At 42.2% G+C, this 72,089-nt stretch overlaps 1 protein-coding gene across 2 annotated transcripts; it reads left to right on the top strand.

The window, feature by feature from the left end:
* Positions 1–2,745: 2,745 nt before the first annotated feature.
* On the top strand, positions 2,746–57,860 carry si:dkey-87k14.1 (leucine-rich repeat transmembrane protein FLRT2). 2 transcript variants are annotated; one of them, XM_024437011.2, is made up of 2 exons: positions 2,746–3,009; positions 53,504–57,860. In XM_024437011.2, the coding sequence occupies exon 2, from the start codon at positions 54,081–54,083 to the stop codon at positions 56,124–56,126; it is 2,046 nt and encodes a 681-aa protein (XP_024292779.1). In that variant the 5' UTR covers positions 2,746–3,009; positions 53,504–54,080; the 3' UTR covers positions 56,127–57,860. The 2 variants fall into 2 exon arrangements, with proteins under 2 accessions (XP_024292779.1, XP_024292778.1); XM_024437010.2 differs by lacking the exon at positions 2,746–3,009 and adding an exon at positions 40,432–41,002.
* The last annotated feature ends 14,229 nt before the right edge of the window (positions 57,861–72,089 follow it).

The raw sequence follows: 72,089 nt of genomic DNA on the forward strand, positions 1-72,089 counted from the left end.
ATCATGTTAATGTTACTACTTAGCTTCAGCTGTTGGAAGTCCTGATGAATCATGTCCAGATAAAACGTCCAGAGTGAAAAAGTTGAATGAAAAAATGTTATGTGGGGGAAAAACTAAAAATATAAACAGTAATTAAAATGTAAAAACCGTAACGTTGTCAGGTAGCAAAGTAAGGTTGGCAACAAAACGCACAGCAGCACGGTAAACAAGTCTGCAAGTTGTGACTGGAAATGATAAGCAATCACTTGTAAAACCAAACCATCTGCACTCTAAATGTAATACATGTGAAAATATAGTTTCCCGTGAAATTTAAGATCAACATGGTTTTTCTTTTAAGGGCACACAGACAATTCTTGCTCATGGACTTACAATAACAGACAACAACAGCACATACCAACTCAAGGTGCACACACACACACACACACACACACACACACACACACACACACACACACACACACACACACACACACACACACACACACACACACACACACACACACACACACACACACACACACACACACACACATACAATGACATCTTACAGAGTTAATTTCCTGCAATCTGCAGAGGTAACATTATATTTGTGTCTGTCTGAACAGCTAAGAGCTGGTGATGTATCGAGTGTGGTCTCTGACGTTCACAGAACGACAAGAATCTCTTGTCTTTGAATGCTTCTTCATTGATATACATGGATAATGTATGTGATACTGTAGCCGATGTTCTCACACATACAAGCCAGACACATTACTGAGGTGTGTTTAAAAAAAAGTGACAGAGTGATATTTCTTGTATTGCATTACCTGCAAAGATGATCTAACCAAAGGTATGACCTGTTCTTTAAATGGCATGTGACACTACAACCTCCCTGAATGTCGAGGGGTCCTGCAGACATGTCCCCACAAAAATATTTGCACAGATTAGACATTGTGGTGTAGTCGACAGGATTGAAAACTGTGTCATGTATTCCAATTCTTTACTGTAAGGGGTTTATGACGGGTTGGTTAATTGGTTTTGGAGTTTTGTTTAGTTGACATTGCATTCTGTTCATTTTAGTCCTTGTCCATGTCTGAGATAAAAAAAATATTTAAAAAATATTGTAAGTAGTTTGTAAGTTCCTTCTGGGTGACAACAAAAAGCATAAAGATAGAGAACTGAGATAGAAATATATATGGGTTAAAACTCCCTAAAGATTTTAAGTGAGAGGACCAAAAAATTATGGTGGGAGGAGCTATAGGAAGATAAACTCTCACTGTAATAGCTGGAATGGAATTAATGGACAATGTCAAACCTGTGCTTTCCATATGTTTGATGTGTTTGATAAGGTTCCATTTATTCCATTCCAGCCGTAACAATGACCCTGTCCTCCTATAGCTCCCCCACCAGCCTCCTCTGGAGAATACACATAGGCACCCTATTCCCTATGTAGTGCACTACTTTGACCAGAGCCCTATGGGTCAAAAGTAGTGCACTATATAAAAAATAGGGTTTAATTTGAGACAGCCATAGACCAGTGGGAGCCTGTGCTAGCTAGACCTTGTCAAAGCACTTTCTCTCACCCAGATAAATAATAAATATGGGCTAATCCCTCATCTGTGGATCCACACAGCTCCATTATTCACATGCACAAACACAGAAGTTTCTAGGCATACTGCCATCCAGTCCTGTTGATTTGAATTACAGTATCCCTGTTGACAAGAGATTGAAGAAAACACATTTTCTTTGTCCCACAACTACTAACAAGTCAATAGTGAGTTTTATATATGTTCTGACTGCGTCCCAAATTGCACCCTATTCCCTATTATGCACTGGTTTTAGTCCAAAGTAGTGCACTCCATATGGAATGGGGTGTTCTCCAATGGGGTGTTCTCCAATGAACTACTACACGGTTCCATTACTGTCAATACTAGGAGGGGTTATGACATGAGGTCATTACCTTTAATGATGCAATGCACATGGGTTCTGCAGCATTCAGATGGAATGGGGTGTTGTCCAATGGGGTGTTCTCCAATGAACTACTACACGGTTCCATTACTGTCAATACTAGGAGGGGTTATGACATGATGTCATTACCTTTAATGATGCAATGCACATGTGTTCTGCAGCATTCAGATGGAATGGGGTGTTCTCCAATGAACTACTACACGGTTCCATTACTGTCAATACTAGGAGGGGTTATGACATGATGTCATTACCTTTAATAATGCAATGCACATGTGTTCTGCAGCATTCAGATGAGACACATCATGTAAAAATAGGTCACAGGTAAGTAACCTGAGATAACTTAAAAGCACATCACACTGTAATGAACCCGTAGAAATCCCTTTCTAAATAACAGCGCTAATAGACTGTTCACTTTGACCTCATAAAAACTACCACTTAGCTTGAAAAGTTTCTGTACCTATTTTTTGGGGAACCACTCATTGTTCACAAGAGTGCCATTTCCACTACCTTAAGCTTTGTTGAAGTTGCGATTCTGTTCTAAAGCATGGGGAGTTTTAGCCTGCTGGACGGATCATCACATGGTCTTCATCTGTGAGATGCAGAGACTCCTCAACCAGCCTGGCCACTCTCACATTTTCCTTCTCCCCTGTGTTCTCTGGTCTTCCCCAGGCTCTCCTTCCTTCACGAGGCCTGGAAACCCGACCCTACTGTACCTGTGAGCTCATCGCTAGCTGGGCTTAGGGGTTAAATAAAAAGGAGAGGAAGTCGAAATCCCAACTGGAGGTGTGATGCCTGCCTGTGGAGGGCTAGTCCAGGGCTGAGGGGGAGTTGAGGAAGAGGGACAGAGGGAGTGAGAGGGTTAAGTTACACAGTATGAAGAAAAGGAAATGCTGAGGTGTTGATCTCACTGAAAAGTTGCTTGAGCCGCTGAGCAGTGGCCCCAGTCTCCTGCTCGCTCTCTGAAAGTTTACAAGTCAACCGTGCAGTACGAGGAAGGGGGAGCGCCACAGAGGACTGCGAGACTGCATGCATTTAGAGTCCCTGACAGCAGCCCTAGAGAAGGTAAAGAGCCAGCCTACCTAATTACCTGATATAATGAGAATCTATATGGGGAACCGTTAAATTGTTGCTGCATGCGCTTAACGGCTGGACAATTAACTAAAATCTTTATGATCATTATTTCAATGTTTACTAAGACATGTTTGGTAGAGGTTAGATAAACCTTATAAAAGTATGTATGGTGAAAACATAATGAACGACAAAACTACAGAGTTATATTCAATGTTACAGTACATTGAGATCAAATGTGAAACAAGAAACCATATTCAAAGTCATATTCAAAGTTATATGAAGATCACATGTAACACAGCATGTATTACAAGGAGTAACTCAAGCTGAAAGTGTTCATTTATAATGCAACGCACAAGCAAGGGTAGTTTCAAAGACGGTTTGAATTCTTGCCGGCCTTTCAAGTATTTTGTCCAAAGACACAGCGTGAAACACGTACTGTACTTTTCAAATATGTCTTTGATATATTGTAAGGCACACAGATTTGCCATGTAGATGGAAATACGGCATTATCCTAATTTATTTTGTTGAGTGAATTTCCTCCTCAATTCCGTGCTAGTGTTTGGAGGATAAGACTACAGAATATATATAAATATATATTTTTAATGACTTGTCTTAATATGTAAAGCCTATATGGTGGTATTATATATTTTTTTAAACTTTCTTTTACAGTACAGTATTTTCTAGGTATTTACAAATAAAATACTTGGTACATTGTAATTACACAATAACAACATACGAATTACTAGTTTGTTTAATCAAGCACTGCTTCACTACCATACCATTTGAAACCAGCTTTAACATGTACTTACAAATTCAATTTTTTTTTGACCTAAGTACCATTACTATCATACAATCTCCTATTGGAAACAGTACTGTAAAATACAGCGATACCACAAAATGCAATTAATTGAAAATACACAGATGTCATCTAGTCTGATGTATTGTTGTAAGTTCTTTAAATCTGAACATGAATTTAGAATAACTACAGACGGGCCGCAGTCCATGAAATCCGTATAACTGTTCACCGTTTCCCCACTTCTGGGAATTTTGCTCACTGGAAAGGGGTTACCTTGATTTTGACAGTAGCTTACAGGCTCAGTGGCAAGTGAAATGCTGTATTTCATTTTACAGTACATCTACTGTAATATAAATAAATACAGTATCTCTCCTCAACTTACATTCTGACGAGTCCCATGGCACTTGTGGGGGTCGGAGAGCAAAATGGAGAAAACCATCGTGTTTGTGAGAATCTCATCTTTCCATATTAGTTTGATGCCCAAATGTTTCGGACGCTACATATTAGTTTGTAGCCCAAACGTTTCCATGAGAAGACCAATTTTTGGGATATCTCATGGTCTGACAAACACCACTGTAGCTCAGCCACCTTCCACCGCCAGATGTGGAAGGCCGACATAGGCGGATGTAGTGGATTGAGACGCCGCCCATGCGTCAATAGACACTTAAAGATTTGAATGAATATTAGGTGTTTTACAGTATATTACTTGCACTTCTAGCGGGTTTAATAAAGGCTTCTAAACTGACAGCAACTACAGAGCAAAACAGACTAAAAGGACATGGCAAAATGCTCAACCATTTAAAGATGCACTATGCAGAAATCGCACCACCATTTCCTGCTTACAAAGTGTCTAATAATTTGGCTAGTTTTAGGTTATGTGACAAAACAAGCAAGTATAGTGTAGAGAATCATTGTACCATCTAAATCATAAAAACAATTAATTGTCAGCAGTTTGAAGCTGGTGTACAAAACAGAAAGTAAAAGACACAAAAACTAAACTTGAATAACTAAATAGGGCTTTAAAAAAGGTATTTAAAAAAAGGGAAAAAATGTCAGAAAAAAATTAACTTTACAACGGGAAGCATAAAAAAAAGCACACAGAGCAGATCTACTGCTTCTTAATTGCTTTCAATGAGAATGACAGATATATAACACAAATTTCTATGTCAATTTGGTGAGGTCACCCAAAAAGTTACACATTGCAGCTTTAAGATTTAAGACTTGCTGCCACTCCAATCTGTACCCTATACATTTTTAAATGATGGGGCACTATATCCACATAGGAGTTAAATTCACTGTTGCATCAAAGATAGCTTCTTACAAGGCATGCCTCAAAATATATTAATTACCTGGAAACAACAATACCATGCACTCACAAGTGGTCAAAAGGTTTTTGTTGCTCCAAAAATACAGTAATGTACTGTATTCTGTGGGGTGGAATTACAGTACCATTTGAAATGCAGCATTTCTTTCCCCGCCCACAACATTTCCCCACAATGCATCCTAATGTTAAGTATGCTGCATTAAAACATTTCAGAGTATTTTACTGTTGATAATAGACAAAATGACCGTATAATTTACAGTTTTCCGTTACAGTGTGTAACGTGTACGCTAAGAATCGGGAAGCAAGTACAGGGAGTGAATTTAATAAAGAAATGAAACATGGAACAAAACAAGAAACACGAGTAGCGTACAGACATGAAACACAGAAACAGAGTCAATAACGCCTGGGTAAAGAACCAAAGGGAATGGCAAATATTGGGGAGGTAATCAGGAAGGTGATGGAGTCCAGGTGACTCATGAAGCGCAGGTGCGCGCACCGATGGTGGCAGGTGTGTGTAATAATGAATAAACTGGCAACGTTGACCGAGGGGGAGCGGGAGTATATGTGACATGACATAGTGTAGCTTGGAAGAGTAGATTTAAAACAACAGACAGAACCAGATCAAAATCTTACATCAGTCGTCAAAACGGGAATAAAATGAAAGTCTCAATGGTGGTCGTCACTACTAGGCCTCTTGAGCATTGTACGGATAGGCTCTTAGAAGAGTTTGGTGTGTATATCTACTGTATGTGTTTGCAAGGACATACTGTGTGTGTGTGTGTGTGTGTGTGTGTGTGGGGGGGGTTGTGTTTGTGTGTGTGCATATTTCATGTCTCTGCTTTCCTAGTGTGTGTGCAGTCCATCCACTTGTCTTTTACAGTGTTTTGATCAAAGGTGAAACCACAGTTATGGTTGCTATCCCCTCAGTGCCTCTGTTTAGCTGTTTGCCCTGCAGTTCTATTTGCTGACATTAATTCATTCAAATACTACCTCAATCATTAAATCCTGGACAGAGCTGTTCAGAGAAATAGTACAATTCAGACAGACCAGAAAGAGCTTTTGTACTGTTCTACAAAAATATGAGATAGAATAGAATACAAACTTTTACCAGCAGTTTTTGTTTTGTAGTTTTAGGGTTGTTATATCTAGTGCCTGAAGAAGTTTTTGAAAATGTATTTACTAGAAAAAGCAACAGTTTAAAATGAATCCTATGGCTCCCAGCCATTTATATTGTGATGAAAATGCATTTATGTTGGCTACTACTCTGTATGTTGACAAAAGCAACAACCCCTTCTGGGGCTTTCCCTTTGCTTATGCCACAGAAGTCACAGTGGATTTACGTGTTGTGAGACATGTGACAGTGACAAAGTGCTGACATAACAGTTTCATCTCTGGTCGGGTCGCTGTGGACAGGTCACCTACTGTACGCCACTAGTTGTAGAAAGATAAAAACACACACAAAAAAAACACACACAAACGTTCACATACAGAAACACCGTACACGTGCATGCCCACGTGCACACACACAAACGTTCACATACAGAAACACCGTACACGTGCATGCCCACGTGCACACACACAAACGTTCACATACAGAAACACCGTACACGTGCATGCCCACGTGCACACACACAAACGTTCACATACAGAAACACCGTACACGTGCATGCCCACGTGCACACACACAAAACAGTGAACACTTACTGAACTTGCCCATTGACAGTACAGTTATTGGGTACCTAATGACGACAAGACTTAATGACTATAGAACAGTATATCTTTAGATCTCCTCTCCCTGGGCAGGGCTGGTTTGAAGCTGGTTCCCATGGCTTTGTAGACAGGTTAAAGGGGCTTCCAGAAGCAGGACAGAGCTGAATTAGGTAGTAGCAATACTCTGTAGTAAATGGATGGTTCCAGGGGTATTCTCTTTCACAAATGACGGGAGACATATTGAGGCTAAGCAAGGACTTGGGCTCTTAACTCCAAACTGTGAACAATGTCAAGGCATACATTTTTCGGGGTCTCTTGTTTGCTGGTCACAAAGTACCTTGTCCTCATGTTATGCTTATCGTTTTGTTTTTTAGTTTGTCAAATCTTACTCCCCCTCGGGGCAGATCTCTAAAACATACAGATGACCCACATGAAAAAATACAGTATTCCCTGTTGTATTTTTGCAGACTTTACTGCAGCATTCACTGTAGTTTTTTTGTAGACTTTACTGCAGTATTTGCTGTTGTATATTGTAGTATAATGTAGTATTTCCAGTTACATATAGTATAAATACTATTGTAATTAATGTATTGTTCTTGAGGATCGTACTATACTGTAGTATTTACTATAGTGTTTTGTTTTATTATCTTTGACATAGAAGTGGAGTGTGTGTGTGTGTGTGTGTGTGTGTGTGTGTGTGTGTGTGTGTGTGTGTGTGTGTATGTGTGTGTGTGTGATCTTTCTATAACCTGGAAGGATTTTTTGAAATGGTTTGTTTCTATACATGTTTTTGAAACAAAGTAGCATAATTAATCAAATGTTAATCAAATATAATTAACATACATTTGTCCAAACTCCAGTTTAGATGCTTTAGGTAGTTTCACATCTTATACATCCCAACCCGGCAGTCAATCTAAAATCAGGTTGTGGTTGAATAAAAATTCCAAATGCTAGATATCCCCACTCTGCCTTGATTGCAATATGATTTACACATCACTTTGTAATCCATCATAATGTGACTTTCTGAAATACTTGTTGTATTGTGTTAAGTAATTGTATTTTAATTATAACATACCAGATTATAAACTTGCTTGATGAATTCAACAGTCATGTCTGTCACTAACAAATACAGTCATTGGTGGCAACTATACAATTTACTTGAAAGGCAAGGCACTCTGGAAAATACGCAAATAAGCCTTTACACTAAGCAGTCCGTTAATTTAACACAGAAAAGTGTGGACCCGTAGACACTGGACCAGTGTTAAATTTAATACTGTCCGTGTTGATTTAACACTGGATAATTTGCTGTGTACACATGATTGAGGGATACTACAGTGTGTAGTATAGTATTCTACAGTATACTACAGTTTACTATAGACTTTTATAGTAAGTACTGTAGTATTCTATAGCAAACTGTAGAAGTTTTTCAGTACGAGACAGAATAATTTCACACCTAATTTTAGAGTTGTCTGGGGTTTTCTATGAAGCATATAGTGAGTAGATATTATCAAATGAAGCAAAAAAAACAGTCTCATATTTAGGTATTTACATCTTATGATCAGGCTAGATAGAGCATATCAACTGTAAAATACAAGATTACTGTTGAATTGAATTGAATCGGCTGAACTGTATTCCTTTGAGGAGAAATCTAGCTCAATGGACCAGATAATACATTTCTTAGCAGGGGGCTCCAGCTTCTTTCTTCGGTTATTCAAATTACCAAATGATTTATTTATGCATTTATACTATTAGCACCTCCCATTGAGACCTAGCCACTGAGCAACCATTAGCCTTGAATCCTCTACTCTCCTCAAGGTTTGAAAAAATACTCTAACTTTCCCCAAATCACCAGGTTTTACAAAAATACTGGTTGGCTGATTCTGGATTTTCTGCTTTTTCCTTCCTGATTCTGGGAATATTCTAACTGGGATTTCTGGAAAACCTGTGAATTTGAGGAACGTTACAGAAATTTTGTAAACTTAGCCGAAACTGAAGATCAACCCATCCAGTGCAGCATTAGCTCTGTAATAACTGGGCTATGTTAAAAAAGGTTCTTAACGATCCGCTGGTGTATTGCAGATTTTCCAAAAGCATGGACTCAAAACCTGTTCCAAGGTGGTAAACATTAGACTCTTGCTTCGCTCCTAAAGAATTTGTTGTGGTGTCGGGGCACTTGGCTAGAAAAACATATTAGCATCATTCCAGAGGCAGAGGAGGAGGGAAATGAAAACAGGAGAAAATGACTATATTGACTTTATTGGGCATTTCAAAGAGGTCTGGGAGAGTAGGGGTTGGCAACCGGTGGGTTGTATTCTACTTTTGTTTTACATGATGCTGCCAAGACACAAAGAGAAGTGGAAAAGTTTAGGTCTGCCAAGTGGGTGTGATGCTCTGCATCTTTATTAAAAGCTTAAATCCAAATCAGCTCCATTTGGATTAGACCTCATTCCTGCAGGCCACATTTTTTAACCCCCATTAGTGGTTAATCCTAACTCCTACGTACGTTCAGCCTGTTGGCATCCTTGGAAACAGATTCAAAACCATACATTTAAAAATATTTATGGAACAAACAAAATGATGCAATGGTCTATAAACAACATTTCCATTTTTGTTTCCAGGCAAGAAAAAAAAACACATGAAAACACTGAGACAAAGGGATATAGAGATAACCAAGATTAGAACAGTGGAGGCCACACTAAATAGAAAGCATTTTATGCAAATTCCCATTGACTGAGTGTCTGAGGATCTAGGGATCTGGTCAAAAGTAATGCACTAAATAGGGTACCATTTGGAACATTCACAGGGCTTTCTCCTCCTGTCTTAAAGTGGAGGTATGAGCCTGGTTGACCCGGGTCAAATTGCAATGCCATGCTTAGTTGATTACCTGGCGGAGGCTGCTGCTGTTTAGTAAGTGGATCCCCTAACCTTGTGTCTTTCACATTAAAGGGGCCTAGCGCTGGTGGCAGACCAGATGGAAGACAAAGCATCGACCTCAGCTAAGCTTGGGGGGGAAAATAGAGAAGAAAAAAAAATTGCTAAAGCTCTCTCGCAAGCACACAGAAACAGACAGTGGTGCAGTGGTCTAAGGCACTAGAGGTCTAAGGCACTGTGACACTAGAGATCCTGGTTTGAGTCCAGGCTTTGTCGCAGCCGGCCATGACCGGGAGACCCATGGGGCGGCGCACAATTGGTGCAGCGTCGTTTGGTTAGAGGGAGTGTTTGGTCAGCAGGGATGTTCTTGTCCCATCGTGTTCTAGCGACTCCTGCGGTGAGCCGGGTGCAATGCATGCTGACACAATTGCTAGGTGTTTCCTCTGACACATTGGTGCGGCTGGCTTCCGGGTTAAGCGGGTATTGTGTCAAGAAGCAGTGTGGCTTGGCTGGGTTGTGTTTCGGAGTACAACCGGCTCTCGGCTTTTGCCTCTCCCGAGTCCGTATGGGAGTTGCAGCAATTGGACAAGACTGTTGGTTACCATGAAATTGGGGAGAAAAGGTAAGAAAATGATACAATTAAATATAAATAAAGAAACAAACACACACAATCTCTGAAGGGTTGTCTCACTCCGCTCTCCTTTTCTTCTGTCATCAGAATTTTTCATATTTTTTCAGAATAGCCAATGAGAGCTAACTGTCAGTTGTGAGTAGGGCACACAAATGGATTAGCCCTAGGTATGATGCAATGGTGTAGACAGAGCCAGTGGGTGACAATCAGTGGTTTAAGAGAGCTTCCTAAAATAAGCATTATTATACTCTTAGCTGCACTGTAACTCTCTTAAACCACTGATTGTCACCCACTGGCTCTGTCTACACCATTACCAAAACTTACCTTAAGAAACATTATTATACTCTTAGCTGCACTATAAGTTTTGGTACATTTTCAATCCCAGTTTGAACAAAATAACCTGTGTAGCCTATTATTCGCTGTCTTCAAAATTACTACAACCATTCAATCACGCAACCCAAAAGCATTATTGTAACAGGTCATGTAGTAGGCTACATTAATCTCCGAGAGGTAATCATTTTGATTGTGATTTGTAGTTGAAGGCGGTGGTTAGGGAGCAATGTGTACATAACATTGCACACTCCACAGGGCATGTGGAGATGATTATGTTGATAGAGAACATCTATAGCCCCATCTGAGAAACCAGATGTAATATATGTGCGTGGATGTTGGCTCAATGGCACTGTTTGGTGGGTTTTATTTATTTATACTGTACACACAAGAAAGCAAGCAAGAATGCACACACGAACACACATGCACACACGCGCGCACACACACATACACAGTACACAGACACAACTGCATGTACTGTAAAATGACATACCACAGAGAAGGTTTTTGGGGGAAAGCGTTGTTTGTCTATGCTTGTAAATACTGTTGTCTGGACAGAAATGAGAAGTTTGAAATAGTTTGAAACTGTGACAAAGTGAGAACTGTGAGTAGTGCACAAAGAATATCGCTGTTATTGCGGCACATTTAAATCTTCTCCACACCCACTGTTAGACCCTTGTGAATATAGGGAGGAGTTATGGAATCGTAAGAAAATAAAGAATAAAAGCCACAACACATGTAAAGCACATTTTCAGACTTTGGGTTGTTTTGATTATATGCACATTGGTGCCAAATCCGAATTTGATATTTGGAAGCATAACTCAGACTCTGAATTCTCCAATTGACATCAAAGATTCAAGCGAAGGTCTAAGTTACATGTGAATATTTCAAGATACCATTTGTCCCATTAGAAAAGTTAACTTTCTAAAAGCTTTTTTGAAAGTCTGTTTTACCTCATAAGACCAGGATGAGATAAGTGTTCCCGAGTTGACTTGCCAAAGTCTATGGAGCGATCACACTTGGCTTACATCTCTTTTTTTGGTTATGTTCTCATGACTATTCAGTCACGTTAAGTATCAAATCATTAAAAGTCCATATCCCAGTGTCAATATCAAGTCAAACTATATTATAATGTAATGACTTCAATATGGTATAATACAAGCCAGACTATAGCCAAAAGCAAGTTTAAAACTACCTGGACCAGTGAAATTGTGAAAGTCTGCTCTGAGTTAGTTTGTACTCCCTTTTGGACTGCATTGCTTGTTAGCCAAGTAGTTTGTGCTAGCCGGGGAGGGCTTGTCAGAACATAAGTCACAAAAACCTCACGTACGTGGAGACCCAAACTGTCCTATTCCTAGCTCATCCTCTGTTTGACGTAGTGCACACTTCCACTCTATTCTTCAACACGTTTTGTGAAGTAGTTCATATGTGCAGCCGCTCGTATATCTTGTGACATGCATGTGCTGGGATCAGTCATGCCCGTGTGTAAGCTACTCACAGGGATAAGAGCAGAAGTGGGAACAACGTCAATCTCCATTTGTTCAGCTGCTGAGAGACATGATTAAGTGGCACAGATATGATCCAGAGAGACGCCTCAATTTGAGCCCCTAGACCCAACACACATGTACACACACGCGCAAACGCGCACACACACACACACACACACACACACACTGTACCCACACATGTACATGCAGCACACACACACACACACACACACACACACACAAACACACACACACCAGCCACACACACAATGTGACGGCTTGAGTTTCAGACCCTGGGTAGATTGACTGGCCGCTACTCCCTGTCCTGATTTATTGTTGCAAATTCAAAGATTCCAAGAAGTGAGTCAGTTTTTGTTGGCAAGGCAACCGCCCAGATTGGTTACAGGCTGCCCCCGCTGCTTGCTATTTTCATGGTACACACTGTATCAGCCGTGAAATGATACCACCACTAAAACAATATTCATTAATTGAGATTTCTGCAATACTTCAGGGTTTTGGCTCTGGGCCCTGGAACCTGGGGCTGTCCGGTCGGACCTCCAGTGAATTCTCCCAGGCCCTAGCCTGAGTGATGGCTGGGCTGGCAGAGATCAAAGCAGAGGATTGTAGCTCTTGTTGGTGAGATGTAGGCCACGGTACAGTAATTTGACCTCACTGCAAACACAGGTTATCACAGAAATGTTCCTAAAACTGGCTGGAGTTTTCTGATTATATTGAGTACATCTCGGCACAGCCTTCCTCCATGGCAAGGACGCTGTTCTGCCCTTTCCTGGCATAGGGCTTATGATGATGAAAAACAAAATAAATACAAATGAACCTAACAGAAAACAAATGTGCTTCCAGTAGTGGTCATACAGTATGTGGGTCAAGTTTTTCCATGACCATGCAACATCAGCAACAAAAGAAAAATGGTCCTAGGCACAACTCCTGGACCGATTTAGAACCACTCGCTGGTAAAACATTTGTTTTTAGCTTTGTTTATCCAGATTTGTTGTATTTATTTTCTTCTGACTAGACACGTTTTTGATCTTGAACAGCCGTAGTACACTAGCCCCGTCCCTGGGTGCATCTGCTCTCACCAAGAAAAACTATTCAACTGTACTGTATTGTGCGGTACTCTACTCCACTGAATTAAACTATAGTTTACTGTAGTATTCTCTACTGTATTGTACTCTACTGTACTCTAGTCTAATGCAATTAAACTCTATTGTACTGTAAGTACTGTACTGTATTCTACTGAATAAAATTCTACTGTCCTGTACCGTACCATATTGTACTGTACTCTTCAATCTTCTACTATGCTCCACTGTACTAAACTGTGCTATACTGTACTGTGATGTTCATACCTGTGAAACATAGCCTAGGCATCTATGATTTGTTCGGGTTTGGATCTGGTCTGCACCGACCACATGTGTACTTGTTTGGGGGCGAATTAAAATAATGCCCAGCATGCTTTGCAAGTGTTTGTTTTGCATTTATATTTTGGTCATTCAGTAGACGTTCTTATCCAGAGTGACTTACACTCATCGCATTCAACTAAGGTAGAAAAACAACATATTACAGTCATTGCAAGGGGAAAAAAATCAGTTGTAATTGAAGTGATCTTATTTTGTATATTGGACTACTTCGAACATCCTCACTTCCAGCTTTAAAGCTTTTGAAAAAGATGGGAGCAATAGAAAAATAGATGGGAGCAATAATACATGTTTTGTTGCAAACTCCAGTTGGCTCCTCTTTCCTATTAATTGGTTTTGAAAATAATTATTGTGATATAATGTTGAAATTTGGCCATAGAATCAATGACCGTAAAAAAATGATTTTCAATGTCTGTAAATGTAAATCAACGTCTGGAAAATACATATTTTAACCTTTCATTCAGTACGTAACATACACCTGATTTCAACATCAAGAAAAGATGTACAGTATTCTGAAAAAATATTTTCAACATCCGGAAAATACGTATTTTTGACGTCTGTATAAGACATCATTTCAATATCCAAATAAGATGTATTTTCAACGTCTGGAAAGACATCTTCTTACCTTTAATTCAGCACCTGACATGCCGGTGATGTCGACATTTCAACATAATTCTGCTGATTGAGTCTTGGCTGCAGGCATAAAGACGTGGCCCAGGAAGGTACAAATCTCCAGTTACAAACTGCTGTCCATCACAACTTGGTCTATGAAATACCCCTGGAATGACATGGTGGAGTGCAGCTAGCAGAGACCGAGAGGGAGGAACGTGCCCTCCCTCTTTATCGCCCGGAGGAAAGTGCTCCTGTTAACGCCATTTGTTTTTTTCGCCGGGGGTCTTCCCTTTCCTTTCCTCCTGATGGAATGAAATGAGTGGACACCAGAGTCCTATCAAAAGTAGTGTGCTCTATAGTAAATAGGGTACCATTTAGGATGCAACCCCAGGCACAGTTACATGATGTATGGTGGCCTCTGTGAGGCAGGCTATTTTAGGAGGAGTGTGCCCATTAGCAAGGCTTTTCTGACTGTGTCGTAAATTAGGACACAGGGTCAATGCAAGGCATTTTATGTATAGGTAATGTACACTCACACAAATGAGCTAGCTAGCTAAACACAGGCCAGCTCTCTGTGTTTGCTGTCTACGCATTCCCATTGTCCCATAGAGGGCTATAAAAATATAACCATAAAAACGTGGGAAGAGAAGTCCACATTTTGAGGAGTAAAAGGATTTGGGAAACAAAGAAACGCAAGAATGCATATCAAAGTAACTGTCCACTTTGTACAACAAAGTACAAGTTCTCAGTAGACACAGATTGAGAAGAGGAGAGCTGTTGCCTGTGTTCTCAAGCCAATTCATATGTGTTACAGGACATGGAAACAAACTATGGCAAGCCACTATTTAAATAAGTAAACCGTTTCACATGTACAACACATTGTAGAATATTTTATTAGAAGCTAACCCAACAGAATTTAGTCCATGTCCTGGAAATAGCTTTACTGTGACATATTGTAGATAAGACACATGAATATGCATCTTGGCAGACAACACAGTATGATTAAGTTATCTGCAGTGGTAGGATATTATCCTTGTTCTTGGAGCAGAAGTCCCCACAAAATAGTAAACAAACAAATAACAGACCAACAAGGGACATTTTGTTAGTCCCCACAAGGTCAAACGCTATTTCTAAAAGGTTTAGAGTTAATGTAGAATTTGTTAGGCTTAGAATTAGATTTAGCATTAGGGTTAGGAGCTGGGGTTAGTTTTAGGGTTAAAGTTAAGGTTAGGTTTTGTGGTTTATGCTGGTATCAAACCATGGGTTGCACGTGCGTATTGCAACTTTCTGCCCTGTTTCTATATTCTCCATCATATGGAGAGGGTGAGGTTAGGGTACGGGGTCAGGGAAAATAGGATTTTGAATGGGACGGAATTGTGTGTCCCAACAAGGTTAGTTATACAAGACTGAGAGAGACACAGAGAGACACAGATAGAGAGAAAGAGAGAGAGACAGAGACAGACAGACAGAGAGAAAGAGACAGAGAGAGGCAGTAGTAGAGAGAAAAAGAGAGAGCCATTCTCTCTCCATCAAGGGGAGATCCCAATCTCACCCTCGTTCTGGAAAACAGATGATTTGTCTGTTTTCATCTCAAAGTATCATCTCCTAGCTCACCCTCTGCATTGTGATGAAAGCATTTGTCTGCTCTACTGTGCAGCATACTGATGAGAGAGACTGAGGCCTTGGCCATGGGACTTGAACTGCCTGGAAGTCTCACAGAGTAGATAGAGAGTGGAAATCGTTAGGAATATACCTGTTCGCCTGCATGACTGTAAGCAGCATGATAACCTATCCTCAACCAAGACTGTGGTGGGGAGGAGGGAAAAGGATACCCAAAAAGTGTTAGGTGTGTGTGTGTGTGTGTGTGTGTGTGTGTGTGTGTGTGTGTGTGTGTGTGTGTGTGTGTGTGTGTGTGTGTGTGTGTGTGTGTGTGTGTGTGTGTGTGTGTGTTTTCGCATATTGATTGGTTTGGTAGGGTAGGGTAGTGTAAGGTCAGAAGTGGTAGAAAACCAAGCTAAAAGCTGACAAATTAGTTTGCCATTTTGAGAATTTCAAGGGCAGCAGGGACAGTACTGAGACTAGAAAATAAGATCTCTGGCATGTGGATATTTCTCTCCATCTTTCTCCGCTTAGGGAAACTTTCTTGTCATAAAATAATTTCACAATAAGTTACCATATCTGATGCTGGAATGCTCTTTCCGCCTTTAATTTACATAAATTCAATTCAATTCTTTAATGTTTTATGTAGAAAAATACACTTGATAAACTACACACGGACTTTCTTGCATATGAACTAACCAATTTTACAGTTTCAACCACAGTTTTAAAAACTGTGTAACAATTTACAGCTAATCATGATACAAATGACAGTGTTTCCACTGCGAGTCTGTATCTGAATACTTCCATAAGGTAGGAGGAAGGTAGTGCCATGCACAGGCTGCTCTGTACAGTTATGTCAAAATATTAGTACGGGGAGTCTGACAACATCCACACTGTCAGGGGTGTGAATTGGATTCCAAATGTAGATGTACAAACTGGCACAGAGAATGATTTCAACATCAGATGGAGAGAGAGAGAGAGAGAGAGAGAGAGGTAGGAAAAAGGTTTCATGACATGGCTGGCCGTGTTTGTAATTACATGCTGTCATATAAAAACGGTTCATTAGTGGATACTGTTGAAAGATGACTGGGGTATTCCTTCCCTCCGCTGCCAAGACGGACCCTGGTGGGAAATGTGACTGGTACCCCCCTTCCCTCCCTCCCTCCCTCCCTCTTTCTTTCCCTCTGTGTGGAACACAAAACACAATACCTGCGCTTGTTTGAGGCACACAGACTCCAGCCGAGTGTGGAATAATAATAACAATACAGCTAAGCCCAGAGCCCAGTGGTGATGTGGAGAGAGACTACAGAAGACAGGAGTGCTAGGGCTCCAGGTCTGAGCCTGCCTGCGAGGTCTACTGTCAGAAAGCCCAAGCTTCATGTTCCCGCTGTGCATGCAAAGAGGCCATTCATTAAAAACAAGTCCTTCTTGTTATGAGGTCTAGCTATCAGTTGGACTGGACACAAGCCAATCCCTGTCCCCCAGGGGATTTTTTTTTGCCTGTCCCAGGAATGTGCCATGACTGGGAATGTGGTATTCCTTCCTGAACATGGTTAATGCAGGTCTGAAACTCGCTGCCCTCCCCACTACTTTGAAATGGAGTATTCCACATGCAGTGTTATACTGTACATCTCGATGTGTGACTCAATATCTCTGTTGGCTGGACTAATATGAAAAGCCTGGATTGTGATAATGTATGGCACTCTGTTGGCCTTGGACTGTCCATGTTTCAAATATCAACTTCGTATGAACACATACAGCAGCTTACACTGTTCTGACAACACTGTTCCAGCGTCAATCCTCACCACCAAATTTATCACCATGAACATCATTATAGTTACAAAGAAGCCATTTTGTTTTTTAGTTGATACACCATTTTTAAATAACATTTTGCAGTCGTTGCAATATTGCTCTCGAGCTAATCTACCTTATCTGTAAATAATTACAGAAACTTAACAGAAGCCCTTTTTTTTCTCTTGCGATTTCAGGTGGGCTTGGGGCCAGACCTTTAAACACACATTCAAATGGTATTCTCTCTCCACAGCTCCTGCAGCACTTTGGGCCCTTACGGGCATTTAATGGGTCTGATAAATAGGGTTCGCAGAGGGCTGATTTCTTAATGCTGATGTATGGTTCTGACGGGACAGGTGCTGGCTCCTCAGCTTCCTAACACCACTGTAATTAATCTCATGTGTCATGTGATGAACCTAAAGCCCAGGTGGAGCCCAGAACAGACCAGAACACATGAATTATACAATGGAAAATCTCAATGGTAATGATCTCCCACCCTGGATGCGCACGAAGGCACGTGGGTGCGCACACACGTGGACACATGTGCAAGCACACACACATTCACACACTCACAGATAGGTGACTTTGGTCTCCTTGATTTACATTTCTCTTTTATCTCCCTTTTCTTAGAAGAACCGAGTACTGGGCTCCACTTTGAATCACACTTTGGAATTGACAAAGAAAAACATCCTTGATACTTATGTATTTTCATGGATAAGAAGGATATGAGCCATATGTGATTCATTTGCAGCGTCATCCTTCCATTAATCTGCTGTGTGGGGTGGCGGTGTGACAGCCGCTGGTGCTCGGCCCTGTGCCACCCGAAGAAGAGTTATCTCCTCAGGTCCCACCCTCTGGTTAATAATTGGAGAGGAAAGCTGTCCTGTTCATTAATATGCCTCACAGTACCATCACTCACTGGCCTAATTAATGTTTACTGTGCTGTACAGCAGGCCGAATCATAGCAGAGAATGTCCGGATTGATCCTGGATTGTCATTAAGCTGTGTTTACACTTGATTTTGGATCATCATTTAGAGCTAGTGTCTTTGTGTGAGGATTGAGGGAAAGCAGCTCAAATTGTTTCTGATTATGTTCCGCTATTTAGCTGTGTTGATCCTGCATTGTCATAGTTGTGTTCATCCTGGATTGTCATTATGTTCTGTTGATCCTGGATGGTCTTGTGATATCCAGCATTTTCAAGAAGTAAAAAATACAAAATGTTCACGCAAAACTGGGAGTAACGGATCTACTGTGCTACACCGACAGGGGTGTCGTTGATTTAATTAATCGTGAGTTGGCCTCAGAAGAGAGCAACATGTTTGTTAATTGACATTTTCTCTCTCTCATGCTGGTGGTGGTAACATGTGGGAAGGTGTAAGGTCAGAACACAAACCGTCCTTCCAACTGCCCAGATGGGGCCCACAAACTGAGCAGGCTTGTACTGCTCCACTGACGCCATATGGAACAAGGAACAGAAAATGACTTATTTACAAACCCGCCGGCTTTTGTCCCTTCCGACACGTCGTTCCGACGAACCACACGTATCTTGAGCTATCATGAGGATAGATTTGGAAGTAGGGATTGGGATTTAAAGTTACCTGAGAGAGTTGTAACAGTTGAATGAAATCTAGAATCTGAGGTGGGGTGCATCCCAAATGTCACCCTATTACCTATATAGCGCTTTATGGGCCCTGGTCAGATAGAAGTAGTGCACTATAGGGAATAGAGTGCCATTTGAGATCTAGCCTGAAAAAGAACCAGTGTGAATCTGACTGGATCATGGAGAGAGAAAGGAACATTATGCCAGAGAAGATAAGAGCATTTTGTGACTTCACTTCACGAGCACTTCGTTTAGATCGGCAAAATCCACGAAAGTCACCAACTGACATTTTGAAACAGTGTAATTATGGGGTGAGCAACTGTTGCAACTCCTCTGTATTTTTAAAGGAAAGGAAGAACGTGATGGAGTGCTGTTTCCTTTGGCTAAAATTCCTCTCTGTATGATGCATGCATATGATGTGAAAGGAATGGTAATTGACAATGATAATAATCAATGTATCCATTTGAAGAGTCACTGGGGGACAGCATGTTCGGCTTTCTTCAGTGTCTTGCACTTTCTCTAGCTTCCCCATTGCTTTCTCCTACTGTAACTTTTCAAAATGTTCCTATTTTTCTCCTCTTAGCCCTACCCTATTTATCTTTCTTATCACCCTGGCTTCTCCTGTATATTTAACTTGCTCCTTTCTCCCCCTCTCCTCCCCGGGAGGAGGTACTGTATGGGCTGCAGCAGTCAGGCAGGAAGCGAAGCAGCTCTTGCTTCTCTCTCTCGCTCTCTCTCTCTCGTTTTCTCTGGTGTAACTAGCTATGTGTACACTCTAAATATTAAGGGTTCAACAAGGGTTCTTCTAAGATCCTCAAAGGTCTTAGAAGAACCGTAGTGTTCCTAGGCACTGAAAATTGCAGACAAAAGGTTCTTCCAAGGCCTGGGGTTCATCGAGGAACCTCCTTAGTTGCCCCACTGAAACATTTGGATTTGAAAGAACAGCAGGGGCAGGCATTTAACTGAACAATGTTAAGATCTCCTCAATTTAAGGTAAGGTTTTTCCCTTGTATGATCTACATTGATTTTGTTTTATGATGATACCATCTATATTTTCATATTTGTGCAAATCATTCAAAAACAGAAAATGTACACAATTCAATGGATATCAATCCACAAAGAGGTAATAATATGTAGGCTATAATAATTGGTTGAAGGCTAGCAGTATTGGGTGCAGATGAATGAACTGCTCACTTTTGTGTCTGTGTCTGCAGGTATACAGACGAGGAGGCATACACAGGTATGTCAATTGGTATTGATATGTTATGCAGATCACATTTACCATCCTCCTCCCTTACCTCTTCAATGAAAATCCCACAGGCCTCTACATTATGGACAAGGTATGTGTATGAAAACCATTATCAAAACAGCTTTTTTTCATTAACATTTACCACAAAAACCAAGGTATAAATACTGTTGTGCGCATGTTTTGTTAAACATCTGTTTTGGATTCACAGACTTTACCCTCCTTATACCTGATGAATATAACAGGAAACCTGTTCGATCACCATGCACTGCAAAATCATTAGAGGTATGGATACGGAGAACATCAACATGCCAGAGGATATACCCATTGGACTTGGGGCTCTGCTGGGAGTTTACCTCAAATTTACATTTTTTAAATTCTGCTTTCCCACTAAAATCCTAATAAACACTGACGACTAAAATAGTGTTATTGTTGTTATTGTAATGCATATTAATAATAACATGGGAAGAGGGGGTAGTTAAACAAACGTAGCCTAAAAGGTTCTTCAAAAGGTTCTTTGAGGATCCATTAAAAGGGGTTCTTTGAAGAACCCTTTTAAAAGGTTATTCGAAGAACTTGTAGTGGTTCCCCCACAGTCTCAATTTGAATAACCCCTAAAGGATCCTCCAGGAACCTTTACTTTTTAGAGTGTAGCAGGCAGCAGCCAGTGTCTTCAACAGTGTGAGAGAGAGCCCAGCTGAGAGAGAGACCAGCCAAAAGGGAGAAACCTGCCCATTGCTTGAAGCTATTTGTCTGTTTACTCAACCGTCTTTTGAGAAGGCATGGCACGATTATCACAAAACCAACATCAATCACAATAATGTATGTTCATCGACTCTCAAAGACAATAGCACTTGTTAATGTTTGTGTCATGGGGTGAAATGACATTACAACAACTGACGAAATAATTAAGCATTAGATTGTTAGATTGGACTGAGGGAGTGTTGTTGTGTTCTAGTATGGCCTGTGGGCCAGCCTGAGATTCATGCTGGTAAACTGGACTCCATGATGGTCTCTCAGGGTGCTATTACTGTAGCTTACTCTTCGTTCCATTACAACCAGTAGAGGTTGCATCTTTTCAGACAGGCTTTGTGTTCAGAACAGACCTCCATGTTTTCAGGCTAGAGATAGTGTCTGTTTCCCAAATGGCACACTATTCCCTTGATTCAACTCGTCAGTAAGTCGACACCTGTGGTTTACGAAGCATGTGACAATTAGATGTAATTGAATTTATAGTGCAATACTTTTGAGTCAAACTGATGATCTAAGAGATGGAACATCCACAGCAGGGAACTCCTTTGATGTCGGATGATGTCAAAATGGGTCAGACAAAGAATGTTAATGGTCAGAAAAGAGCACAGAGAGAAAAGACACTGGCAGAACTACAATGGATTTAGGTTGTAAAACTCAGAGTGGAATATCCCCAATCGGCCTTGATATCAAAGACAAAGTACGGTGAGGAGATACAGAGGGAGTTTTTTTGGAGAGAGTTGTGGCAATAGAGATGCGGGCAGAGGTAGAATTTGTCAAAGAGGAATAGGCATAATGAGTTGGAGAGAAGGAGAGATGAATGAGAAAGAGGGACGTGTGGAGTGTTGGATAGAAGGGGGTGAGTTTGAGAGAGGGGGGTAAAAAGTTTGTGCGAAAAATAAGAAATGAGAGAATTGAGTAGAGGGGATAGAGATTTGTAGAGAGGGAGGAAGAGTCGGAGGGACAAATAAAAAGAGAAGAGCAGTAGATGTAGTGAGAGAGAAAGCTAGAGAGAGAGAAAGAGAGCGAGCTCCTCTTTGCTCAATAACCCTCCCTCTTCTTTGCTCTCATCTCCCTCCTCTCCTGTCTGTCTGTAGCCCAGCCATTAACAGGCGTCTCTCTGTTACCAGTCTGCTTTCACAGCCTGCCATCCAGCTCAATGTCTGTTGTACCCAGGGCTTTTTTAGCCTGATAATTTGACTCTGACTGAGAGAACTGGCATATTGAACAAATTAGCTGATTGAACAATGGCACCCTTTCTCTCCTAGTCCCCGGGTCTGAGAAATATATTCATTGTTTTTTTCCATTTGAGGGGGCTGATTAGGTGTTATGGCTGTCTACATGTCTTGGTGGGTGTGCACAGCAAATTATCCAGTGTTAAATCTAACACTGACAGTGTTAAATTTAACACTGGTCCAGTGTCTATTCGGGTCCACACTTTTCAGCATTAAGGATAGGTGTCCCGCTAGCGGGCCAACTTCCGGTGAAACTGGAGGGTGAGCAATTCAAGTAAATAATCATAAAAATTATGGATATTAAACATTTAGGTACATATAAGTGTCTTATATCGGCTGAAAACTTAAATTCTTGTTAATCTAACTGCATTGTCTGATTTACAGTAGCTACTACAGCTAAAACATGACATGCGATTGTTTGAGGACAGCGCACCATATCAAAATATTTTTCCACCAGCACACATTCCATACATTCACAAATAACGATTAAATATTCACTTACTTTTTGAAAATCTTCCTCTGATTTGTCATCCAAAGGGTCCCAGCTATAACATCTAGTGTCGTTTTGTTAGATAAAATCTTTCTTTATATCCCAAAAGGTCACATTCATCATTTTGTCAGTAATGTAGCCTTCATCAAGTGAAGTCTTAACCTGTCTAGGACTGGGGTTCGCTAGCAGAGCCCCTCGCCAACAGCTGATGAAATTGCAGGGTGCCAAATGTAAATCAACAAAAATTTCATAAATCAAATTTCTCAAATATACAAGTATTAGGCACCATTTTAAAGATAAAGTTGTCGGTGATCCAGCCACAGTGTCTGATTTCAAAAAATGCTTTACAGCGAAAGCTCCACAAACGATTATGTTTGGTCACCAACAACTCACAGAAAAACCCAGCCATTTTTCCAGCCAAAGAGAGGAGCCACAAAAAGCACAAATAGAGATCAAACTAATCACTAACCTTTGATGATCTTCATCAGATGACACTCATAGGACTTCATGTTACACAATGCATGTATGTTTCATTCAGTAAAGTTCATATTTATATCCAAAAATCTTATTTTACATTGGTGTGTTACGTTCACTAGTTCTAAAACATGCAGTGATATTGCAGAGAGCCACATGAATTCACAGAAATATTCATAATAAATGTTGATGAAAATACAACTATTATACATGGAACTTTAGATACACTTCTCCCTAATGCAACTACGGTGTCAGATTTAAAAATAACTTTACAGAAAAAACGTATTTTGAGAACGGAGCTCAGAGCCCAAACCAGCCAGAGAAATATCCGCCATGTTGGGTAGTCAACATTATTCATAAATGGCATTATAAATATTCACTTACCTTTGATGATCTTCATCAGAATGCACTCCCAGGAATTGCAGTTCCACAATAAATGCTTGTTTTGTTCGATAATGTCCATCATTTATGTCCAATAGCTTCTTTTGTGAGGGCGTTTGGTAAACAAATCCAAAAGCGCGTTCAAAAAGTTATATTACAGGTCGAAGAAACTTGTCAAACTAAGTATAGAATCAATCTTTAGGATGTTTTTATCATAAAAGTTCAATAATGTTCCGACCGGAGAATTCCATTGTCTCTAGAAAAGAAATGGAACAAGAGATACCTCTCATGTATGACTGAGAACGAGGCTATAGGCAGACCCCTTAGTCAAACAGCTCCCATCTGGCCCCCCTTCACATGAGCAGCCTGAAACAACGTTCTAAAGACGGTTGACATCTATTGGAAGCCTTAGGAAGTGCAAAATAACCCATATCCCACTGTTTATTCGATAGGGGTGAGTTCAAAAACTACAAACCTCAGATTTCCCATTTCATGTTTGGATTTTGTCTCAGGGTTTTGCCTGCCATATGAGTTATGTTATACTCACAGACATAATTCAAACAGTTTTAGAAACTTCAGAGTATTTTCTATCCAATACTAATAATAATATACATAATATCTGGAACTAAGTAGGAGGCATAGCGGAATTTTTGGGGCCTTCTAGAACCTTTTTGAATGGTTGTTTATAGCAGGGTTTCCCCAAAATTTGAATGTATTTATTTCTAAGTATAAATATAAAACTAACAACAGGGATACTTTTTGCCCTTTTCTTATAAGAAAGGGTATGGGATACCCTCACTCAATTTGAGCCCAAATACACCAAGCCCTTCCCAGACACGGAGGTATTTAACGAGTGCATGGGACAGTATTGGAGGATTTGGCTATCCCAGCATCTATGGATAGCACTCCGTTCGTCATCCTCCTATTGTAGTGGGCCAATGAAAATATATCTTGGGAAATATTTTATGTTTTTTTGTCTGGGAGTCGGATTTACCAGCAGCAGCACCAGTGTCATCGGGGACGTGGAGCGAGGAATCTGAGCACAGGTCCTAGATATTAGGGTCTCCGCTGGCAATGTTTGGAGGTGTGGCTATACTGGTGAGACCACCTGTTCTTGTCCACCCAGGCAGCCGTCATCATCGGTGGAAGTGGATAGCCCTGACTCGCCCTCTTTGCTGGTAGAACCAGTGAACAGGGGCTCGTCTGTCGATGTGAATGAATGGCCTTTCCTTGGAGGCTTGTTGTTCTCCACACCAGCTGATGGAAATTGTTGCACGCTGATACATTTCAACAGTGAATCTCTTTTGCTTAGAGAGTGTGCCTCTTTTCTTATTTCTTTTTAAATGTTATATGTATTTGCCTCCGAGCAAATCTGGTTGCAAATTTTTATCTGAAATGATTTCCACTACAGTGGTTGTTCAACTAAAAGTTTTGATATTATGCTGCGGGATTTAGAGGTAATCAGTGGGTTAGTACTGTACCCCGCGTCACTGCTTCATTGCTCCAGACCAGCGCAAGGGGGTGTTAGAGCACTGATTATGTTTTTGGGTCCCAAGGCACTACTGTGTTACTGCCTTAATCACTAATCATCACACACAAACATGAAAAAAACAGTACAATAGTTTAATTGGCAGATTCATTTTTATTAATGTGATAATCACATGTAAAAACACACACATATCACCATCGCTACCAAGGATAGTGGGCGTGAACTTCGGGAGAAGCAGGGATGGAGTGGTAGCGGGAACTGCAACAATGGCTATGAGCTGGTGGCTGGGACACCGCCGGCCATGCAGTAGCCGATCAGGGGCACCGGAGTATACAGTTATTGGCTGAGTCAGGTGATCGAGAGGAGCAAGAGCAAGAGCAGCACACACGTATGTTGTGACAACCTTTGACCAGTTGTAGGATTTAGATTCTCATTAATGGAGACACCTATTTCCAAACCTTTTTCCATAAAACATATTAATACGCTAGAATGGAGTGGAAGTTATGAAACTCCCTCGACGTGGTTCTTTTTAAGGGAAAAGTCCTCAATGGAACTGACATTAGGCTAAACGTGGAGAATTATACATTTTCCTCTGTTGGCCATCAAGTAGCCTATTAATGTAAACTCAGCAAAAAAAGAAATGTCCCTTTTTCAGGACCTTGTCTTTCAAATATGATTCGTAAAAATCGAAATAACTTCACTGATCTTCATTGTAAAGGGTTTAAACACTTTCCAATGAACCATAAACAATTAATGAACATGCACCTGTGGAACGGTCATTAAGACACTAACAGCTTACAGACGGTAGGCAATTAAGGTCACAGTTATGAAAACTTAGGACACTAAAGAGGCCTTTCTACTGACCCTGAAAAACACCAAAAGGAAGATGTCCATGGTCCCTGCTCATCTACATGAACGTGTCTTAGGCATGCTGCAAGGAGACACGAGGACTTCAAACGTGGCCAGGGCAATGTCCGTGCTGTGAGAAGCCTAAGACAGCGCTACAGGGAGACAGGACGGACAGCTGATCGTTCTCGCAGTGGCAGACCACATGTAACAACACCTGCACAGGATCGTTGCATCCGAACATCACACCTGCGGGACAGGTACAGGATGGCAACAGCAACTGCCAGATTTACACCAGGAACGCACATTCCCTCCATCAGTGCTCAGACTGTCCGCAAGAGGGTGAGAGAGGCTGGACTGAGGATTTGTTGGCCTGTTGTAAGGCAGGTCCTCACCAGACATCACCGGCAATAACGTTGCCTATGGGTACAAACCCACCGTTACTAGACCAGACAGGACTGGCAAAATGTGCTCTTCACTGACAAGTCACGGTTCTGTCTCACCAGGGGTGAGATTTGTGTTTATTGCCGAAGGCATGAGCGTTACACTGAGGTTTATACTCTGGAGCGGGATAGATTTGGAGGTGGAGACTCCGTCATGGTCTGGGGCGGTGTATCACAGCATCATCAGACTGAGCTTACAGGGAAGACATCCTCGTCCGTCATGTGGTACCCTTCCCGCAAGCTCATCCTGACATGACCCTCCAGCATGACAATGCCACCAGCCATACTGCTAATTCTGTGCGTGATTTCCTTCAAGACAGGAATGTCAGTGTTCTGCCATGGCCAGTGAAGAGCCCGGATCTCAATCCCATTGAGCACGTCTGGGACCTGTTGGATCGGAGGGTGAGGGCTAGGGCCATTCCCCCAAGAAATGTCCAGGAACTTGCAGGTGCCTTGGTGGAAGCTTGGTGGAAGAGTGGGGTAACATCTCACAGCAAGAACTGGCAAATCTCGTGCCGTCCACGAGGAGGAGATGCACTGCAGTACTTAATGCAGCTGGTAGCCACACCAGATCCTACTGTTACTTTTGATTTTGACCCCCCCCCCCTTTGTTCAAGGACACATTATTCAATTTCTGTTAGTCACATTTCTGTGGAACTTGTTCAGTTTATGTTTCAGTTATTGAATCGTATGTTCATACAAATATTTACACATGTTAAGTTTGCTGAAAATAAACGCAGTTGACAATAAGAGGACATTTCTTTTTTTGTTGAGTTTATATGCCATTGTAGGCTACCATTTGATACAATAAATATGTTGAAATGATGATATCACTGGTGTCATTGCAAATTAATTTGTACCACTTGTGTAGCCTACCTGGTGCTGGCCAAACAATTTAATAAATAGGCTATAACTTAAGTTTATTGTTGTTGTAGCCTTGTGTTATTATGAACGCTTTAGATTGAAGTTAAAAGTAGTCAGATTAGGCTACAGGTAAAACACTTTAAAAAATGTTTTAAAAAACGGTTGTTGTTGACAAGCATATTCAGTTCTTACATATATTATTAATATTGAATTCAGCGAAATTGTAACCACATCTTCAGTAGCCTATTCCAGCAGGCTATTGGGAAACACAAGAACTTCTTATTACGAAATCGCCTTCCTATTCATGTTGAATAAATTAGTATATGTATATATTTTCCCACCTTTATTTAACCAGGTAGGCAAGTTGAAAACAAGTTCTCATTTACAACTGCGACCTGGCCAAGATAAAGCAGTTCGACACATATAACAACACAAAGTTACACGTGGAGTAAAAAAAACATACAGTTAATAGTACAGTAGAATAATAAGCCTATATACAATGTGAGCAAATGAGGCGAGATAAGGGAGGTAAAGGCAATAAATAGGCCATGGTGGTGAAGTAAATACAATATAGCAATTAAAACACTGGAATGGTAGATTTGACAGTAGATGAGTGGGCAAAGTAGAAATACTGGGGTGCAAAGGAGCTAAATAAATAAATAAATACAGTAGGGGAAGGGGTAGTTGGGCTATGTACAGGTGCAGTGATCTGTGAGCTGCTCTGACAGCTGGTGCTTAAAGCCAGTGAGGGAGATAAGTGTTTCCAGTATTTGAACTAAGAAAGCTGCTAAATTGTTCAGTTTACATCTTGTCTACATCTTGTCTAGGCTACTGTAGACTATATTAAGTCCGATGTAACCTTATAGGCTACCTGCCTTTATCTAAGCAAACTATGGCAACATTTTGTTAAAGAACCCAGATTTTTATCTGTAGCCTGTCTATTGAAATGACAAGTCAATCTTGCAAATGGGCCATTTATAACATCTGGCACATAATAACAGCACAATTGCCAGAAAATAGCCTAGCATTAGTGTTTTTATGTTCGTGTTTCTTGCGCAGAGATTTCGAGATCCTCTGTCCAAGATGGCGCCAAAGAGGATGGCTGACGTTTTACATGCTCCTAACAAACTGGGCTATTTTGTACATTTTTTAAACTTAATACATAATGTTGCTGCTAACGCCTCTTATGACCAAAAATATCTTCTGGACATCAGAACAGTGATTACGCACCTCAAACCTGAAGAAGATTTTTCCTTTAACAAGTCCAACGAGAAAGATATACTGCTTTCCCGGGAACAGGCCCAAATCGGTGTCATTTGCGTGAAGAAAAGACGGAGGAAAAGGTGTGCAGGTCGGCTGCCTTCTGAGAATCAGTACGTGAGGGAGTAAACTCCCACTGCGATCCGTTTTACTGGCTAACGTGCAATCATTGGAAAATAAAATTGATGAACTATGATTAAGATTACCCTACCAATGGGACATTACAAAATGTAATATCTTATGTTTCACTGAGTCGTGGCTAAACGACGACACAGATAATATAGAGCTGGTGGGATTTTCCATGCACCGGCAGAACAGAGAAGAAGCTACGTCTGGTAAGACGAGGGGTTGGGGTGTGCGTCTATTTGTCAATAACATTTGGTGCGCGATGTCCAATGTTAAAGAAGTCTCAAGGTATTGCTCACCGGAGGTAGAGTACCTTATGATAAGCTGAGACCACACTCAACTAACTCTATAAGGCCATAAGAAAATAAGAAAATGCTCATCCAGAAACGCTACTCCTAGTGGCCGGGGACTTTAATGCAGGCAAACTTAAATCAGTTATACCAAATTCTTACCAGCATGTCACATGTGCAATCAGAGGGAAAAAAACTCTTGAACACCTTTACTCCACACACAGAGATGCATACAAAGCTCTCCCCCGCCCTCCATTTGACAAATCTGACCATAATTCTATCCTCCTGATTCCTGCTTACAAGCAAAAACTAAAGCAGGAAGTACCAGTGACTCGCTCAATATGGAAGTAGTCAGATGATGCAGATGCAATGCTACAGGACTGTTTTGCTAGCACAAACTGGAATATGTTCCCGGATTCATCCAATGGCATTGAGGTGCATAACACCTCAGTCATAGGCTTCATCAATAAGTGCATTGACAACGTCCTCCGCACAGTGGCCGTACAGTAGTTCCTCCTTTAAATGTTGTACCCATTCCTCCACCGCAGGAGCCTCAGTCTGGCTCGGATGCCATGGTGCCAGGACCGGCTGGTACCCCATCACACACTGAAAAGGGGACACGTTAGTAGAGGAGTGGCGTAGTGAGTTCTGGGCCATTTCAGCCCAGGGAATGTATCGTGCCCACTCCCCTGGCCGATCCTGGCAATACGACCGCAGAAACCTACCCACCTCCTGGTTCACTCTCTCCCCCTGCCCATTACTCTCGGGGTGATAACCAGAGGTCAGGCTGACAGGGACCCCCAAACGTTCCATGAAAGCCCTCCATATCCGAGACGTGAATTGGGGGCCCCGATCAGAAACGATGTCCTCCGGCACCCCGTAGTGCCGAAAGACATGGGTGAATAACGCCTCCGCAGTCTGTAGGGCTGTAGGGATACCGGGCAACGGGAGGAGACGGCAGGACTTACAGAACCGATCCACAATCACTAGCACCGTGGTGTTCCCCTGAGACGGCGGAAGATCGGTCAGGAAATCTACGGATAGATGTGACCATGGCCGCTGTGGAACGGGGAGGGGTTGTAACTTCCCTCTAGGAAGGTGCCTAGGAGCCTTACTCTGGGCGCACACCGAACAGGAGGAGACATAACCCTTAACGTCCTTAGCCAAAGTAGGCCACCAATACCTCCCCTGATGGCTCCCCACTGTCCTCGTCACCCCAGGGTGACCCGAGGAGTGTAGGACGTGAGCCCACCGAATCAGTTTGTCCCAAACACCAAGCGGCACGTACCTTCGCCCCGCCGGACACTGAGGAGGTGCAGGTTCCGCCCGTAACGCCCGCTCGATGTCCGAGTCCACCTCCCATACCACTGCTGCTACCAGCTTTGAGGCGGGAAGGATGGGAGTAGGTTTGGTGGACCCATCCTCCGTGTCGTAAAGGCGGGACAGTGCGTCAGCCTTTACATTCTGGGAGCCCGGTCTATAAGACAAAGTAAACCGGAACCGGGTGAAGAATATGGCCCACCTTGCCTGACGTGGGTTAAGTCTCCTAGCTGCCTGAATATATTCCAGATTCTGGTGGTCGGTCCAGATGAGAAAGGGGTGCTTAGCCCCCTCAAGCCAGTGTATCCACACCTTCAGAGCTCTAACCACCGCTAGCAACTCCCGGTCCCCCACATCATAGTTACGCTCCGCTGGGCAGAGCTTACTTGAGAAGAAAGCGCAGGGGCGGAGTTTTGGTGGTGTACCCGAGCGCTGTGATAGCACGGCACCCACCCCAGCCTCAGACGCGTCCACCTCCACTATGAATGCTAGAGAGGGGTCTGGATGTGCCAACACGGGTGCATCAGTGAACAGCACCTTCAACTTGTTGAATGCTCCGTCCACCTCTGCTGACCACTGCAACCGCACCGGACCCCCTTCAGCAATGAGGTAATGGGAGCCGCTATCTGGCCAAAACCCCAGATAAACCTCCGGTAGTAGTTGGCAAAACCCAAAAACTGCTGCACCTCCATTACCGTGGTCGGAGTCGGCCAATTACGCACGGCCCTAATGCGGTCGCCCTCCATCACCACCCCCGAGGTGGAAATGCGATAACCCAGAAAAGAGATGGCTCGTTTAGAGAACACGCATTTCTCAGCCTTGACGTATAGGTCATGCTCCAGCAGTCTACCAAGCACCTTGCGTACCAGAGACACATGCGTGGTGTGAGTGGCCGAGTAGATCAGAATGTCATCGATATAAACAACCACTCCCTGCCCGCACAGGTCCCTGAGAATCTCGTCTACAAAGGATTGAAAAACCTCTGGAGCATTCTTTAAGCCATACGGCATGACGAGGTACTCATAGTGGCCTGATGTGGTACTAAATGCGGTTTTCCACTCGTCTCCCCTCCGAATACGCACCAGACTATACGCGCTCCTGAGATCCAGTTTTGTGAAGAACTGCGCTCCGTGGAATGATTCCACCGCCGTAGCGATGAGAGGTAGAGGGTAACTATACCCCACTGTGATGGCGTTTAGACCTCTATAATCAATACACGGACGCAAACCTCCCTCCTTTTTCCTCACAAAAAAGAAACTCAAGGAGACGGGTGAGATGGAGGGCCGAATGTACCCCTGTCCCAGCGACTCCGTGACATATGGCTCCATTGCCAACGTCTCCTTCTGGGACAACGGGTACACATGACTCTTGGGAAGCGCAGCGTTTACCTGGAGATCTATCGTACAATACCTTCCCGTTCGATAAGGTGGTAAATTAGTCGCTTTCACTTTACTGAAAGCGATTGCCAAATCGGCATACTCGGGGGGAATGCACACCGTGGAACCCTGGTCTGGACTCTCCACCGACGTGGCACAGATGGAAACTCCCAAACACCTTCCAGAACACTCCTCTGACCACCCCTGGAGAACCCCCTGTCTCCACAAAATTTTAGGATTGTGCCGGGCCAGCCAGGGAATCCCCAGCACCACTGGAAACGCAGGCAAATCAATAATAAAAAAAACTGATACGCTCCCTATGATTCCCCTGCGTCACCATGTCCAGTGGGACCGTGGTCTCCCTGACTATCCCTGACCCTAATGGCCAGGCTATTTAGGGAGTGCACGGGAAAAGGAGAATCTATCGGCACTAGCGGAACCCCTAACTTAAGGGCGAGTCCGCAATCCATAAAGTTCCCAGCTGCGCCTGAATCGACTAGCGCCCTATGCTGGGAAGAGGGAAAAAAGTGAAGGAAAAAGGTTAAGACAAACATGTGGCCAACAGGGGGTTCTGGGTGAGTTTGATGCTGACTCACCTGGGGTGATCGAGAAGCGTTCTGCCTGCCATCTCTACTCCCAGATGGACCCCCCAGCACCGATCAGATGTGTGTCCTCTCCGACCACAGTTGGTGCAGGGAAGGCCTCCTCCTCCGGTACCCCTCGGCACAGCCCCTCCCAACTCCATCGGAATGTGAGCGGAGGGGCTGGGTGGTGGAATGCACAGGACCCTCTCTGAACGCCTGAGGGCAGCCAGCAGATTGTCCAGTCGAATGGACATGTCAATCAGCTCATCCAGTGACAGAGCGGTGTCCCGACACGCTAACTCCCGGCGGACATCCTCTCGGAGACTACACCTGTAGTGGTCAATAAGGGCCCTGTCGTTCCACCCAGATCCTGCTGCCAAGGTCCGGAACTCCAGCGCGTAATCCTGGGCGCTCCTCCTCTCCTGCCTGAGATGAAATAGTCGTTCTCCCGGTGGGAAAACTCTGGATAGTGCTCCCGCGCTGAGTCTGAGCCATTCCAGACTGCGTTCGCCCACTCCAGAGCACGACCCGTGAGGCAGGAGATGAGGACACTCACCCTCTCCGCTCCCGAGGGAGTGGGTCTGACGGTGGCCAGGTATAGCTCCAGCTGAAGCAAAAACCCCTGGCAACCCGCCGCCGCTCCATCATAAGCCCTCGGTAGCGTCAGACGGAGGGTGCTGGAGTCGGGAGATGGGGAGTCCGGAGCCGGGATGCTGAAGGTGGAGAGAGGAGACCACTCCTCTCCCATCGGTCCATTCTCTCCATCGCGGATCCGATCCGATGGAGGACGGTGGTGTGGTGGAGAACCCGTTCCTCCATCGATGGGAGAGGGTTGGCTGCTGCTCCTGCTGACTCCATTCAATTTTTGGTGCGGGATTCTGTAATGCTCCGGGTGTCGTGGGTGTGGAGTCAGACGCAGGAGACAGAGAGTGCAAGGCTGTGCTCTTTTAATGCACCAACGCACCACAGGGTGCTCACAATAATAACGGCCCCAAACACGGGGAATGAGAAAGGTACAACTGAAATTTCACGACCAGGAACAAACACGTTCCTCTACATTAGAGCCGAAGGTTACAATCATTAATCCCACACAACAACCAGGCGGGCCGGCTGTCTAATAAAGACAAACTAATCATTCACCAACAGGTGCTACCAATAAACATACAAGGAGGGGGAGGAAAGACAATCAGTGGCAGCTAATAGGCCGGTGACGACGACCGCCGAGCGCCACCTGCCCGGGAAGGGAAACCACCCTCGGTCGAATTCGTGACAAGTAATGCCAATATGGGAGACTATCGAATGATTCTCAAAGTTGCCTTCTGGTGGTCAAACTAGCACTAACTTGCATTAACATAAAAAATGTCTAACAATTAAATAACATGTCATAGAATGTTGCAGTAGCCCGTAAGGTGTGCTACAGTATGACACAACTTTTAAAGGAGGAACCACTGTACATACATATCCCAACCAGAAGCCATGGATTACAGACAACATCCGCATCGAGCTAAAGGCTAGAGCTACCACTTTCAAGGAGCGGCACTAATCCGGATTCTAATAAGAAATCATGCTATGCCCTCAGATGAACCATCAAACAGGCATAGCATCAATACAGGATTAAGATTGAATCCTACTATACCGGCTCTGATTCACATCAGATGTGGCAGGGCTTGAAAACTATTACGGACTTAAAAGGGAAACCCAGACGCAAGCTGCCCAGTGTCGCGAGCCTAAAATACGAGCAAAATGCCTTTTATGCTCACTTCGAGGCAAGCAACACTGAAGAATGCACAAGAGCACCAGCTTTTCTGGATGACTGTGTGATAACGCTCTCGGTAGCCGATGTGAGCAAGACCTTTAAACAGGTCAACATTCACAAAACTGCAGTGCCAGATGTATTACCAGGACATGTACTCAAAGCATGTGCGGACCAACAGGCAAGTGTCTCCACTAACATTTTCAACCTCTCTCTGACCGAGTCTGTAATATCTACATGTTTCAAGCAAACCACCCTGTGCCCAAGGAAGTGAAGGTAACCTAACTAAATGATTACCGCCCCGTAGCACTCACGTCGGTAGCCATAAAGTGCTTTGAAAGACTGGTCATGGTTCACATCAACAGCACACTCCCAGAAACCCTAGACCCACTCCAATTCGCATACCACCCCAACAGATCCACAAATGACCCAATCTCAATCACACTCCACACTGCCCTTTCCCACCTGAAAAAAAGGAACACCTATGTGAGAATGCGGTTTATAGAGTACAGCTCAGCATTCAACACCATAGTGCCCACAAAGCTCATCACTAAGCTCAGGAACCTGGGACTTAACACTTCCCTCTGCAACTGGATCCTGGACTTCCTGACGGGTTGCACCCAGGTGGTAAGGGTTGGCAACAATACGTATGCCACGCTGATCCTCAACACTGGGGCCCCTATGGGGTGTATACTTAGTCCTCTACTGTACTCCCTGTTCACCCACAACTGAATGGCCAAACACTACTCCAACCCATCATTACATTTGCTGACAACACAACAGTGGTAGGCCTGATCACAATGACAACGATGAGACAGACTATAGGGAGGAGGTCAAAGAACTGGCAGTGTGGTGCCAGGGCAACAAGCTCTCCCTCAATGTGAGCAAGACAAAGGAGCTGATCGTGGACTACAGGAAAAGGAGGGCCAAACAGGCCCCCATCTACATTGACAGGGCTGTAGTGGAAAAGATTGAGAGCTTGAAGTTCCTCTGTGTGTCCACATCACTAAGGAATGGTCATGGTCCAAACACACCAAGAAGTCGTGAAGAGGGCACGACAAAACCTTTTCCCCCTCAGGAGACTGAAAATATTTGGCATGGATCCCCAGATCCTCATTAATATCTACAGCTGCACCATCAAGAGCATCCTGACCGGTTTCATCACTGCCTAGTATGGCAACTGCTCAGCATATGACCGTAATGCGCTACAGAGGGTAGTGCGTACGGCCCAGTGCATCACTGGGGCCAAGCTTCCTGCCATCCAGGACCTATACAATAGGCGGTGTCAGTGGAAAGCCCATAGAATTGTCAGAGACTCCAGTCACCCAAGTCATAGATATTATAGATATTATTTTCCACTATATTTTACAAATAAATTCATTAAAAATCCTACAATGTGATTTTCTGGATTTTTTTTTCTCATTTTGTCTGTCATAGTTGAAGTGTACCTATGATGAAAATTACAGGCCTCTTGCATCTTTTTAAGTAGGAGAACTTGCACAATTGGTGGCTGACTAAATACTTTTTTTGCCCCACTGTATGTATGTTCTAATGAATAGCTTTGTGTCTCTATGTACTTGCAAGGTCACCAAGATATGTTTCACAGACTGTTCATGGCACCACACTTCAAGGGGTCAAAGGGAAGGTCTATATCCATAAGGTTTGGTGTCCTTGATGTGTGACATACTGTATCATGACTCCAGATGTGGTACAATCCTGTACACTACTGCCACCTTCATATAGCATGTTGAACTTGCAGCACCTGACTCACTGCATATAGCCCACATACAGTGGCTTAAATTTCACGATTCACATACAACCTTTACCAAAGATCTTCCTTTACAACCTCAAACCCTGTAGTCTCTCAAATAAGTGCCATATAAAATGTACAAATACCAGCTTGATGATGTTTCATTTCCAGTTGTGGAACACTTAACAAGACAGAAATCATTATGCTATCCTGTATTGAGTTAGAGAGTATATAATACATATATTTAATATCAGACAGTGCTTTGAATATGTGTTCAGCACCACTGCGTTTGTTCATTTAGCAGCTGCCTCTGTACTTAAATGGGCAATAATGAATTCAAACAACAACAAGTTATAATATCATTCATTTAAAAGTTTTAAAAATGAACCTACCAATTCCAGATTGTCCCTTTAAAGCTTTAATTCTGTGGGCTACATAGTCTCATTATAACACAGATTATACCAACACCACCCAAATAAACCACCATGAAGGACATATTGTCAGTGAGGGCCTGATATGGCCCATCACTTCATGATTTAGTAACCAACAGCCAGATTTAAATATCATTTTAATTATGGAAGTGGTCGGAGAAAGAGAGCAGATGTGGTGTTTGGCAGTTGAACTTAGAGCCACAAAGCTCCTGGTAATGTCACATAGAGACAGTGGACACAAAATACTAATGATAATATTGACAGGTTAAAGACCTGTGTGTATTTGTGTGCATGCATGAGTGTGTGTTATCTACATATTTGTGCCTCACCATCTGGATTCGGTCTTGTGTAGAAAAATGTGAAATTGTGTTTTTTTTACAAAGGATAAAGTAGAGAATGAGAGCTACAAAATGGTATATCATACATTGCATTTGAGGAACAATGGGAAAGTATTCTGCTTTGAAAGTTGATCAACTTGTAAACTCACTTTTCAATGTTTTTAAAGACCTTTTCTTTGTCTACACCCATTCAGCATCATTCACACCCTCTTAAGCTTTAGCTCCACCCATCTCATTTTGCTCTCTGAGCGAACACTTGACTTTCTGGCCAATGATTTGTTTAACTCTGGATAACATGAAATGCTTTTTTTGCAGACACCAGCCATATTCAACGGGTGTTGTACACACGTCGTGTAACGTTAGCTAATGAACTAGCCAGGTAACATTAGCTAGTTAAACAACAATGAAGAAAGTGCCAACACGGCCTAACATTAGGCTCAAACTAGAAAAGCAAACAGCTCTGGGAAACTAACAATAACGTCTGCTAGGGAGCCAGCCAGCTAACGTTAGCTAGCTAGCTAACAGTACACTTTAGCTTAAGACATATAGCTAGCTAGCTAGCTAGGTAAACAATGAACCTAGCTAGATAAACAATGTTTAAGATCACACACATCGCGTAACGTTAGATAACGAGCCAGCCAGCTAATGTTAGCTAGTTAAACAACAATGAACATGGTGGCAACAATGCCACCGTGCTAGGCACTAACCAACCAGGTACAATATTAGCTAGCTAACATTAGATTCTAACTATTTTTAAAAAACAGCTCTGGGAAACAAATAATAACGTCAACAAGGGGGCCAGCCAGTTAACGTTAGCTAGCTATCTAGCTACTTTAGCTTGAAATGAAACCACTTTCTGTCAAAATTAGAAACGTGTAATATTTGAAATTGTAACTGGATAATGCTAGACTATTTTACATGCAGACATCACCATGCATCATGGACGCGTGTCTCCCTGTCAAGAATGCCCTACGATGGTTGCCCTTAGTTTGAAGATGTAATCTTCAAAAAACAGGTGTTTCTCCATCTCTTTAGCTATTCATACTCTGTTTCCACTGATTTCAAAACTTGATCCTCCAGAAAATGGAGAGCAACACTTATGCAGCTCCACTACACAATACATTTTTTTTAAAGCTCCGTTCGACAGGATTACCAACGCTCAAATAGACAGATGCCTTCAATATGGCAGACCAATCCAAATTCCTCTCTCCACATGTCCAGCCCACTCATTTTCTCAGCCAATCATGGCTAGTGGGAATGTTACTGTCTTTTTCTGTAGCTTAACAAACAAGCCTCGTAATTTAACTTTTTTTTTCATATTTACAGATGGCATACAAGTTTGTTATTAAGGCACATGTTCCAGGAGGCATTTCTGCCAAAAAACGCATTTTGATCAAATTAAATTAAAAGGGTTAAATGGCTCTCCTGGGAAGTCGTGGCTTGCAAAATACGCCTAGTTTTCTGAAACGGGTCACATATACTAAATAAAACAAAGTATTTGTACAACAGTGCAGAAAATGTGGTTTCTAAATATTGTGTCTTAAACTGGATTTAACCTCATGTCCCTGAATGTTCCATAGTTCCCTAATCTACCTGAAACCTACCGGTCAGATGAAAGTTTTTGTACAAAATCCTAACTATATTTGCAAGTACGGTGTCCAGTAGAGGTCGGTGTTGCAAATCAGCTTGGAATTGAAGAAAGCACAGGAACCATGGCGAAATCTGTGGGATCTCGCGTTTTGCAAAATACGTTTTAAAAAGCACGTGATCAAACGAAGCTTCAGACATCACTGATGACATACTTCTGATAAAGCAATACACGCATAGGGACACTGCTTCGAAGTTAACTGCTTAGCAATTTTGATGCTTGCCTCGGACCTATATCGACATAACATGAAAGGCCGCTTAGCAAGGAAGAAGCCGCTGCTCCAAAACCGCCATAAAAAAAGCCAGACTATGGTTTGCAACTGCACATGTGGACAAATATCGTACTTTTTGGAGAAATGTCCTCTGGTCTGATGAAACAAAAATATAACTGTTTGGCCATAATGAACATCGTTATGTTTGGAGAAAAGAGAGGGAGGCTTGCAAGCCGAAGAACACCATCCCAACCGTGAAGCACAGGGGTGGCAGCATCGTGTTGTGGGGGTGCTTTGCTGCAGGAGGGACTGGTGCACTTCACAAAATATATGGCATCATGAGGAAAGAAAATGATGTCGATATATCGAAGCAACATCGCAAGACATCAGTCAGGAAGTTAAAGCTTGGTCGCAAATGGGACTTCCAAATGAACGATGATCCCAAGCATACTTCCAAAGTTGTGGCAAACTGGCTTAAGGACAACAAAGTCAAGGTATTCGAGTGGCCATCACAAAGCCCTGACCTCAATCCTATAGAAATTGTGTTGGCATAACTGAAAAAGCGTGTGGGAGCAAGGAGGCCTACAAACCTGACTCAGTTACACCAGCTCTGTCAGGAGGAATGAGCCAAAATTCACCCAACTTATTGTGGGAAGCTTGTGGAAGGTTTCCCGAAACGTTTGACCCAAGTTAATCAATTTAAAGGCAATGCTACCAAATACAAATTGAGTTTATGTAAACATCTGACCCACTGGGAATGTTATGAAAGAAATAAAAGCTGAAATAAATCATTCTCTCTACTAGTATTCTGACATTTCACATTCTTAAAAAAAAGTGGTGATCGTAACTGACCTAAAACAGGGAATTGTTACTTGGATTAAATGTCAGGAATTGTGAAAAACTGAGTTTAAATGTATTTGGCTAAGGTGTTTGGAAACTTCCGACTTCAACTGTATTTAAAACCAGACACAGATGAAAGGACAAACATATAAGTATCTTTGCCATATATGAATAAGATCAACTTTTAATTATATTTGCTGACATCCTACGGTCCAATTTTGGCACCAGTAGAGTACCTACGTATATAAACCACGCCTCTCCACAAACATGCCTTCTCCGATGTTGGTTACAAGTGCAAACTTAAATTAGGTAAGATAATATAATTTTACCATTGGTGTATTCAAATTTGAGTTAAGGTGATGTCACATTGTCACTCTGATAATTAATCCAAGTGTTTGACATGGGGGAGGGGCCCAGCAACTTTATGATCAAACTTCAATTTAGAAGCAACAGTAATTTTTCGTACTTTGGTCATCATACTTTGATCTGGTTTCTTTCAAACATCACCCAATTGAATGAAAATCATGATTTTACCTCTGGAACAGCTTGGGGTCCCTGAAGAGGGATTTGAAACTGACTGACTGATTTAGTCAACCAACCATTCTCAATTGGCCCAAGGCCATACGTGAGTCTTTCATAAACCAGCAACACTCCATAGTCCTTCATAATAAATCAAAATATGGCCTAACACAACACATTACATAAACTGGAATGACACTCATTTAGGGTTGTACAAAAAGACCAATGTGAAAACCACACCATAATTATTTTAAAACAATCCTCCTCCCCTACATTTGAATTATCACTAAAAGAGCAAAGAAGCCATTTGTGAACTGTAAAGAACCATTGAAGAGCTCAAAGGGTTCTTTGAGTCATTATGGTTCCACATAGAACCATCACCATTCCCAAAGAACTGTTGAGGAACACACATTTTTTAGTGTGTAGTGTAGGACGGCTAGTCATCTTGAAATGGTGGGAGAGACAGAGTGAGAAACGCTTAGGTGTGCGCCAGGGTGTGAGGGAGAGAGTGCGTGCATGCGTGCGTGCGAGAGAGAGAGAGAGAGAGAGAGAGAGAGAGAGAGCAGTTGGGAAAGATCGCTATCAGCTGAATTCATTACAGTTAACGTCTCCCATGGGTTTCAAGGGGAAAAGGCAATTCTTGCATTAGCAATAAACAATCCAATGTTAGTCGTATATGGCTAGGAAATCGGGCTGCTTTCTTGAGAACTGCGCGCAGTCGGTTCTTTTGGGTGTACATGAAGGGGTGGGAGACAAAAGTCCCATCTCTCCGCCGAATGTAATCCTTTAATCTTTTGAAGGCAGCGCTGAACTTGGTGGCGCCTCTGAACCAGCCCGGGAGGCGAAGGACTGCTGCTGTGGCATCGCCAGCGGAGTACAGGAGTAGCGGAGCATACCGGGGATAAACTGAATCGTTGCCCGGACCAGCATGCCCCCCCACAACAACCACCCGCCTCCGGGAATTCTCGGTCAGAGCCGCTAGGACCCTGGAGTACACCAGTCAAGATGTGGAAGCCTGAAAGCCTGACAGAGTGAAAGCCTGCGCTGGGTGTCATTTACGGGGGAAACGGACCAGGGATAGTTCACCATGCCCCATGGATATACAATAAAACGACGTTCAGCATTCCTGAAAAAGGTGAAGACCATCTTACTGCCTAAAACCAGTTTTATCGCTGACATCTGGATGTGCGTTATTAAATACCTACAGCGCTGTCCACTATAGCCTAATAACACTACGGTGGTAAATATACATATATTTTAAAACTTTAGCTAAAATAGGATAAATTTGATTTCACGCATATTGTTTATGTTTTACGCACAATATAGCCTATGGTTTTGTATTTTTTTCCGACATGTAAAACAAGCCTATATGAAACACTGACTACATATTCTTTTTAAATGTACTTTATATGTATTTTCCATTTGATTTCAAATCAAGTACTTCAAGTGAGCCGTTTCAGACAAATCTATTGGCATTGTGAGTGTCGTTTTTCCCTTTTTGCGCAGCGTTTGAAATTCACCTGCGGTTCGTGACATATTGGTAATGATAAGGAACTTTTACCTACGTACGCTGCTATTGACAGCTGTAACTGACATTTATTTAAATTGCTGGCTATATTGACACATCGGCTCAGGATTCTATTTAAAGATGTTGCCAGTCCAGTGCTTCACCTGGATTAGGGACAGAGTTAGGTATTCACTATCCAGTTCAGAAGCTGATGATCCGTGTTACACAAAAACAAATGGTTATATATAGTGCCAAATAAGGGTTATTTGGCTTGTAACAATAGTGGAACCATTTTTGATGCTATATAGAACCGTTTTTTGAAGGTTCTACACAGAACCATGCTCATACGGTTCTAAATGGAACCTTTATGGTGCTATTATGAACCCTTGTCTACGGTTTTTATAAAGAACTATAAAAAAAGGTTCCATATAGCACAAAAAAGGGTTCCACTATGGTTTCAACCCTTTTTAATGGTTCTTTATAGTATTTCTATTTTGCATTTATTATTGATCCCCATTAGCTGCTAACAAATCAACAGCTACTCTTCCTGAGGTCCAGCAACATAAGACAGTTACATACAGTTTCAAATACTACATGATATTACATTATATAACACCTTACCCAACACATACAGTGTATTCCCTCAGGCCACCATTCCACCACCACATATTTACAATACAACATACATGTCCACATGTGTAGAGTGTGTGTCCTATCATGTGTAAATGTGTCTGTGGAATAGAGTTCTATGTAGCTATGGCTCTATGTAGTACTGTGTGCCTGCCATTGTCTATAGTACCTTTACTGAGAATGTTTTTTTTTTATAGAACCATTCTCAATCTCTAAGGTTCTACATGATGAAGAACCATACAGGGTTCTTTTTTCTGGTTAGCCAGAAAGAAGATTATTTTTAAAAACAATTTAGTCCATAGCTCATTAGTGACACAAAGCCATATCTGAGGGTTACCTGAAACACCATTACCAGCTATAATCATTTTAGTCATATAATAGCATAACACAACAGATTAGATAAACTGGAATGACACTCTCACTCAAGGTTGCACAAAAAAAGCTGTGGGCAAACCACACCCCAAAATATTTGAATGAGCTGCCACCCGACATTTTAATTACCACCAAAAGATGAAAGAACCCTTTTCTGTATAGCAAACAACCATTAAAGGGCTCAAAGGGTTCTTTGGGTCAGTATGGTTACACATCGAACCATCATCCTTCCCAAAGAACCCTTGAGGAACACTAGTTGTCAGCCAGGCTTCGTTTCCTCCTGTCCTGGCAGGGTAAAAAGTAGAGGTTTACACTACATTATCAGATAATGTCTTGGACATTTTCAATGACATTTGAGGAAATGACAGCCAGCCAGGTGTAACTTCATTACTTGTCCCCATCTCTCTTCTCTACCTTTATAATTCATGTGGTCATATCTGGATCTCTGTCCCAGAGTTGTCATGCCCATAGGAGGCACAGGGACACATTCCCCCTCAGATTAGCCCAGTTTTTCTCCCTGTAACACTACTAGCCACCTAGCAATTATATGAGGTTGGCTTTAGCTAGCCCAAATAGGTTCCCGATCTCCAAACTTCATAACTAGCTACCAAGAGGCCATTTCAGGCTATCAATCAAGTTAGAGTAGCTAGCTTCCCTAACTAGTTTAGCTGGCATGCATGCTGGCAAGGTTGGAAGACTTAAGAAAAGCAAGCAATAACTAAATGTACAGAATAAGACTCACATTCCTTTCAACCTTCAACCCAGAATTTAGCAGAGATGTAGAGAAACATATTTTGTTTCTTTAAAAAAAGAACCCCCAGTCATGAGATACAGACAGCTAAAGAGGTATGCTTAGATATGCAGAAAAATATAAATTTTTGTTTTTTACATAGAATTAAGCATAATGATTATGGCTATAGAATGCAGTAAAAAGCAGGTTCAGGTTTTTGAAAAATGCTAAATTCTTCAACTTCAGTGTGTGTGTAGGGGGGGTAGCCCCCCTCCAGACTACCCCCCCAGCCATCCTCAAGTACTATTTTTCCCCTCAGATTTTTTGGGTTGCATGACGCCCCTGCTCAGCCCCTTCGGCTTTAAATATTGATACTGCTTGGGGTTGCATAGGGTAGATATCGTCAGTTATGGGAGGTGGATTTCAAGTACATTTTTTACTGCTTGAATACAACTGAATTAGCCACTCATGTTTAAATGTGAATCATTGTCTTACATGGGTCGTTCTTAAATTGCAGTGGCATTTGCAACCATACACAACACATTAAAAACTATTAATAATAGTTATGCAACAAACATGTTTTTGTTTATATTGAACTGTTTATTATTGATAAAACATAATGCAAGTCCTTTACTACAAGACTGTATACTTATTCATCGCTTAAAGTACTAAGGCAAGCAAACAGGCTTGTCCTAGTAGTGATGTGTAGAGTTGTATGGTTGTTTTGGGGATTTAGAGATATCTATTATTTAGAATGTTAGAAAGTGAACAAAAGTATTTCATATTTTGTATAGATCAATAGAACAAAAAAGGCAATTTAAATAAATAAAAAATGAGCAGTATAATGTGTGTCCCTCAGTTCTATGTCATTGGTGTTAGCGCCTTGAAAATCACTCATTACAAAGATATACAGGGACCTTGAGTCTTCTCTCTAGTGGCAAATTGTTATCGGAGGAAGGGTCTATTTTAAAGAAAATTATTAGTTAATCACACCTTTTTAGTATGTCATACATTTGAGGATTCCATTGATCATTTGGTGTGTCTAAATCCAAAGTGTCACTTAATTTTACAAAATTTAAATGAAGGGCAATAACATTGTCAGAAAGATTATTAATCATATCACTTTAGCAAAAGATGTTTAAAGTATTGATAACCTTAGGATTTAGCATTTGTGACCTCCATTTCAGAAAATCCTAATTTACCTAAAATATCTTGTTGGTGTTACCATCATTGATGTTATTACTCTTACCAGTGGCACAATGTTATCATTGTGGTAAAAATGATTAAACATCATTAAGCTACCATATTAGTTGGTTTAGAATAGGATGTATCCAAATATTTTTTTCTCCCAAATGCCACTGTATTTCAAGAATGACCCACATGCTCTTTTGTATCTGGTATGATGTCAACTCTCCATTTTATGTTTTAGAGCATAATTGTCATCAATGGCATATATAGGCAAATCAACTTCACTGGAGTATTGTTGCCCATGCTTTAGCTTCAGTTGCAAGATTCTGTTCCCCCTCTAACTAAAACAACTGAATCACAACATTTCGAATTTGAATAGAACTGACGTGTGTATGTGTATGTGTGCATGCATGTATGTGTGTTTTGAGAGAGAGACATTATGAAATGTAATTCTTCATGTGTATCTCTCTCTCTCTCTCTCTCTCTCTCTCTCTCTCATTACTATTGGAGGACTGTGCAGTGCTTCTTGTGAGTGCAGTGGAGCAAATCTCTGCCCATCACCGTGGCATTTGACAGATTAAACAGCTCAATGCCCAGAGCCAGTGATCTCTTTAGCATCACTCACTTACTTCACCACTATTCAAAATACATTTGGGAGCTTTTCTTTATTCCTGACTCAATTTACTTTACTTATTTATTGATTGATCTATTTATTCATTTATGCATGCATCTGTTTTCTATTTATTTCTCTCTCTCACTCTGATTATTTCATTCAGCATTTCTTGCCAGCTTCAGCACATGCAGCAAAAAAATTGTTCTATACATTTTAAAAAGTTGAAAATGTACAGGTAATTGCCAAAATAAAGAAAACAATTGAGTAAATTAGGGATACAAAGTCTATTGAAAGCATGTGCTTCCACACAGGTGTGGTTTCTGAGTTAATGAAGTAATTAAGATCCCATCATGCTTAGGATCATGTATAAAAACGCCCAGTTGCCGATTCTTTTGGCTACCATGGCTAGAAGAAGAGATCTCAGTGAGTTTAAATGAGGGGTGTCAAACATGCATTGCAAGTTTCAAATGTGTATGTACGTGTGTGCACGCACGCGCAGTCCTTTCTCGAGGCAGGAGCTCAAAATAATAAAAGGGCATTCCCCCTGATTCAATTTTGTTTTTTACTTTCATAATTAATATCTTGAGTTTGGTAACATAACAATTAGCTCTGTAGTGAACGTTTTACACAGGCCTATTTCTTTTTGCAACAAAACACATTCACTCATAATCACAAATTATAAGCAGGCTACACTGAACAATAATATAATTGCAACATGTAAAGTGTTGGTCCCATGTTTCATGAGCTGAAATAAAAATTCCCAGAAATGTTCCATACGCAAAAAAAGCTTATTTCTCTCAAATTTTGTGCACAAATTTGATTACATCCCTGCTAGTGAGCTTTTCTCCTTTGCCAAGATAATCCATCCACCTGACAGGTGTGGCATATGAATAAGATGATTAAACAGCATTATCATTACACAGGTGCACCTTGTGCTGGGGTCAATAAAAGGTCACTCTAAAATGTGCAGTTTTGTCACACAACACAATGCCACAGATGTCTCAAGTTTGGAGGGAAAATGCAAGTGGGATCCTAACTGCAGGAATGTCCACCAGATCTGTTGCCAGAGAATTGAATGTTAATGTCTCTACCATAAGCCGCCTCTTGCTTCGTTTTAGAGAATTTGGCAGTATGTCCAATCAGCCTCACAACAGCAGACCACATGTAACCACACCAGCCCAGGACCTCCACATCTGGCTTCTTCACCAGCGGGATCATCTTAGACCAGCCATCCGGACAGCTGATGAAACTGGGTTTGCACAATCAAAGAATTTCTGCCAGAAACAGTCTCAGGGAAGCTCATCTGCATGCTCGTTGTCCACACCAGGGTCTTGACCTGACTGAGGTTCGGCGTTGTAACCGACTTCAGTGGGCAAAGGCTCACCTTCAATGGCCACTGGCATGCTGATGAAGTCTTCTCTTCACGGATGAATCCCGGTTTCAACTGTACCGGGCAGATGGCAGAAAGCTTTAATGGGGTCGTGTGGGCGAGCGGTTTGCTGATGTCAATAGAGTGTCCCATGGTTATGGTATGGGCAGGCATAAGCTTTGGACATTGAACACAATTGCATTTTTTCGATGGAAATTTGAATGCACAGAGATACCATCACCTCATGTTTAAGCATGATAAGGCACAGCCCCATGTCTCAAAGATCTGTACACAATTCCTGGAAGCTGATAATGTCCCAGTTCTTCCATTGACTGCATACTCACCAGACATGTCACCCATTAAGCCTGTTTGGGATGCTCTGGGTCAACGTTTACGACATTGTGCTCCAGTTCCAACCATATCTAGCAACTTCACACAGCCATTTAAGAGGAGTGGGACAACATTCCACAAGCCACAATCAACAGCCTGATCAACTCTATGCGAAGGAGATGTGTCGCGCTGCATGAGGCAAATGGTGGTCACACCAGATACTGAGAGTTTTTTAGGCCCCTACTTTTTTTAAGGTATCTGTGACCAACAGATGCATATGCGAAGGAGATGTGTCGCGCTGCATGAGGCAAATGGTGGTCACACCAGATACTGAGAGTTTTTTAGGCCCCTACTTTTTTTAAGGTATCTGTGACCAACAGATGCATATGCGAAGGAGATGTGTCGCGCTGCATGAGGCAAATGGTGGTCACACCAGATACTGAGAGTTTTTTAGGCCCCTACTTTTTTTTTAAGGTATCTGTGACCAACAGATGCATATCTGTATTCCCATTCATGTGAAATCCATTGATTTGGTTCTAATTTATTTATTTCAATTGACTGATTCCCTTATATCAACTGTAAATCTTTGAAATTGTTGCATGTTGCATTTATATTTTTGTTCAGTGTAGTTACAGTGCCTCCTATAGACATGATTGACATCAGGAGAAGAGGGTGGGCAATCAGCTGATCATTGATGTTGATGATTGATGTAAATCTTCTCTTTAGCTAGCTCTATTTCTTTTTGATTGTTACGTCCGCATGTCTTTCTGCCTCTCTCTGCTCCACGTATCAACCAACCAGATCGAATATTGATGATGTAGGCTAAATCAAGTGTTATCAAGTGTTAATCAAATGGTATGCTGCTGTGGCAGTAATGTTGATACTTAAACTGGGTAGTTAGCTACACATACTCAAACCATGCATGTTTGGATACCCAGCACCCAATCTCTGTACAGGGCATACTGGGAAAAAGGGGCAGCCGGGACTGGGTGTGGGGTGGCAAGCTTTATGACGACTTGCGGGCAGTGAGTTGATTATACCACCAGCAAAGGGGCATGTGTTCTGCACAGGTAGAGCCTATCTGAGCGTATGTGTGTCTCAGTCACCAGATCTCAACCCAATTTAACTCTTATGGGAGACTCTGGAGGAGTGCCTGAGACAGCGTTTTCCACCATCATCAACAAACACCAAATTATTGAATTTCTCAGGAAAGAATGGTGTCCCTTCCCTCCAATGGAGTTCCAAACACATGTAGAATATATGCCAAGGCACATTGAAGCTGTTCTGGTGGCCCAACGCCCTAAGGCACTTTATGTTGGTATTTTCTTTATTTTGGCAGTTGGGGAGTAACGGATTACAAAAAAACAGTAACTGTATTCCGTTACGTTTTCAGCCAAAATATTGTAATCAGATTTCAGATACTTTTGAAAATTATTACTTTTAAATTCAGAATGTATGTTTGCGAAGGAAAATTGTTGAGACTTCTGTTTTTTTCAATGACATTCAAATCAGCATTGAAAAAATGTGTACGTTTATGTTTGTTCCACCTGAGCGAGTCTGACCACAAGTCAGAGACCACTATGATGACACATCAAATGTGTTCAATGGATCGTGAGAAAAGAACGGAATAGGCTTTTGTAGGCTACAGGCCAAGCTATGTCTTCCAATGGTGCGACTGCTGTCGGCATCCAAAGAGTATCCAACTTGAATAAACACTTCGGGGTAAGGATGACAGGAGTGGTGTAGTCTACGGCGATACGGATATGACTTATTATTGATATCTACATAGCGCATTGATGTGAATCACAATGCAGCTCTCTCATTTAGCTATTTGAGCCTTTTAGAGTGGTTGTTGTGGATGGCTGCTCACAAATCTTTCTGTGTATTTGAACCCAATAATGGTTGAATTGAAGAAGTTGAAGCTGCTTATCAATCATAGTTTTTGAAACCAGTGGACAGCCAGTAAAAATGCACTTTTGCAACAGCTGCATAGTGCAGATCCAAGCCTATGGAATAAAATGGGTAGTTTATTGCTCAATCTAATTCATGCTGATAAACAAAATAATTCATAGGCCTAATTGACACATGCTCAAACTCACACACTTTTTTATAGAATTAAAAAGGGGCAATCTGCAGTTGCTACATCAATTTTTTTGACTTATAAAATTATATATATTTATATATAACCCTTGAATGAATATGTGTCCAAACTTTTGATTGGTATAGTACATACAGTACCAGTCAAATGTTTTGACACACCTACTCATTCAAGGGGTTTTCTTTATTTTTACTTTATACTATTTTCTATATTGTAGAATAAAAGTGACATTAAAACTTGGAAATAACACATATGGAATCATGTAGTAACCAAAAAAGTTTTAAGATAATCAAAATTAATTTTACATTTGAGATTCTTCAAAGTCCCATTAAGTTGATGACAGCTTTGCACACTGTTGGCATTCTCTCAACCAGCTTCATGAAATAGTTTCCTGGAATCCATTTCAATTAACAGGTGTGCCTTCTTTAAAGTTAATTTGCAGAATTGATTTCCTTAATGTGTTTGAGCCAGTCAGTGTGTTGTGACAAGGTAGGGGTGGTATACAGAAGATAGCCCTATTTGGTAAAAGACCAAGTCCATATTATGGCAAGGACAGCTGAAATAAGCAAAGAGAAATGACTGTACCTCATCACTTTAAGACATGAATGTCAGTCAATCCAGAACATTTCTAGAAATTTGAAAGTTTCTTCAAGTGCAGTCGCAAAAACTATGAAGCGCAGTGATGAAACTGGCTCTCATGAGGACCGCCACAGGAAAGGAAGACCCAGAGTTACCTATGCTGCAGAGGATAATTTTATTATATTTTACCGTCCTTGTAAATTGCAGCCAAAATAAATTCTTCACGGAGTTCAAGTAACAGACACATCTCAAAATCAACTATTCAGAGGAGACTGCGTGAATCAGGCCTTCATGGTCGAATTTCTGCAAAGAAACCACTACTAAAGGACATCAGTAAGAAGAAGAGACATGCTTGGGCCAGGAATCGCGAGCAATGGACAGTAGACCTGTGGAAATCTGTCTTTGGTCTGATGAGTCCAAATTTGAGATTTTTCAATCCAAATGCTGTGTCTTTGTGAGACACAGAGTAGATGAACAGATGATCTCCACATGTGTGGTTCCCACTGTGAAGCATAGAGGCAGAGGTGTGATGGTTTGAGGGTGCTTTGCTGGTGACACTGTCAGTTATTTATTTAGAATTCAAGGAACACGTAACCAGCATGGCTACCACAGCAATCTGCAGCGATACGCCATCCCATCTGGTTTGCGCTTAGTCGGACAATCATTTGTTTTTCAACAGGACAATGACTCAACACACCTCCAGGATGCGTAAGGGCTATTTGACCCTTAGGAGAGTGATGGACTGCTGCATCAGATGACTTGGCCTCCACACTCACCCAACCTCAACACAATTGAGATTGTTTGGGATGTTTAGCTTTGGACTGCAGAGTGAAGGAAAACCAGTGAACATGTGCTCAGCATATGTGGGAACTCCTTCAAGACTGTTTGAAAAGTATTCCAGATGAAGCTTGTTAAGAAAATGCCAAGCGTGTGCAAAGCTTTCATTAAGGCAAAGGCTGGCTATTTGGAGTATCTCAAATACAGTGGGACAAAAAAGTATTTAGTCAGCCACCAATTGTCCAAGTTCTCCCACTTAAAAAGATGAGAGGCCTGTAATTTTCATCATAGGTACACTTGAACTATGACAGATAAAAGGAGAAACTTTTGTAGGTGACCAATTACTTATTTTCCACCATAATTTGCAAATAAATTCATTAAAAATTCATTTTTTCTCATTTTGTCTGTCATAGTTGAAGTGTACCTATGATGAAAATTACAGGCCTCTCTCATCTTTTTAAGTGGGAGAACTTACACAATTGGTGGCTGACTAAATACTTTTTTGCCCCACTGCATATATAAAAAAAATGTTTAACACTTTTTTGGTTCTACATGATGTGTTATTTCATAGTTTTGATGTCTTCACTATTATTCTACAATGTAGAAAATAGTAAAAATAAAGAAAAACCCTTGAATGAGTAGATGTGACCCAACATTTTTTACCAGTACTGTATATACAGTTGAAGTCGGAAGTTTACAAACACATAGGTTGGAGTCATTAAAACTAGTTTTTCAACTAATCCACAAATTTCTTGTTAACAAACTTTCGTTTGGGCAAGTTAGTTAGGACATCTACTTTGTGAATGACACAAGTCATTTTTCCAACAACTGTTTACAGACAGGTTATTTCACTTATAATTCACTGTATCACAATTCCAGTGGGTCAGAAGTTTACATACACTAAGTTGACTCTGCCTTTAAACAGCTTGGAAAATTCCAGAAAATGATGTCATGGCTTTAGAAGATTTCTGATAGGCTAATTGCCATCATTTGATAGGAGACAGAACGCGTCTTCTTCCTGAGCGGTATGACGGCTGCGTGGTCCCAGGGTGTTTATACTTGCGCACTATTGTTTGTACAGATGAACATGGTACATTCAGGCGTTTGTAAATTGCACCCAAGGACCTCAATTGATGTCAATTAGCCTATCAGAATCTTCTAAAGCCATGACAAAATTTTCTGGAATTTTTACAGATAAAAAAAATGTGGACAGGTAACTAGTAACTGTAATGGATTACATTTAGAAAGTAACCTAGCCAACCCTGTTTATACTGAATGTTATTAGATCTTCAACCAAAACCTAATATTAGATAAAGGGAACCTGAGTTTACAAATAACCCCCCAAAAAGTATACTTATTTATTTAATTAACACCCTGTGTGAAAAATGTATTGCCCCCTTACACTCAATAATGTATGGTACCACCTTTAGCTCCAATGACTACAACCATTGTTTAAAGCTTTATTTGACTAGGCAAGCCAATTAAGATCAAATTCTTACTTACAATGACAGCCTACCAGGGAAAAGTGGATTAACTGCCTTGTTCAGAGGCAGAACGACAGATTTTTACCATATCAGCTCAGGGATTTGATCCAGCAACCTTTTGGTTACTGGCCCAATGCTCTAAACTCTAGGCTACCTGCCACCCCAAATGCTCACTGTAGTTGTTATTTATTCTCTCACATCGCTGTGGAAGAATTTTGATTTCATTTCCAGTCCTGCCACAAAATCTCAATTGGGATTAGGTCTGGACTTTGACTAGGCCATGCCAAATCTTAAAATGCGTCGCTTTTTAACCATTTTTATGTAGACTTGATTATTTGTTTTGGGGCGACAGGTAGCCTAGTGGTTAGAGCATTGTAACCGAAAGGTTGCCAGATCAAATCCCAAAGCTTACAAAGTTAAAAATATATAATAATTAATTAATAATTATAATACATTTTTTTAAATAATAATCTGTCGTTCTGCCCCTGAACAAGGCAGTTAACCCATTGTTCCTAGGCCGTCATTGAACATAAGAATTTGTTCTTAACTGACTGCCCTAGTTAAATAAATGTTTTTGGGATCATTGTCTTGCTGCATGACCCAACTGTGCTTCAACCTTCACCTCACAGATGTATGGCCTGACATTATCCTGTAGAAGCCTTGATACAGAGCAGAATTCAATGTTCCTTCTATTAAGGCAAGTCGTCCAGGTCCTGAGGCAGCGAAGCATCTCCAAACCATCACACTACCACCACCATTGTGTTGGGACCCATCTTGTCTAAATAGTTGACTGAAGTTTGCCAGAAAAAACCTGGAAGCACCTGGATGATCATCAAGACTCTTGGAAAAATGTTCTATGGACAGATGAGTCAAAAGTTTAACTGCTCTGTATCAGAGAATTCTACAGGAGAATGTCAGGCCATCTGTCTGTGAGCTGAAACACAGCTGGGTTATGCAGCCAGACACTGATCCAAAACATACAATAAAGACTACATGAAAAACAACACATTTTACATTTTGGAATGGCCTAATCAAAAGACCAGACATAAACCCAATTGAGATGTTGTGGCAGAACTTGAAGCGAGCAGTTCATGCTTGAAAACCAACAAATATTTCTGAGTTAAAGCAATTCTGCATGCACGTGTGGGCCAAAATTCCCCCACAGCGACACGAGTGACTGATCAACAACTACAGGAAGTGTTTGGTTGGAGTCATTGCAGCTAAAGGTGGCACAACCAGTTATTGAGTGTAAGGAGGGCAATTACTTTTTTTGCACAGGATCATTGGGTGTTGCATACATTTGTTTATGAAATAAATGAAATGAGTATGTAATTGTTGTGTTACCTTTATCTAATAGGTTTTGGCTGAAGATCTGATAACATTCAGTATCAAAAATATGCAAAAGTAGAGAACATTAGAAAGGGGGAAAATACTTTTTCACAGCACTGAAAATGCGCAACTCCACACAATAATGTTTCCATTGTTCCATTATTATATGGCCACAATTGGATTAAACCTACAATGCTTCATGGACATTTTCATTGACACTTCTACCTGTGATTCCTTTGTAAAACTATGCTTCAGATCACAATGGCCAGCTGTTTCATGACGTAATTACAGCTGTAAGGAAACTGTCATGTAAAAGTGTTACATTATTTTTTACAACAAGAGCACTGTTTTATATAACATCCACTGCTGCAACACATGTCTGGTGAAGGATATGAAATAAGTGTGTCTATCAGATGAAAAGCATAAGTCTGGTAAACTTTTGTTGAAAGATATGCTTCACAAGATGTGATGCATAAGTCAATTCATGTTGAGTCTGTTCTCTCTAATTTACAATGCTTCACTTTGTATTTGAGGGATAGAAACTGAAGCCTTCCTTTCTGTTAATTTAGAGGGAAAGCATGCATTCTAAGATCATCCAACTGATTTCTCCATTTGTCTCTTTGAAAATAGGCCTCTGGATCCAAATGTCAATTCCAACGGAGGCAGCATCAGTCTGGGCCCAGCCGTGTGTAACGTGAGCGAGTGAAACAACGAGAGAGTGAAAGACAGAGAGAAAGGAAGAGAAGGAGAAGGAGGGGTCTCTCCGATGATAACCCTGAGTGTACCATACATGGCTCTCTGGTAGCCACCATTTTAAATTGGCCCTTACAGTGCACTGCGGCGGCTGACTGAGAGTGAAAATGTGATGAGCTTTGCTATCATCCCCTGTAGCGAGCTAGTGAGTGTGGATGGCGGCCGGTGAAGGAGGCACATTGCTTAATGAGACCATTGCTCTTGTGTTAGGACGCTTAGGACAGGCAATTACGGAGGAATTACCACCAGAGGCCTTCTCCGGCACTGCTGCCGCTCCACCACTGCTTACTGCTGGAGCAGCGAACTAAGCATTCACAGCTGGTTACAGAACTTTTTTATTCGGGTGGATTTTTACTATTTTTGTTATTTTTTTTCTTTTTTGCTACTGGCTGTTGTGATTGTCATTTGTCGTTCTTTTAACGACAGCTCCATCAGTTCTGACCTATCGTTTATAATGGAGCTACATCCATTGCGCGTGTGGAATAAGGACTGGGCCTCTTTCCTCAGGCCATGGATACCCATACTGCTGGGCCTGCACATGCAGTTCTACCGGGCGTCTGGCTCAAGCTGCCCAGAGGAGTGCCGCTGTGACAGGACCTTTGTTTACTGCAACGAGAGGAGCCTGACCTCGGTGCCTCTAGGGATCGGAGAGGGCTACAAGACCCTCTACCTCCACAACAACCAGATCAACAATGCCGGCTTCCCCTCTGAGCTTCACAACGTCGCCTCCGTGGAGACTGTCTATCTCTATGGTAACCAGCTGGACGAGTTTCCCATCAACCTGCCCAAGAATGTACGGGTACTGCACCTGCAGGAGAACAACATCCAGACCATCTCCAGGGCCGCGCTGGCTCAGCTGCTGTGGCTGGAGGAGCTCCACCTGGACGATAACTCTATCTCCACAGTTGGGGTGGAAGAAGGGGCATTCAGGGAGGCCGTCAGCCTCAAGATGCTCTTCCTCACCAAGAACCACCTGAGCAGTGTCCCTATTGGTCTCCCTGAGGACCTCAAAGAGTTGCGATTGGACGAGAACCGGATTGCAGTGATCACCGAGGAGGCGCTCAGGAATGTGACGAGGTTAGAGCGCCTCCTGCTGGACGGGAACCTGCTGACGGATGAGGGTGTGGCCCCTGGAACCTTCCAGGACCTGGTGACACTACGGGAGCTGTCTCTGGCGCGGAACTCCCTCACCTACCCTCCCCCGCTTCTCCCAGGGGATGTTCTGGTGAAGCTGAACTTTCAGGATAATCAGATGAATGAGATCCCTGTGACGGCCTTCGCGGGGCTGAGAAAGCTGGAGAGGCTAGATATTTCCAACAACCAGCTGCAGTCCCTGACAGAGGGGGTCTTTGATGGCCTCGTCAGCCTCAGACAGCTCACTGTTCGTAACAACCTTTGGCTGTGTGACTGCAGCATTAACTGGGTCATACTGTGGTTAAAGTCTCTGCCAGTCTCCCTCAACGTGCGCGGCTTCATGTGCCAGAAGCCCGAAACTGTCCGGGGCATGGTAATCAGAGAGCTGAACACCGAGCTTATCCAGTGCCCTCGCAGCACCACGGCTGCCCTGCTGCCCACCCACTTGCCCCCCACCTCGCCAGGCCTCACCACCCGCTTCCCTCCCTCCTCCACAGGCTACCCCTCAGACACAGAGTCTCTCTCCCCCCCATCCAGGCTCCCCTTCTCACCCACACATAACCCCCCTCTCCTCCCCTCCTCCCCTTCCAGAGATGGGGAACAGAGGACTAACCTGCCACCCCTGGACCCTGAGCGGGAGACCCTGCAGATCAAGTTCACCATACTCAATGGTTCAGCCATCCACGTCAGCTGGGTGGCCTCCTTTCCTGTCACAGCCTACAAGGTCACCTGGGCCAAGATGGGTCCCAGCCTGTCGGGAGACACAGTGAGGGAGAGGATGGTGGGAGGGGAGCACCGGGGCATACGTTTGGTCAACCTCAAGCCTAAGTCCACCTACCGGATCTGTGTCATCCCGTTGGATGCGTTCAATAACTACCGGCCCAAGGATGATACAGTGTGTTCAGAGGCTGTGACTAAGCCGGTCTCCTATGGCCAAGGTAATAATACAGGGCCACCGGGGCCGGAGCAGGCCACCCAGCAGGACCCCAGTTCTCCCTTTCTTCTGGCTGGCCTCATCGGAGGGGCCGTGATCGTAGTTCTGGTGCTTCTCCTTAGCATATTCTGCTGGCACATGCACAAGAAGGGTCGGTCGTCCTCGGCCAAGTGGAAATACAATAAGGGCAGGAGAAAAGACGACTACTGCGAGGCAGGAACCAAAAAGGATAACTCTATACTGGAAATGACTGAGACCAGCTTCCAGATAGCGTCCCTGAACAACGAGCAGCTCCTCAAGGGAGACTACCGCATACAGCCCATTTATACCCCTAATGGGGGCATTGGCTTCAGAGACTGCCCTCTGGGAAGCAATAGCACAGTATACTGCAAGAACAATGTTCAAGCAGACGCAGACTTTTGCCGTACATGATGGTTTTACATAGCAGAGTGTTATAGAACCCCCTTTGTATTAACAAATACACTTAACTACATACAGTACACTGAAAAGTATATTTCAAAGACCTCTGTGTCTGCAATGTAATTTATACACCGGCTGGGCTATAATGTTGAATTCAGCTAACTTTTATATTCCCTTAGTAAAAAATGCTAATTGATTTATAAGTTATTTATTTCTCAAAGTTGTGTAACTCGGTTCTGTGCAGACAGTTCTTTACAATCAGAGCTTTCTCTCATCATCTTATATTTTGAGCTCCATAAAGATTGGGCCATGTGGAAGTCATATGATAGTCAGACGGTCTACTCATTCCTATAAAAATAGCCTAGCCAGTAATGAGTCTAACATGCACAATGTCCATAACAGATATAGCTACATCCCATGTTTTGGCAATGGAAATTAAAACAAAAAGGGTTTATGTCATAGATTTGATGTGGCAACTCAATGTGACAGAGAGAACCAACCATTCAGGAAATGAGCTTTGGGGATAAATATTTTCTCACAGTAAGGATTTGAGAGAGAATGGGAGAGAGTATAGGAAGGAGGGAGGAAGGGGAGGGAAAGAGAGAGGGGAAGAGGGAGAGAATCTGTTCATTCAAATGCACCACAAGAGGGCAGAATTCTTCATTATTGTCAATGATTCATTCATGATTCTTGATCTTTTTATTTGCTTGGACATTGCTGAGTACTGAATAGTAGTTCTGCCTATGTAAGTAATACTGCAGTGAGTGTCTCTCTTTCATCATCTCATCTACATAACAAAGACACATTTCTATGAACACAGTTTTGAGAAGTGTTGGTCAAATGGCTGCATGGATTCCAGGGCTGGTAGACATAAAGTATCTCAGATTAGATGTGCTGATCTAGGATCACGTCCCCCTCTGTCATCTTATACAAAATTGGCTACACTGATCCTAGATCAGCACTCCTATTCTGAGATGCTTGATACATGCGGCGTCTGATTCAAGTACGTATTTCAGTAACAACACACGGTTATGTTGTTGGCCAGTGGTCATTCACCATGACATGGTAGTAGGCTACTGTAGTTATGGAGTTTGTTGAACTTTTTGATTGTTTCCCAAGCTGTTTAAAAAAACAGCTTGACTCAGCAAATCATGCACAGGTCATAAGTTTGCATCTTATGCTTTCCAAAAAAACGAAAATTAAAGCATAATTAAAGCATAAGGAAGCTGTACGTCGTATAGTTGAGAATGAAAGATCAACAAGCACATCTGTCAAGATAGTTGGATACGAAGCAACTATTTGAGTTTTTGTTCAGCAAAAAAAATATGTTATGGTAATATATTATATGTGCCTTGAAATGATCAGCTCATAATGTAAGGTCTTTTGAATCCATGTGTTTTTTTGCACAAAAGTGTAATGTAAATACATTCAATTGACACTGAATTGTTGTTGGAAAAAATTGATTGCCTCGTATTTGATTATTTATTTGTATCTTGTTGCTTTATCAGTCTTATCGCATCTCTTTATCACTTAAGAAATGTTTTATCTGTGATGCTACGGTCTTCTCTGGGAGAAATACACAAATTATGTAGAGAGTCTATATCATCAATGCTTTGAGTTATTTTTCTACCAAAATGTGTCCTCAGGTCTCACAAAAGTCGGGCCCTAATTTGGAAGGGACACGTGTAGGCTGGATAATAAATGTAAAAAAAAAAAAAAAAAAAAGTCAAACACTGAATGGTACCCTTGAGAACAAATTCTGAGATGATGATACTGCAATTTGTTTGTCACAAAATGTATTGTGTCCCATATCAAATCGCTTGTCTAGGGAATGTGGAATGTTGAGGGAAGGCTTTTATATCTCTAACATTCCAAAATGATATAGATTACTGTAGTAAGTTGCATCCCTCATCCTCAGACATTTTGTCAACCTCTGACATGCCATTTCATGAAGCTTCTATTCTAGCATCTATTTTTTAACGAGTCTCTAGTCTAGTGAAAGGTCATTTATGCTTTAGCCAAACTCTGCCCGCACTGAAGATCAGACAGACTTGTAGTCCACTTTGGCTCTCTGCCACCTTTTCTACTGATGGCTGCAATTACATGATCCGGTACCGATCCAGGTCATGGCTCGGCTGTTTTCCTCATTAGTCTTGAGCTGTGAGTCTTTGTGTGTGTCGCACATGGGGATGTGTGAAATGTACTCCTCAGCCTGAAGTGTCACTTCTTGCGCCAGCGAATAGCTAGCTTTTCACGAGGCGCCGACTGGTAAAATGCTTCAGGAGGGCGGTCATGTGTGTTAGCAAGGCAGAGGTCCTGAGTTTGCGTCAGGTATGGGCTGAATCTGGAAGAATTGGTACTCGCTAAGCAATCAGCATGACGTCCTTTACATGTGTACACAGTATACTGTAGTGTGTGTGTACACACATATTCTCCCGTGATTCCTCTTGAGGGCAGAGGAATGAATTAGGTGTATAAACAGTATACCTTTAAATTCACACTTCCATCTCCTTCAGTTGTGTGGTCATCTATTTAAGTAAAGAAATAAATGCTCCCTCTCTGGGAGATCAGTGTCTGTGAGTGAGATACTTTCATATTGAGGACAGATTTGAAGGTAGTGTACTCATATTATATGTGTGGTACTTTGTCCAGGTCTGCCACGGGCCCCAGTGTGGAGGAGTTTTACATCCCCTTTATAAAAATAGCAAAAAAGTTCAAATGATTGAGCGACAGGTTGGCACACACTCTGTATCTCTGCTGCGCAGCTGTAGGCACCCCAGCCATTTTGAAATCTCTGCAGTGATTTGCACACTAAGGAGGTAAATACCTTCCACTGAACAGTCCCTCTTCCAAGGGAACTTATCACAATGTATGTTCAATCAATCCCGTCTTCCTCCCCCATTCCTTTGCATCTTTTCTTTACCAATTGTGAGGGAAGTGTCAACGCACTGTCAACTATGTTCTGTCTCACCGTGCAGTGACCTTCTGGTACTAAGACAGTGTTTGTATCCAAAATGGCACCCTATTTCCTACCTAGTACATACTGTTGACCAGAGTCCTACAGTAGTGCATTATATAGGAAATAGGCTGTCAGTTGGGATGCAACCTCAGTGTCACCCGTGTGATGTCCCACCCTGCAGTGACCCTCCAGTTCTGAGAGAATCAGGATGTCAGTTTTACAGTGGCCTGACTATTAGTTGCCTGGCCAGCACAGTTACTGTAATTGTTCAGGGTTGACCATGGACAACCAAGGACATGATCACTTAAAATACAGAGTCGATAGGCTACACATTCCAAGATTAAACTTCAATGTGCTATTCCAATGTGCTAGTATTTACTTGTATTTTAGATATTTGTTCTGTGGTTATGGTAGTAGAAATACAGAAATACAGTGGGGCAAAAAAGTATTTAGTCAGCCATCAATTGTGCATGTTCTTCCACTTAAAAAGATGAGAGAGGCCTGTAATTTTCATCATAGGTACACTTCAACTATGACAGACAGAATGAGAAAAAAAATCCAGAAAATCACATTGCAGGATTTTTTTATGAATTTATTTGCAAATTATGGTGTAAAATAAGTATTTGGTCACCTACAAACAAGTAAGATTTCTGTCTCTCACAGACCTGTAACTTCTTATTTAAGAGGCTCCTCTGTCCTCCACTCGTTACCTGTATTAATGGCACCTGTTTGAACTTGTTATCAGTATAAAAGACACCTGTCCACAACCTCAAACAGTCACACTCCACTATGGCCAAGACCAAAGAGCTGTCAAAGGACACCAGAAACAATATTGTAGACCTGCACCAGGCTGGGAAGACTGAATCTGCAATAGGTAAGCAGCTTGGTTTGAAGAAATCAACTGTGGGAGCAATTATTAGGAAATGGAAGACATACAAGACCACTGATAATCTCCACCCAAGATCTCACCCCGTGTGGTCAAAAATCCCAGAACCACACGGGGGGACCTAGTGATTGACCTGCAGAGAGCTGGGACCAAAGTAACAAAGCCTACCATCAGTAACACACTACGCCGCCAGGGACTCATATCCTGCAGTGCCAGACGTGTCCCCCTGCTTAAGCCAGTACATGTCCAGGCCCGTCTGAAGTTTGCTAGAGAGCATTTGGATGATCCAATAGAAGATTGGGAGAATGTCATATGGTCAGATAAAACCAAAATATAACTTTTTGGTAAAAACTCAACATGTCGTGTTTGGAGGACAAAGAATGCTGAGTTGCATCCAAAGAACACCATACCTACTGTGAAGCATGGGGGTGGAAACATCATGCTTTGGTGCTTTTTTTCTGCAAAGGGACCAGGACGACTGATCCGTGTAAAGGAAAGAATGAATGGGGCCATGTATCGTGAGATTTTGAGTGAAAACCTCCTTCCATCAGCAAGGGCATTGAAGATGAAACGTGGCTGGGTCTTTCAGCATGACAATGATCCCAAACACACCGCCCGGGCAACGAAGGAGTGGCTTCGTAAGAAGCATTTCAAGGTCCTGGAGTGGCCTAGCCAGTCTCCAGATCTCAACCCCATAGAAAATCTTTGGAGGGAGTTGAAAGTCTGTGTTGCCCAGCAACAGCCCCAAAACATCACTGCTCTAGAGGAGATCTGCATGGAGGAATGGGCCAAAATACCATCAACAGTGTGTGAAAACCTTGTGAAGACTTACAGAAAACGTTTGACCTCTGTCATTGTCAACAAAGGGTATATAACAAAATATTGAAATAAACTTTTGTTATTGACCAAATACTTATTTTCTACCATAATTTGCAAATACTTTCATTAAAAATCCTACAATGTGATTTTCTGGATTTTTTCTCTCAATTTGTCTGTCATAGTTGGAAGTGTACCTATGATGAAAATTACAGGCCTCTCTCATCTTTTTAAGTGTGAGAACTTGCACAATTGGTGGCTGACTAAATACTTTTTTGCCCCACTGTATATAAAGTATATCACATTGGAATGCTATTTAAATGATATACAACCAACTAAACAGATAAGTATTTTACTCATACCAAGTAATATGATCCATTTGCAATCTCAATTATTTTCATTAGAATAGTAGTCAAATTGTCCTAGATTTTGAAGCGTGCCTATAAGCCAATTTATTTGGTGAGACAGCTGTGCATGGCTGCATCTCACTGTGGTAGGCTGTAGGCTATGTTTAGGTTATTTGGATCTACATTCGCCTTTTATTTGTTGTGTTTGTTTGCTGTTAATGTAACTAGCCTAAATATAGATTGTGTCATGCCTTTATCAATATTATATTTTGTTTACTAGGCCTACTACTTGTTACCACTGTTTTGTTCTGTTCACGTTTGCAGTTGTGTCGGTATTCTAAGCTAAACTGCTATTCAGTATTTTTGTTTGCGTGCATGAATAACTAGGCTGCTACTTTCAGCATTTAGTTGCCGTTATTTTGGTAAAACAGCTGTGTGTATGGCTGCATTCACATAGGCTGTTTGTAAAAGGGGAATTACCCTATCTGTTTTGTAGCCTATATTCAATACCAAAACAGCCTTGCTCTAGTATGTAGAGTGCTGTCCATTGTAGTGATACAGCGCAACAGCGATAGGCTACAGATTTCACTCCAAAACATTCACTTTCAAAGCACTCAATCAATGTTTATTGTGTGATATAAGCAGAATTCAATATAATTCCAATGCAAGAAACCCCCAAAAGTGTACCCCCTCACTGACGTATGTCCTTGATTAATCCCCTGTATTTCTTGCTTAAGTTTGTTTATGGTCTGAACGTTATCATGTGAAGGACTAGTTTCTGGAACAACAGTAGCTCAGACAGTGCATGCAGTGGCTGTGCTGCATGGTCCTCATTCTTCAGTCATAAATGCCTGGGAGCAACTATCAGTTGAGGTTTTATATGAGGTTTTATATTCTCCATATCCATGGTATAATTATAATTGATCCACTGTATTCTTTTTTTTTTAAATCACAAAGCATGCAATTGTGTTTGCTATGCTTACAGAGTAAGCTTAGAGGGAGTGTTTTTAAGGACCATTGCTTTAAGTTTTAAGATGCATTTTCTGTTTGTTAGTCACACGACAGATTGACGAGGACAAGTGGACTACTGTTTTCATGAAAATAATCTAGATCGCGATCGTATCATTTTACTTGGTATGAGTAAAATACTTCTCTGTTTCGTTGGTTGTATATTGTATACATACCAATGTGCTATATTTTCTATATTTCTGTATTTCTATTACCACAACCACAGAACAAATATCTAAAATACAGGTGAATACTAGCACATTGGAATAGCACATTAATGTTTAATCTTGGACTCTGATCATGTCATTGGTTGTCCATTGTCATCCCTGAACAATTACAGTAACTGTGCTGGCCAGGCAACTAATAGTCAGGCCACTGTAAAACTTACATCCTGATTCTCTCAGAACCAGAGGGTCATTGCAGGGTGGGACATCACACGGGTGACACTGAGGTTGCATCCCAACAGACTCCCTATTCCCTATATAACGCACTACTGTAGGACGCTGGTCAACCGTATGTACTATGTAGGAAATAGGGTGCCATTTTGGATACAAACACTGTCTTAGTACCAGAAGGTCACTGCCTGGTGAGACAACATAGTTGACAGTGCATTGACAGTGCTTTCCTCACGACTGGTAAAGAGAAGATACAAAGGGATGGTGGAGGAAGACAGGATTGATTGAACATACATTGCAATAAATTCCCTTGGAAGAGGGTCTGTTCAGTTGAAGAGATGTACCTCCTTAGTGTGCAAATCACTGCAGAGATTTTAAAATGGCTGAGGTGTCTGAAGCTGCGTCGCCATTGGCACCGTATAACAACACATTTCACCGCACTTATCAAGCAGAAAACAATAGCAGTGGACTACCGCTGAACTCAGTGTTTATTGCCCTGCTGCAGTTGCTGGATATATTGGTCCCAAGCTTCCAGGAACATTTGGGCTCCATGCCTCATGGTCATTACCATGGTCAGCTTCCATTCAATTAAACACACAGACACAGGCACACACACTGACTTGTGCACACACTTACACTGGGTGCAGTTTCTATTGACTAAGGGACCCCTGAATGATGGTCTCCCAACTCGCCAGAGGTATAATTATCAAGTAAACACACACACACACAATCTACTTCCCCCACATACTCTCTCACACACTCCCACACACATACACACTCTCTTCCTCACACCCAGCACACACACACACACACACACAAACACACTCTTTCCCCTCACACACAGCCAGACTCACCCATACACACGCTCTCTTCCTCACACCCTGGCATGCACACACACACACACGCACACGCACACACACGCACACACACACACACACACGAGAGTATTGATCTAAGGGGTTCCACTGGATTATGAAAAATGGTCCCCAGCCCTAATGGTTTGGCCTGAGATAGACTGCCTCTTCTGTTCTGAGCAAATAAGAAGGTGCAAACATGAGCAGAAAATATCAAATCTGTATTAAATGTTGTCTTGGGTTGTCATTGCTTCTACTAGAATTGATTAAGTGCTAAAATAGAGATATTATGGAGTAACGGGGCTTTCCTGACCGACAGATGGTTTCCCTGGGAGATGAAAATGTGAGTTTCTTTACTTTACAAGCACCACAGGACTGTGATTCTCTGTCAATAATCATGTGAGACTATCAAAAACATGCTCAGACAATTATCATAATCAAGGACACGTCTGGTCTAGCTGAAATGCAACTATCCACTGAGATAAAATATGGAGAATATTCACAGATCAAAGCAACATCACATTGACAGCTTTTTATCCCATTCAATGAAAATCTATTTGAGAGTATTAGAGACATTGTTGGCTGAGATAGGCTCACTTGACATTGACATAAACCTTCTATGTCCCCTTCTATGAAAGTTGGTGACCACACTTCAGTGCAGTTTGACTTAATTTGACCTTGACACCATTGCCTGTAAGCCTCTCTCCTCTAATCAGGTTCAGCCCCTGCATTAAGGCTATGTCCATTGTTACCAGATATAGTGTGTGTGTGTGTGTGTACACGCTTCTGTGTGTATGCCTGTGTCTCTGTGAGTCCCTATGCGGACTAGAGAATAGTTATAGGATGTCTGAATGGGAGAATGTGTCCTATAACCTACAGGAATAGAGGATACATTGCTCATAACATTGGCTGCCACCCTTACTTCACTATCGCTACCATTATTGCCGGTTTTCAAAACATGACAAATTGAGCTCACATTATAAAGAGGATTTCAAACCAATTTATTAATGAAACTTTACATCTGCTCTTTATTCTAGAGTGAAATAGCATCATATGTGTTTCTTAGAAAGGAATGTAATGTCTTCATCTCAATACAGGTATCATGGCTTTCTTTAGTCTTTCCATGACTGTGAATGGATTCATTTGGTGTCAGGGTGCTACTATTGATCACCAAACTGTACTGAAGGCGCTGAGAGACTTGGATTGAACCACAAAATCAGACTGGATAGAACCAGAGCCACAGATAAACAAGTTACAGTATACAAGTACAACTCAGTTTAGATTCAGAATTTTAATGACAGGCATCTTGGCAAAGAAAGTTCCTCAACACATTCTAGTTAGAATGCAAATTAGAATGTTATCGTTATGGGATGGTTGGTGCCAACATGGAGGATGCTTTGCTAAACTCTATATGTATACACACTAAGAAAAGATGGTTGGTTCATCAAGATTTCGTTGGTGAGGTTGATGGTTCTATGTGGAACCATAATGACTCCAAGAACCCTTAGTGTGTATCATTGTCTTTTGATAGCTCCTTTTCAGCTAGAACAACCATGAGTATGAGAGAGATAGAGAGAGAATAGAGAGAGAGACTCCTCCACCGGGCCCTGTGATATCTAAACACCTCATGATGGATCTGACCCTAAATGTTAAACATGAATATATGTTGGCCACTGGAAAGCGACAACAGCGGGATGAATTGCTGTGGTGTGTAGATTGATTCTCCAATCTAATGTGAATTAGCCATTGCACCCTCCCACATATAGACAGAGTGGCCTGATAGATGTAACAGAATTGCATATTTTCTGATTCATTACATTATTAGCTGGCATTTCTCCGCTCGCTGGGTAAGTGGATTGGAGGGAAGCTGCTATGATTTCCTGCTCTACCCATCTCAGTCAGGGCCTGCATCCCAAATGGCACCCTATTCCCTCTACAGTGCATTTCTTTTGACCAGGGCCCATAGAGCTCTGGTCAAAAGTAGTACACTATGTAGGGAATGAGGTGCTATTTGGGACGCAGCCAGGCATAATGGCTGCCGAGGCATCTTTAACGCCTTAATGAACATGTACGCCCGCTCTTGGAGATCCCCGCTACTTACGTTATTGACACTGGGAATTGAAGTGTCTCATGCCTCCCTACAATCGTCAATAATCCTGCTGATTGCATTCTAACTGGGTTAAAAGCCGCTAGCCACATAAATAATACACCATCTACATTATTACAGTCAATAGAATAGCACTCAGACAGACATGTGGATATAAAATATGATTGGCACTGACATAACATTATAAAACGATGTTGCATGAAGATGCAGTATATCCACGAATGATTTATTCAAGGTATGGTATCAAGGGAATAGTGATGTAAATAGTCAATAGCATTATCAATGGATCATACTAATCACCGCAAACAGGGACCTCAAACAACACCAAGCACTAAACAGGTATCCCAAACAAACCCAAGCAACCACAAACCACCCCAAACAACAGCAAACATCCCCAAACAGGTACGCCAAGCAACCCAAACCAAACCCCAAAAAACACAAACAGGTAGCAAAAACAACCCCAAACAACCACAAAACGGGGACCCCAAACAACCACAAACAACGCCTAATAGAAAATGAAACAACCCCAAATAGGAACCCAAAATAACTCAAAAGTACCACAAACATTAAAATGGCGCCGGAAGAAATGGCAGCAGTTTTAGGGGCGCCCAACCAATTGTGTATTATGTGGTGGGTTTTCGCGTTATTTGTAACTTATTTTGTACATACTGTTTCTCCAACTGCATTTTACGGCAAAAAAAGAGCTTCTGGATATCAGGACAGTGATCACTCACCTTAGATTAGACAAATATTTTTTCTACAACAAGGAGGATGCACAGTACATTCTCCAAACAACCCACAGGGCCGACATCCCCGTTATTTGCAAGAGGAAGCAACGCAGGTACAGAGGACAAAGAGTCAGATGCCTTGTCAGGACCCGGAGAAGGCGAGTGGGAAAGCTGCCGTTACCGTCAATATTACTCGCCAACGTGCAATCATTGGACAATAAATTAGACGAGGTACGATCACGACCACGTTTATTTACCACCACAGACAGATGCTGGCATTAAGACCTCACTCAGTCAACTGTATAAGGAAATAAGCAAACAGGAAACCACTCACTCAGAGGCGGCACTCCTACTGGCCGTTAATGCAGGGAAACTGAAATCAGTTCTACCAAATTTATATCAACATGTGAAATGTGCAACCAGAGGGAAAAAATTCTAGATCACCTGTACTCCACACACAGAGACACGTACAAAGCTCTCCCTCGCCCTCCATTTGGTAAATCCGACCACAACTCTATCCTCCTGATTCCTGCTCACAAGCAACAATTAAGGCAGGAAGCACCAGTGACTCAGTGGTGAAAAAGTGGTCAGATGAAGCAAATGGTAAACTATAGGACTGTTTTGCTATCACAGACTGGAACATGTTCTGGGATTCTTACGGTGGCATTGAGGAGTACACCACATCAGTCACTGGCTTTATCAATAAGTGCATCGAGGACGTCATCCCCAAAGTGACTGTACGTACATACCCCAACCAGAAGCCATGGATTACAGGCAACATTCGCACTGAGCTAAAGGGTAGAGCTGCCGCTTTGAAGGTGAAGGACTCTAACCCGGAAGCTTACAAGAAATATGCCTTGCGCCGAACCATCAAACAGGCAAAGCGTCAATATAGGGCTAAGATTGACGCTCGTCTTATGTGGCAGGGCTTGCAAACTATTACAGACTGCCAGTGACACGAGCCTACCAGACGAGCTAAATCATTTCTATGCTCGTTTCGAGGCAAGCAACACTGAAGCATGCATGAGAGCATCAGCTGTGTAGCCAAAGTGAGTAAGACCTTTAAACAGGTCAACATACACAAGGCTGCGGGGCCAGACGGATTACCAGGACGTGTGCTCCGGGCAGGTGCTGACCAACTGGCAGGTGTTTTCCCTGACATTTTCAATATGTCCCTGATTGAGTCTGTAATGCCAACATGTTTCAAGCAGACCACCATAGTCCCTCTGCCTAAATGACTACAGACCAGTAGTACTCACGTTCGTAGACACAAAGCGCTTTGAAAGGTTGGTAGTGGCTCACATCACCACCATTATCCCAGAAACCCTAGACCCATTCCAATTTTCATACCGCCCAAACAGATCCACAGATAATGCAATCTCTATTGCACTCCACACTGCCCTTCCCCACCTGGACAAAAGGAACACTTATTTGAGAATGCTATTCATTGACTACAGCTCAGCGTTCAACACCATAGTACCCTCAAAGCTCATCACTAAGCTAAGGATCCTGGGCCTAAACACCTCCCTCTGCAACTGGATCCTGGACTTCCTGACCGGCCGCCCCCAGGTGGTGAGGGTAGGGAGCAACACATCTGTCACACTGATCCTCAACACTTGATCTCCCCAGGGGTGCGTGCTAAGTCCCCTCCTGTACTCCCTATTCACCCACGACTGCATGGCCAGGCACGACTCCAACACCATCATTAAGTTTGCTGACGACACAACAGTGGTAGGCCTGATCACCGAGAACGACGAGACAGCCTATACGGAGGAGTTCAGAGACCTGGCCGGGTGGTGCCAGAATAACAACCTATCCCTCAACGTAACCAAGACTAAGGAGATGATTGTGGACTACAGGAAAAGGAGGACGAAGCACGCCCCCATTCTCATCGACGGGTCTGTAGTGGAGCAGGTTGAGAGCCTACACATCAACAACAAACTAGAATGGTCCAAACACACCAAGACAGTCGCGAAGAGGGCATGACAAAGCCTATTCCCCTCAGGAAACTAAAAAGATTTGTTATGGGTCCTGAGATCCTCAAAAGGTTCTACAGCTGCAACATCGAGAGCATCCTGACTGGTTGCATCACTGCCTGGTACGGCAATTGCTCGGCCTCTGACCGCAAGGCACTACAGAGGGTAGTGCATACTTCCCAGTACATCACTGGGGCTAAGCTGCCTGCCATCCAGGACCTCTACACCAGGCTGTGTCAGAGGAAGGCCCTAAAATTTGTCAAAGACCCCAGCCACCCCAGTCATAGGCTGTTCTCTCTACTACCGCATGGCAAGCGGTACCGGAGTGCCAAGTCTAGGACAAAAAGGCTTCTCAACATTTTTTAAGCCCAAGCCATAAGACTCCTAAACAGGTAATCAAACCTGGACGATTTGCATTGTGTGCCCCTCCCCAACCCCTCTTTTTATGCTGCTGCTACTCTCTGTTTATCATATATGCATGGTCACTTTAACTATACGTTCATTTACATACTAGCTAAATTGGGCCGACCTACCAGTGCTACCGCACTTTGGCTAACCGGGCTATCTGCATTGTGTCCCACCACCCGCCAACCCCCTTTTTTTTTACAATACTGCTACTCTCTGTTCATCATATATGCATAGTCACTAACCATTATACATGTACATACTACCTCAATCAGCCTGACTAAACCGTGTCTGTATGTAGCCTCGCTACTTTTATAGCCTCGCTATTGTATATAGCCTGCCTTTTTACTGTTGTTTTATTTCTTTACTTACCTATTGTTCAACTAATACCTTTTTTGCACTATTGATTAGATCCTGTAAGTAAGCATTTCACTGTAAGGTCTACCTACACCTGTTGTATTCGGTACACATGACAAATAAACTTTGATTTGAACAACCCCAAGCAACGAGAAGCATCCAGCTGCAAAATATGCAAGCTGAGGCCACCTGGTTTGTAAACCGCAAAGGACATGCATCTCAGATGGTATTTTTGCATCTCAGTTGGTATGTTTATTTGTTTAACCTTTATTTAACTAGGCAAGCCAGTTAAGAATAAATTCTTATTTTCAATGACGGCCTAGGAACTGTGGGTTAACTGCCTTGTTAAGGGGCAGAACGGCAGATTTTTACCTTGTCAGCTCAGGGATTCAATCTTTCAACCTTTAGGTTACTAGTCCAACGCTCTAACCACTAGGCTACCTACCGCCAAATGTGCGCATGCAGTGCTCTAACACCCTGGATCAGAGCTATAATCTGTCACTAGCTCTGGTCAAGGGCATAGCTCGTAACTAGATAGCTCTGGTCCAGGCCATAGCTTGTAGCTTCAATCTGTACTAGCATTGGTCCAGAGCATAGCTACTATTTAGCTAGCTCTGGTCCACACTAAATAGTTCTGGTAAAGGGTGTAGCTAGTAGCTATGCCCTCTACCAGAGCTAGTGCAGACCAGAGCTACTAGTTACACCCTGGAACAGAAATAGTTAGTGTGGACCAGAGCTAGACCAGAGCTAATGCGGATCAGAGCTAACTAGCTACGACCCGGACCAGAGCTATTGCGGACCAGAGCTAGCTAGCTACTAGATATGCCCTGGACCAGAGCTAGTGCGGACCAGAGCTAGCTAACAACACATGCATTGCTTTTCGAATCCTATCTCTACCGGGCACGATCTCAACTTGTTGCTTAATTTAGTTCTTGAGTGAGCGGAGGAAGGTTGTTTGGAGAAATGTTATGACAGCTGCTGTCCATAGAAATGCATAGAGGGCGCAACTCTGATCTTTGCCATTGATCACTTCTGTGATAGCAATGCACATAGAGGGCTTCCTATCTCGTGGAAAGTGTGCCCTCTATTCAATTCAATTCAAGGGGCTTTATTGGCATGGAAAACATGTTTTAACATTGCCAAAGCAAGTGAGGTAGATAATATACAAAAGTGAAATAAACAACCAAATTAACAGTAAACATTTTACATACAGAAGTTTCAAAAGAATAAAGACATTACAAATGTCATAGTATGTATATTTACAGTGTTGTAACAATGTACAAATGGTTCAAGTACACAAGGGAAAATAAATAAGCATAAATATGGGTTGTATTTACAATGGTGTTTGTTCTTCACTGGTTGCCCTTTTCTTGTGGCAACAAGAAATGTCATAATGTCATAAATCTTGCTGCTGTGATGGCACACTGTGGAATTTCACCCACTAGATATGGGAGTTTATCAAAATTGGGTTTGTTTTCGAATTCTTTGTGGATCTGTGTAATCTGAGGGAAAAATGTGTCTCTAATATGGTCATACATTGGGCAGGAGGTTAGGAAGTGCAGCTCAGTTTCCACCTCATTTTGTGGGCAGTGTGCACATAGCCTGTCTTCTCTTGAGAGCCATGTCTGCCTACGGCGGCCTTTCTCAATAGCAAGGCTATGCTCACTGAGTCTGTACATAGTCAAAGCTTTCCTTAAGTTTGGGTCAGTCACAGCGGTCAGGTATTCTGCCACTGTGTACTCTCTGTTAAGGGCCAAATAGCATTCTAGTTTGCTCTGTTTTCTTTTTAATTCTTTCCTATGTGTCAAGTAATTATCTTTTTGTTTTCTCATGATTTGCTTGGGTCTAATTGTGCTGCTGTCCCTGGAGCTCTGTGGGATGTGTTTGTGAACAGAGTCCCAGGACCAGCTTGCTTAGGGGACTCTTCTCCAGGTTCATCTCTCTGTAGTTGATGGCTTTGTTATGGAAGTTTTGGGAATCGCTTCCTTTTTTAGGTGGTTGTAGAATTGAACGGCTCTTTTCTGGATTTTGATAATTAGCAGGTATCGGCCTAATTCTGCTCTGCATTCATTTTTTGGTGTTCTACGATGTACACGGAGGATATTTTTGCAAAAGTCTCAATTTGGTGTTTATCCCATTTTGTGAAATCTTGGTTGGTGAGCGGACCCCAGACCTCACAACCATAGAGGGCAATGGGCTCTATGACTGTTTCAAGTATTTTTAGCCAGATCCTAATTGGTATGTTGAATTTTATGTTCCTTTTAATGGCATAAAATGCCTTTCTTGCCTTGTCTCCCAGATCGTTCGCAGCTTTGTGGAAGTTACCTATGGCACTAATGTTTAGGCCAAGGTATGTATAGTTTTTTGTGTGCTCTAGGGCAATGAATGGTGTCTAGATGGTTTTTCTGTTTGTGGTCCTGGCGACTGGACCTTTTTTGGAACACCATTATTTTAGTCTTACTGAGATTTACTTTACCTCTATACATCTCTATAAGTCCGTGTACCTGCGGTTTATAACCAGAACTGGCAGCTCGAAATAACGATTTTGTATGAAAAGGTCGGTACAGATGTATGGCTTACAGTATATTATGGCTAATTAAGCAGCACATACTGTATATAGCCGCAGCACTTGTCGTCTAGCAGAGGAAAGCATTGCCACAGATAAAAGGAGAAACTAGTGATCAAACCTGAGTTAGTAAGTAGCCTATCTTTTTAAGAACACACGCGGCTAGCCTTGCTCCTTCCCACAGTGAAAAATAGATTCATGTATTTTTTTATTGAAAGTAATTTAACGTGCAATATAACACATTACTTTCCACACAAAGTAATATAGTAAAGTAATGCCTTACTTTTGTTAATGATAGAGTAATATGTAATGTATTACTTTCCCAAGTAACTAATCCCAACACTGGTGCAGACAAGAGCTAGACCAAAGTTAATGTGGACCAGACCTAGCCAGCTACAAGCTACACCCTGGACCAGAGCTAGTGTGGCCCAGAGCCACTAGCTATACCCTGGACCAGAGATAGCTAGCTACTAGCTATGCCCTGGACCAGAGCTAGTGACAAATTATCCCTCAGGTACATGGCATTAGAGCACCTGTACCACTTGTTTGGGGTTATTTGGGGTACCTGTTT

The sequence above is a fragment of the Oncorhynchus tshawytscha genome, linkage group LG11, assembly GCF_018296145.1.
Source record: "Oncorhynchus tshawytscha isolate Ot180627B linkage group LG11, Otsh_v2.0, whole genome shotgun sequence".
In the NCBI taxonomy this organism is placed as follows: Eukaryota; Metazoa; Chordata; class Actinopteri; order Salmoniformes; family Salmonidae; genus Oncorhynchus; species Oncorhynchus tshawytscha.

Bases quoted from the DNA above. Each gene is read 5' to 3' on its own strand.
- si:dkey-87k14.1 (XM_024437011.2), top strand. From the start codon at position 54,081: ATGGAGCTACATCCATTGCGCGTGTGGAATAAGGACTGGGCCTCTTTC.